We start from the raw sequence: 72,089 nt of genomic DNA, 5'->3' as shown, positions 1-72,089 counted from the left end.
TGACAGTGCTACAGACTGCACTGCTCCCTCGCTGCACGTCAACTTTATTTGAATGTCCCATGTAATGTTGTAAGACAGGACAGTCGTCATCGTAATACCAGAAAACTGGTATTACAATAAATCATTGTCTTCATGTAAGTAATATCATAGCTTTTTTCCAGCAGTACTGAATAGTTTAAATAGCACTATAGCTCACCTTTGTAATTGATGATGCTGCAATTCCTGTGTAAATGCTGTGACTGTGGGAGCATTCATGTACATACAGCAGTACAGTCTATTGCGGTCTGCGTCAAACTAGTACAACTTGTTTCTAACTAAACACAATTATGTTAATTATATTTACGTGATTTTCATAATGTTGCTGATGTCTCAGGTGGGTGCGGTCCTTGGGTACATTCATGATGCTCAGTGACATGTACAAGGTAGATTTGTCTCCCTGCCCACATCACCACAAAAAAATTCAACAACACAGTCATGCGCACTGTGGGTGCTGGCGGCGTGTTTCCTCCTCCGCGTCATCAGTGCCCATACCCGAGGCGGGGTTGTGAAAGGGCCTTTCTGTGTGGAGTTTGCATGTTCTCCCCGTGTCCCCTAGGGTAGGTACCCTCACAAAAAACATGCAGTAATCCTGGTCTCTAAACTGCCTCCCCCTGGCCACCCGGGGCACCTGATGGAGGGGAAAGGAACTGGTTGGAATAATGTGTTCCTTCAACGCGCTACGTCCAACCAGGGAAACTCCCCCCTGTCAGGTGTAAAGGAGCAACTTGGACACTCAGGCATGAAGGAAGCATGAGTTGAAGTCCGTTGCTCTCCCCATGTCCCCCATATATGGGGACTAGGTTGGCGGAGGGTGTGTAGAGCCCAGGATCACATTAGATAATTGACACAGGGGTGAAAAATGGGTTACAAAATCGTGGGATAAAAATTATTAAAAAAACAACACAGTCATGCAAAATAACATTGACAGCTTGACACGCACCCACTCACCTCTGCACCTAAATGACCCTTTGCTCATGTATGTTGTTGTCTGGTATGAAGGGGTCCCATGCACCCGAAAGATATATTTTTCTAACCTCCCTTTGGCGTCAGCCCTCCATTTTGACATCCCACCACTGCGACATTGACTTCTAATTGTCGGAATGGCGGTTGTTACAACCCAGGCTAGGGGTCTCTAGGTGTAACATAAAAAGTGGACTTATTCCTTCCCAGTCCCCAAACAGCCAGGCCACACAGGTTCACAATCCCAATAATTAAGGATTTATTTTCCTAATTTACAATAAAAGTCATACAGTGCATTACAAAAATAAACCTTTTCTTAACTAACAAAAAGAAACCAAAACTAGAAAAAGTGCCCCTCGGGGCACAGGTCTCCACCAGGGCAGGTCAGGTTGTGGCCTCCTGGTGGCGCTATAATAGGCCAAAGTGAAAAGGGTGCCATTTCTTCATACGCCTTTGATGGCAATTGGATGATTTGAGGCATTTTGTTCAAAAAAATTGTTTTGCAAAAATCTACCTGTTGGTGGCGCTATAACAGGCAAATGTGAAAAGGGTGGGATATATTCCTCAGCCTAGTAAGAAAATGTGTGAAAGATTTCACGTAAATTGCACGCTGCGTTCATGATTTGAGGCTTTTGTTCAAAACGGGGCAATCTTGCAAACTGTGAAAGCCAATTATAGCCAATTAGGATGGAATATGAAATATCGGACAGATCCGACTTGCGCACATGACCATAGAGATACTGTGTAACGATTTGTGAGATTTTTGGACAGAATCTGGAGGAGTAATATCAAAAAATGTGTTTTACAAAAGTCCTCCTGGTGGCGCTATAAAAGGCAGATGCGGAAAATGCAGGTCAAAGGTTTGTCCTTGGCCTCTAGGGAGTGTGCATGCAACGTTTCACGCAGATCGGTGCAGTTTTAGGTAAAACATGTGAAAAGCTGCCTCATGGTGGCGCTATAACAGGCCGTTCTGGAAAATGTGGGGCAGAGGTTCATCGTTGGCATCCAGGGAGTGTGTGTGCAAAGTTTGGCATCGACCGGGTTAACGGTGCCGGAGATTAGCTGGTAACAGACGGACGGAAGGACACACACACACACGGACGGACACACACACACACACACGGACGGAGTGCAAAACATACTCTCTCCCCATGCCTTCGGCCTGGTGGAGACAATTACAAATATCTAACCTAACCAACTCTGGTTAGGCCTGGCATAGCACATCATTGCTGGACCACTGCATTAGCACTGCCGATGCACATTCACTATCATGTATGGATATTATGTATGGAACAGCATCAACTGATCATATTCCTTTTGGTATGTCAATTAATGTTGAACAGGTACCTGGTTTATCATGTGATGATGGGCACAACAACACTGTAAGGAGGTAGATTTTATAAAGTGTTATGCTCTTACAGAAACATATTTAAACTAGAAAAAGTGCCCCTCGGGGCACAGGTCTCCACCAGGGCAGGTCAGGTTGTGGCCTCCTGGTGGCGCTATAATAGGCCAATGTGAAAAGGGTACAATTTCTTCTTACGACTTGGATGGCAATTGGATGATTTGAGGCATTTTGTTCCAAAAATGTGTTTTGCAAAAATCCACCTGTTGGTGGCGCTATAAAAGGCCAATGTGAAAAGGTGGGATATATTCCTCAGCCTAGTAGGAACGTCTGTGAAAGATTTCACGTAAATTGCACGCTGCGTTCATGATTTGAGGCTTTTTGTTCAAATGGGGCCAATCCTGCAAATTTTGAAAGTCACTGTTAGCCAATCAGGATGGAATATGCAATATCGGACAGATATGTCTTGATCACATGACTATAGAGATACTGTGTAACGATTTGCGGGATTTTTGGACAAAATATGGAGGAGTAATATCAAAAAATGTGTTTTAAAAAAGTCGGCCTCCTGGTGGCGCTATAACAGGCCATTCTGGAAAATGTGGGGCAGAGGTTCATCGTTGGCATCCAGGGAGTGTGTGTGCAAAGTTTGGCATGGATCGGGCCAACGGTGCCGGAGATTAGCTGGTAACAGACGGACGGAAGGACACACACACGGACACACGGACACACACACACACACACGGACGGAGTGCAAAACATACTCTCTCCCCATGCCTTCGGCACGGAGTGCAAAACATACTCTCTCCCCATGCCTTCGGCCTGGTGGAGACAATAATGTAGAAATATGCAAAGACGCTATTCTGTGCAAGGATGCTAACTGTAAAGAGGAGGAGCATATAGGCGAGCCCTGTGTCTTATGTATAGTGGGTGCTCTGCATGAAAGCAGTAGACAAGCAGTAGACAAGCATACAAAGAATAGTGTATATAAGTGAATCAGGCCCATTTGGGGTCACCAATGGGGTCAGACAGGGAGGAATTTTGTCGACTATTCTTTTTAATTTATATATGGATGATCTGTCGAAACAGTTGAATGCTTGTAACACTGGTTGTAAATGGTAAATGGTAAATGGTGCATTTATATAGCGCCTTTATCCAAGGCACTTTACAGAGATTGTGCATTACATTCACCCATTCACACACACATACATACACCGATGGCAGCGGAAACCATGCAAGGCACCAACTAGCACATCGGGAGCAATTAGGGGTTCAGTGTCTTGCTCAAGGACACTTCGACAGTAACTCTGCGGGAGCCCGGGTTCGAACTGGCAACCTTACGGTTACCATCCAGGCACTCTACCCCTGAGCCACCGCCGCCCCCCTGTATGCTGGGTTGTATGCTGGGTAATGATCTTGTCAATCATTTGATGTATGCAGATGATTTAATCATACTGAGCCCAAGTAGCGCTGGACTACAGCAGCTGCTCGACATATGTACTGAGTATCATCACGCTAAAATATGTATTCTGAAAACATTATAGGGTAGAAATAAGCCACATATCAGTAAACTGGTACAGCTGACCGACCATCTGACTTGTAAACAAACACACTCCATGCGTACTGCGTGTAGAATAGCTACCGTCCCTAGCTACCGTCCCATTGCCTGAAGGGATGTGACGCTCTGATTGGTTCAGAAACCCTGTCTCGTGCCCAGGTGGGGGTCCGCGGGGGTCCGCGGGGGTCCGCGGGGTATGCACACACACGCACGCGCGCACGCCGCACACACACGCGTGTGTATAGAGGGAGGGCGGGGGGTCTCAAGGTTCGGGGACCCCTGTCTCGTGCCCAGGTGGGGGTCCGCGGGGGTCCGCGGGGGTCCGCGGGGTATGCACACACACACGTGTGTATAGAGGGAGGGCGGGGGGTCTCAAGGTTCGGGGACCCCTGTCTCGTGCCCAGGTGGGGGTCTGCGGGGGTCCGCGGGGGTCCGCGGGGTATGCACACACACGCACGCGCGCACGCCGCACACACACGCGTGTGTATAGAGGGAGGGCGGGGGGTCTCAAGGTTCGGGGACCCCTGTCTCGTGCCCAGGTGGGGGTCCGCGGGGGTCCGCGGGGGTCCGCGGGGTATGCACATACACGCACGCACGCCGCACACACACGCGTGTGTATAGAGGGAGGGCGGGGGGTCTCAAGGTTCGGGGACCCCTAGGGACCCCCACATGGTAACTCTTTCATTTCTCTACCATTTTGGACGGGGGTGGGTTCGTTGGAATCGTGTCGCCCCCTGGGGGCGTTTTTGGGGGTCTCAAGGTTCGGGGACCCCTGGGGACCCCCAGGGACCCCCCAGGGACCCCCACACGGTAACTCTTTCATTTCTCTACCATTTTGGACGGGGGTGGGTTCGTTGGAATCATGTCGCCCCCTGGGGGCGTTTTTGGGGGTCTCAAGGTTCGGGGACCCCTGGAGACCCCCAGGGACCCCCACATGGTAACTCTTTCATTTCTCTACCATTTTGGACGGGGGTGGGTTCGTTGGAATCGTGTCGCCCCCTGGGGGTGTCTTTGGGGTTCTCAAGGTACCTATGTAGAGAGAGACAGAGATCATGTTCAGACAGAGAGAGAGACAGAGATCATGCCCCATCATGTTTGAAGAGAGAGATAACCCTAGCACACAACCCTAGCACACAACCCTAGCACACAACACACAACCCTAGCACACAACCCTACTTGTAGATCGGCTATTTTGTAAACCTTCTAGGGGCTATATCTCCATGGGGAAATTATATTAGAAGCCCATCTTTGGATATGTTATAGAGCTCGTCAAGATGAACAATCTGAGGTGTGTTTCGTGTTTCGTGTTTTCTACGCGAACTCTATAATTAGCCAACTAGGGGCCAATTAAGGCACTTCTGGATTGAGATATAACCTACATATTCTGATTCAGCGCCATTGGTTTAGTGGGGGTTGAAGGAGTTTTGGAGCAAAATGACTAAAATTCGAGAAAATATGATTTTTTTTAACTTTCAAACAGTAATTTGACCCATTTCTAAGTCTTTTAGACAGTTAAAACTAACACCATTAGATGTCTTCTAACTATCATAGGTCACGCCTGTGACCTTTGTATGGCGTCGAGGCCCTTTAAGGCTATAATCGACAGGGAATAACCAATTTTTCTAAAACAAAGGGTGTTTATCCATGTCTGAAGCACGGGGAATCCAATGGAATTGGTTTCAAGTCTCTACGACACTTCTAAATATTTTAGATATTTTTTTAGACACGTTTGTTGGACCCCACAAACACAAATATATATTTTTTTTTACAAAAACTACTTCGTCTGACTCACTTTTTCACGTTGGATTTAATAGAATTGGTCCCGTTGAAAAGAAAAGTTTTGTTATTTTTCTAGCCTCTCTAAGGCCTCTAAGTCAAAAACCATTGGATATTAGGGGCCCATCTTTTAGTATGTTATATAGCTTGTCAGGACGAACAATCTGATATGTGGCGCTAGGATGAGAAGGCAGAGGGCACGGTGGCACAGTTGGTAGTGCTGTCGCCTCACAGCTAGAAGGTCCTGGGTTCGATTCCCGCTCGGGACGCTGTGGGTGCTGGCGGCGTGTTTCCTCCTCCGCGTCATCAGTGCCCATACCCGAGGCGGGGTTGGCGAAAGGGCCTTTCTGTGTGGAGTTTGCATGTTCTCCCCGTGTCCCCTAGGGTAGGTACCCTCACAAAAAACGTAGTAATGCAGTAATCCTGGTCTCTAAACTGCCTCCCCCTGGCCAGCCAGGGCGCCTGATGGAGGGGAAAGGAACTGGTTGGAATAACGTGTTCCTTCCACACGCTACGTCCAACCAGGGAAACTCCCCCCTGTCAGGTGTAAAGGAGCAACTTGGACACTCAGGCATGAAGGAAGCATGAGTTCAAGTCCGTTGCTCTCCCCATGTCCCCCATATATGTGTAGAGCCCAGGATCACATTAGATAATTGACACAGGGGTGAAAAATGGGTTACAAAATTGTGGGATAAAAATTATATAAAAAAAAAAGGCAGAAGTCCTGCGAATTATTATAATATAAGGAGGAAGAACTTTTTCCAAAAAGTGTACAGTATTTGTTAAAATCATTCTTTTATGTGGACACACCCACCAGTTCATTAAGTATGCCTGGTTTGCCTGGTGGGTGGTGATGGGTGGTGATCCACCTGAACTGAAGCCGCACCCACAGCTGTTGTTGTATGATAAAGGGGGAGGGGTTAGGGGAGGGGCTGATAGTGTGATGTCACTATATTACTGTTTATTTCATTGGCCCGTTTGACTGTCAAGGGTTCACCCTCCAGGAAGAAACCCTAAATACAAAGTTAATACACCATTTCACATAAATACGACTCCAGGGTGTCTAATGAAGTACTGTCACCTCATAGACACATGAAAAACTGTAAAAATACAAAAATTGTGGCACTCCATCTTTTATTTAAATTATTCAAACACATTTAAGATTAGATTGTGAATATGTTTCATATGTTTCATAATAACTACTTATTATGTATGTGATTATTATTATTATTATTGCCATGTTTTTATGTTCTTGCTTAATGTAAATCGCTCTGTATTAAGAGAGTCTGATAAATGCCTAAATTGTAAATTGTAATTGTAAATTGAATATTAAAAAAGAATAAATTATGGACAATATATATCGTAAAAAATAGAAACAATTAAAAAAGGGCCACGGACAAATCTTGCCAACGACTTTTTTTCTTCTTCTTTTTTTCATGTTCAGACATATTGATGACCCCTGATCTGCATATTATACAAACAACGTTCACTGGAGCAGTGGGACCCCTGATTTGTTGTTGGTGCTTGTGTTGTTGTGGAGCATTTGCTATACTAGACCCCAGTAGTGTCATTGCTGTACATTGGTATCTGGAATGTGATGCTGTTGCTGCAGGGTGAACTATGGGGTAGCACATAGTATAATGGATGCCTTATAGCCCCTCCACCCAAAAGCACCACCAGCCGCCATATAAATATATATATATTAGTAGGGTCGGCCAGAGGCTCGTTGAACGATAAGTGACTGGACTTTCGTAGGGTTTCTCCTACAGTAAGTCAACCCTGTCTGATTTGAGTTGGCCACCGGCCCCAAAGAACCCAAAGAGGAAGGAAAACCTATGTTAATAATAGATCTCTATGTTCACCGCCCGGAAGAAGAGAAATAGAGACATTCAGTTGTACTTTTCGAATAACGAATTCTCACCTCTTATCTGCCTTTCCTTGTAAACTCACTTCTGAATAAAACCAGCCTGCGGGTGAACACTGACAACTGCTCTTTTTTATTTTATTTTATTTATTTTTTTTAAGATATTTTTTTGCGGCTTACGCCTTTTATTGGTTTTTGAAGGGACAGACAGTAGGCTGACAGGAAACGGGAGAGAGATGGGGGAAGACATGCAGTAAAGGCCGTGTCGGGCTCGGGAGTCGAACCCGCGGCACACTGCGACTGGATTACCAGTCGGGTGCCCAGACGGTTATGCCACCGCCTGGGCCCTGACAACTGCTCTTGTCTTGGTTTTGGGTCAAAGTGCGACAATACAGAGACAAATTAACAAATTTTTCTGTATAATTTGGACCCAAGTGGTTATCATTGGGGGCACGGTGGCACAGTCGGTAGTGCTGTCGCCTCACAGCTAGAAGGTCCTGGGTTCGATTCCTGCTGGGGACGCCATGGGCGCTGGGGGCGTGCTCCCTCCTCCGCGTCATCAGTGCCCATACCCGAGGTGGGGTTCGTGAAAGGGCCCTTCTGTGTGGAGTTTTCATGTTCTACCCGTGTCCCCTAGTGTAGGTACCCCCACAAAAACATGCAGTAATCCTGGTCTCTAAAACTACCTCCCCCTGGCCAGCCGGGGCGCCTGATGGAGGGGAAAGGAACTGGTCGGAATAACGTGTTCCTTCCACGCGCTACGTCCGGCCAGGGAAATTCTCCCCTGTCAGGTGAAAAGAAGCAGCTTGGACTCCTCATGCATAGAAGGAGGCATGAGGTCAGTCCGCTGCCCCCCCAGGTTGGTAGAGAAAGTGTAGCACCCAGGATTACATTAGATAATTGGCACTGGGTGAAAAAACTGGGTTGCAAAATCGTGGGATAAAAATTATATGGTTATCATTCAAATTCAAGCACATCTTCCAATTCAGCAGAAAACATTAAAATCACACCTATACTTTGTACAAAATGTTTGAGGTGTAATCCCCCCCCCCCCCCCCCCCCCCCACCATCACTCGTGACAATTACGTCAGCAACAACTCTCCTCGTCATGTTGTCCCTTGAAAAATAATGGTCGCCATCTTGGAATTTTGAGCGGCCAGCGCCTTTTCCATAAGAGTGTCCCTATAGGCTTCACTCACACCTTCACATCTAGCATACAACATTGTTGCATGGTAGATGTAAACAAAGGGTAATTGTCATGGCCGCCCCAATGCATTTCCAATGGAAGTCACATGGTTTGACACAAATGTTTTGTTGTACGGCTTTCGGCTGTGTTTTGACTACCCCCCTCCCCCTCATACAACAAAAATGTTGTGTCAAACCATGTGACTCCCATTGGAAATGAATTTCGAGCTTGCATCGGTAAACAAGTCTCATGCATCAGCTATACAACAATCTGTTGTGACCGTGTGAGTGAAGCCTTAGGCCTCACTCACACCTGCATTTTTGTTGTAATTATAATATCTAGTACTACTCCCAGACAGTTTTTTAAATTGCTTGATTTAGTATTTAGGTATTTGGTAAGTCTTAAATGAAAATCTAGTATTTAATGAATACCCCTTTTTTGCATATGCAGCTTTCAAATATAATTTGACACAGAATCAAATGTTTTATGATTCACCCAGGAGCCTGGAATTAATCGATGTTAATCTTCGAAATCTCTATGGGCTTTCGATCTGTGGATTGGATTTTTGCCAACACTGCTTTGGAGGACCCAAACTGAACTTCATTGGGAATAAGAGGGCTACACCTTTTCTGATAATGAAGTCAACTTGGCTCTTGGCTGCCATGATATTTGTGTCCAAAGTGGCCACTGATTCCCAACACTGCATATTCTGCTTTAATTATTTTCGTCGGTCATAGGCTACATTTGTTTTTTCCTTTTTCTTAAAATTCCGATACCCGGCCACATTTCTCAACAGAAAAGCAAACCACCACAATGGCGACTAGTTATATTGAGAATAAATATGCAAAACGTGATATCATATTAAAACACAACAGCAGAGGTGTTGCTATTTCTATAGTTTTTTATTGAATCATGGGAATCAACCATTTTCATAATAACAACTGTATAAAATTGTCTATTTAACGTTAAACATTTTTTGGCAGGAAACATTGTTGTAAATGCAATTATTATTTTTGTTAAAGGACAAAGACAAACAAATAATATACCAAAACAAAACAAAACAAATCTGAAACCATGATAATTACAAAAAGGTACATTCATTTTTTTCTTTTCAAGGCTTATGTGCTCGCTTTCACTGAGAGGTATAGAGCAGCGTTGGGTTCCCCTGAGTTTAAACTGTAAAGCCGGAGTTAAATACTTCATTTCACACGCCCGGTTGTCGCACAACGGAAAGTTGCAGAGCTACAAGCTCACAATGTCACAGCGCTGCTATTTTCTGGTGCGCGACAACAAAGTAGATAATCTAACTTTGTAAATGACCCACACTGACTGCTCCACCTGCTGTGCAGCTGAAGCCACAATGAACACATTTATAAAAACCGCAACGTTACTGCAGAAAGGAGACCGTGAGCAAGTCAAATCAAACACACTAAACCCTACACTTTATCCTTTTCAATTCACATCTGCTCAAAACAACAGAAAACACTGTTCCAGCAGAAAAAGGAAAACAAAGTTTGAAAGAACACTTCTTGAAACGTGAGACCCATCAACAATACGATGTCCATCTCACAAACATTCATGGTGACCTAACAACGTTATTGTTATCGGCATCCAACATCATCATCATAATAATAAAACAGAAGGGTAGAATGATAACCTGAGGTAGTGGGTAACTTCACAGACTGTATTAAAGTCTTATTTTCAACATCTAAAAAACAAGATGTGTATGTAATGTAACTATTAACCAGAATGAATGGCTACAGCTGACAGCTCCACAAGGGGTCAGTATAGCAACAACCCAGATATCCCCCTGATATTGTTCACAATCAAAGAGTTTTGAATGAACATTTTAACACAAATCTATTAGCACAAAAAGCTGTTGTTCTGAGTTTGTGGATTGGGAATTTGTAAGCATTAATCCTAGTGGGGTGTTGCCTGCCTTTCACTGTGGAATATTTTGGATTATTTATGTTGTATTTGACTATTTACCAACATATGTGCATTGGATTGCAGTTGGAATACCAAACAAATCTTTATGCAACTGGAATACAAAACAAAAAAAACCTATAAACTTGACACAGTTTCAGACAATTTTTTGTGTCAAACATTCTAATATTTTAGGAATCAATTTCAACCCAGAAGTTACATTATTGGTAAATTACAAATTATTTGGTAAATAAAGTACAAGCACAGTGTTATACCATTTTCATCTGGGCTTGTTGGTTGTCTAGCAAAAAGCACACAAAGTTGTAATCAAATGATAGGTATAGTGTAGGTTTGAGGACATTGAAAATGACAAAGTATTACACAAAGATAGAATGCATTTTTAGACTGAGCTCTTGCCAATACACAACGGTGACCTCAACAATCTTTGGTTTATATTGTTTGCTTGTCAAAAGAAAGTTAATGTTGATTGTGTCTCCTGCATACGGTCATCCTAATAGATAGGAATCCTCTGATTGAATCATATCACATCATCAAATACAAAACACATATGCATCCCCTCACTTGTTATCATTTGCTGTCCTGATAAATAAAATTGAAATAGAATGTTGACTGAGATCTAACATTTATATGAACTTAGATAGTGTGAAGCAGGAATTCAAGATGAGTAGGCCTATAGTTTTGCACAGGATAAATAATGTATTTATTTGAATTGAAATAAGTCTCTTTTTCCTTTGTTGATGGATGTCCATTTTAAATATTCTTTTAGGACAACAAAATAACAATAAGTTAACGGATGCATACTTTTTTTTTGCACATGACAACACTGTTGCACCACAGGTTGATAATCCCATATAATATAATTTATAGAACTGCATATAATTTTCACCTACAATGTACATACACCTGTGTGCAACAGCAACCCTCCTTAAGGACGTCTACAATAGGATAATATGATTTAGTGCGCATTGGAACTGATTATAATTGTCACTGTACGTAATCCCGCGGGCACTTTCTGAGAGTTTTTAACACGCAATCCAAACTCTTGGGTGAGTTATACTTTGGTTGTGCACCGCGTTGCGCAACCCGAAAAATGACCTCACTACAAGCTCACAACGTTGTGTGAACTGCACAGCCATGGCGCGCAACCTTAGTATAAATCAGGCATTTTCATTCACAGGACAACAGCACACAATGTGCAAGGCGTCGGTCGAGAAGCAGCACCTCAGCTGATCTCGCAAAGACTGCAATTCTTCTTTGGTCTAACACATAAACATAAGCACTTATTCTTTTTACATTTTAGCCCGGAGATCAGCTGAGCATTAAAAAAAAAAAAAAAGCATAAAAACTGAAGCAAAACAATTATTTTGGAGTCACCGCTGCACATTGGCTGATAATACAAAACTAACTTGCCGGACAAGTGCTAATTTATTTTTTTCGTCTATTCTACAGTAAAGCATTGACTACTTGGAACAAAAGGAACTAGAACGTGTGTACTCGGTGGTACGAAAATCTGTCAACAAAAATATAGATCTTTTTGGAGGCAAAGGTTTTTGCGGTGTTCATTCAATTCTTCACTTTCATATCGCTGATTAACAAACACTTCCATTGCTTTTCAACAATCATACTTCATAAAGTCTTGCATCCTCATGTGAAGAAGTTGTCCCTCAGAAAGATTAGACTTTGGTTTCAGCGCCTGAGGGATTCCTTTTCCACATTAAAGGCCAATTCTAAAGCTTTAAGGTTGTAGCTGTACCGACATGTCAATACAAGCACTTTTGGTATTTTTCTTTTTCTCTCGTGAATAAAAAGGAAGAAATCAACAAACCAAAGCATATCGTACAACTAGACATTATTCCAGCTAGTAACTACACTAAATTAAAAAGAGTCCACCTCTGAAGCCCAATGTATGCTTAGCTGCGTGACAGTGTAGCACAACACAAATGTTCGATATAGAAGCTCACAGACAATGCGTTGTGGACTTACATACATCGGCTATTTTGTGCACCCGACCCAGGCACGCAAATAAATTTAAATCGGGCTTACAGTGGACATCACAAGCTTCTGCAACAACTGGCACAAAGTTGCAGAAATACATTCATTATTCATATCATATTCATCTGTTAGGCAATCTCGCTCTACAATAGTTTAGTACTGACAACATACCCTGTGAAGTTCACCATGTAGCATTTTACATGGCTTTTCCGACGTACTAAACTTTGTTCCCTGAGTTTAGGAAAATAATAAGACAATAAAATATTCTTTTGTTTAAAACGAGGTAGTATAAAACAGGAATTGGCAGGGGCAACTGCGCATAATAAAAAGGGGGGAAAGGCAGACATTCAACATTTTCAGACACCATTAATCGATAATGGATCAAATTAAATGTGTGATAATACTGGGCTGGCTAAATAAAGGTCAGCAACATAATGAGGAGGTGATAATGTGCATTCTATGTCACTCAGAAGAGTGTACACTCCCAGAGTTACGAGGGGTGCTTGAAATGAAAACATTTTGAAAATCACTGATCTAAACATCCAATGCTTCTTGGATAACCCTGAGGGGTGCGCCAGGAATAAACCATACGAAAAGTGACGACTCCACATCAAAAACTATTCATATAGTTGATGCCTCCTTTATGCAGGTTGATGCCCTTAATTCGTGGTTCAGAATAAAATCTTTTGCTTTATCGTTGCGATAATACCACAATCTACTATTGTTCTGCCAATTTGGGAATTTTCTTGAAAGTTTTCGTTAATGTTGACCTATAATGACATGCCCGGAATGGGGCATGTCATTAAAGTGGTTAAACGTATGTCACAGCGCCCCGCTCATAATCCTTCAATTCACAACAAAACATAAGGAAAAAAACTAAACAAAAGAAAGAAAAATGGGGATGACTCTAACTTAGCTCGTTAGAAAAAGTCATCAGGAAGTATCAAAGGTCATGTGACTGAAGCATCCCGTTCACATGACGCAGGTATAAGTAGTTATTAAATACATTAGTGTATGTTTACCAAGAGGTAAATCGAGGTAGATATCCAGCAACCCCCCCCCTCCCCCCCTCTCTCTCTCCTTTTGCTCCAGTGATAAACTCTTAAATAATGTCAGAAACGTAGCAGTCACTTTTCACATTTTTGACAATCTTTTTGGACACATTCATGGTGGGTGAGAATTCTTTTCTTGCGAAAACATACACACAAATAAATGAGAAAATACAAATAAGGAGAATGACATTCAACAACGAAAAGGAGACGGTAGAAGAAAACGCTTTCAAACGCTGGCCTGGAGGTTAATTCATAATGCCATATGCTTGCCAAAAAGAGCAGATCTACAACGTAGAACTGTTTCCTTTTTGGCAAGCATAATATGGAGTATAAATTTGGCTCGAGTATAGTATTTGAGGGTTTCTCTCTGTCACACACACAGACACACACACGCACGTATGCACTCACGTGTGCACACACACACACACACACACACACACACACACACACACACACACACACACACACACACACACACACACACACACACACACACACACACACACACACACACAAAAAGACAATAGAAAGTGCAGACTAGGAGCAGTTTTGGAGCTTCACAAGGCTTCAACCCGTTCAGTGGTCACAGCCACCTTCAGCTCCAGGTGACGTTGTTGCTCGGCCATCTTGCCGTCTCGTCTGCGCTCTCGGCCGGGTGGGCCGACGTCTTCTGACCCACCGCTCCCCATCTCCACTTCCTCCTCCTCCTCCTCCTCTGCTCCAAGGGACGCGGGCCGACTGCTGCGGCCACAGGACAGGTTGGTCATCTCTGTCTCGTCGTGAGAGAAGCGTCCCGAGTCGCCCGTCTCATGGCTGCCCTCGCTGTTGGACGAGCCCTCCGTGTCTCCCAGCAGGACGCGCATGGTGCCGGGCTCGTTGGGAGACGCCCCCGGCAGCTCGTCTTCGTAACACAGCACGGTGGTGCCCTCCTCGTATGAGTGGACGAGTGGTCTGCTCCTCTGAATCTGATGATAGGTTCATGATTAGATACTTAAAACCCTCCATACTTTGCACTAATAATAATAATAACTAGAAAAAGTGCCCCTCGGGGCACAGGTCTCCACCAGGGCAGGTCAGGTTGTGGCCTCCTGGTGGCGCTATAATAGGCCAATGTGAAAAGGGTGCCATTTCTTCATACGCCTTTGATGGCAAAAATCAACCTGTTGGTGGCGCTATAACAGGCCAATGTGATATATATATATATGTGGGATATATTCCTCAGCCTAGTAAGAAAATGTGTGAAAGATTTCACGTAAATTGCATGCTGCGTTCATGATTTGAGGCTTTTGTTCAAAACGGGGCAATCTTGCAAACTGTGAAAGCCAATTATAGCCAATTAGGATGGAATATGAAATATCGGACAGATCCGACTTGAGCACATGACCATAGAGATACTGTGAATCTGGAGGAGTAATATCAAAAAATGTGTTTTACAAAAGTCCGCCTCCTGGTTGCGCTATAAAAGGCAGATGCGGAAAATGCAGGTCAAAGGTTTGTCCTTGATCTCTAGGGAGTGTGCATGCAACGTTTCACGCAGATCGGTGCAGTTTTAGGTAAAAAATGTGAAAAGCTGCCTCATGGTGGCGCTATAACAGGCCGTTCTGGAAAATGTGGGGCAGAGGTTCATCGTTGGCATCCAGGGAGTGTGTGTGCAAAGTTTGGCATCGACCGGGTTAACGGTGCCGGAGATTATAGCTGGTAACAGACGGACGGACGGACGGACGGACACACACACACACGGACGGAGTGCAAAACATACTCTCTCCCCATGCCTTCGGCCTGTGACGGACGGAGACACACACACACACGGACGGAGTGCAAAACATACTCTCTCCCCATGCCTTCGGCCTGGTGGAGACAATAATAATACCACAATTTGTACATGACATGCAGCAAACTGGACAGGAGTCCAATCACATACATCTCTTGGCCAAAAGTAGCTGATCTACAAGCTCACAAGGCGTCGCAAGTTCACAACCTGAACTGAGTCGGCTCTATACGTGGTCCGCTCTTTATTATTTTTACCCTCTAAACTAAATCTCTAGGCAAAAAAAAAATAGTGAGTATCACTGTGCCAAAACAGCAGGCACAGTGATACTCACTTTTTTCTTCACCGAGCACGAGAACAACAACCGGTCAAGACACCACACACAGCATCACGTCATCGTAACATCCGGTTACAGATATTTGGCTTTTCAAAATAAGGGTTGAAGGGGAAAAACCTTGGCAATGCGTGATAAATAGATGAATTAATCCTGACGGTCAAATGGTTAACACCCCAATCGCACAGGTCGAAGTTCACCGTCCTTTCTATTAGTAACGCCCGACGCCCATGACGAAGTTTTATCCAAAAGACGAAGTTTATTGATGGAACGGATCGCATCGCTCCACAGCCTGGGAGCGCCTGTTGCGCAATCCTCGATGTTGCGCAACAGTCAGACGTCATCGAAAATGTTCCCCCCCTGTTTAGCCGACGACAACGAAAATCTTAAAACGTTAATAACTCGCGGTCTAAATCATCCCGTCTAATTATAAAAAAATATCCTGTATTAGACGGCCCTCCGCTGTCCAGTCGCGATAGATTTATTCTTACCTCCCGTTGTTGTCGATCGCATCGAGAGTTGTTTGGCTACATCTAGCTGCTACAGCCACATCCGGAAAAACATCCAGTCCGTCTGTAAAAGTGCTCCGTTGCTATAAATCGACTGGGCGCTATAATTGAATGGATTAAATAACCCCGGGCAATTAAGGTGTTAACAGGTGTGTTAAATTGAGGCGTGCAAAGAGCCATGGAGCTGTGGCCACTTTTCCACCAAAATAACTTTGGTTCTAGATTCTTGGAACCGTGGTGCTTTCACCCCGTGGTGCTCTCACAGAACCGGCGTCCATGTTTTGGTTCCAGTTTCGAACCAACTTTTTGGGTTCTGAACCAATTCATTTTCAATGGAAACTCGGAACCGGTTCAATATTAGGCGGGGAAAAATAACTGAACCGGTTCAACCCCACGTCTCGCCACTATTACACCTCATTGTCTGTGGGCGTGGTCTATGTCACTACAATGTCACTACCGTCCTATGATCACTGTTAACACCTTGGATGTCCAAGCCGGAGTTCTCCGTCCAAGTTCAAGGTCATGGTCAAGTGCCCAACACGGAGATTGATAAATCTTGGAGCGCTTGTTGCCCGATCCGATGACGTGTCAAAAAGTGACACGTCATCGAAAATCTCCCCTGCCTGTTTAGCTGACGAAAACGAAAATCTTAAAACGATCATAACTCCCGATCTAAATCATCCCGTCTAATTCTGAAAAAAGATCCTGTGTTAGACGGCGCTCAGCGGTCCAGTCGCTAGTCGCGATAGATTTATTATTACCTCCCGTTGTTGTCGATCGACTCTAGAGTGGTGTGGCTATTGTTAGCTGCTACACAGACATGCACACCAGCTTCCGGTGCGCCGGTAAAAGTGGTCCGTGCGCTACAAATGATGGGCACCCTGGATGAAATGGATTAAATAGTTCTGGGCTTCTAAGGTGTTAATAGATGTTGCCAGAGTGTGTTGCTGACACAAATATGTCTCCAACAAAGATTTCCTCCCGATTTGTCTGTCTGACAAATACCATTTAATGTTGGGATGTTTTGAACATATGTGGCTTCAGTGACTATGGGGGAAAGGAATATGTCAACAGTTGATGAAGTCAGACATACCTGTTCGTCAGTCTTCTCTTCATCGCTGAAAGAAAACCATTTCTTCTTTCTCTTCTCAGTGTTGGCCTGCACTGGTCCCAGATTATTAATCATCAGATTTGTTCCACCCTAGAAGTACAAAAATATAGTAAGTATTGTACACTACAGTCAAATGTAAATTTCTCTATGATTTGGAAGCTACATGTTTCCTTTCTCTTGCTGTCAGATATATAGTAGGTCTATTGGGCTGCCACTATTGATCAATTGATTGATTGTTAGCAATTATTAAATCGATTACTTGTTCAGTTAAATGAAGAATTGATTAGTATGATTAATTACTTAAGTTCTGTTTTGGACTGAATTGCCGTACAACAGTGTCACACATAGCGTGAGCTTCTAGATCTGCTATTTTTGCCTCTATACCTGCCTTTTTACTCATCTGTAAAAAGTGCCTCTTGAAGGCAGCATTCAAGAGAATAGCCTTTTCCAAACTCTCCTGAACTTGATTGCAGAATGTTATGTTTAAAGAATTGTCCTCTGTGTAGAAATCCATGCCGTACGCTGCATATGTAGATAACCAATAATTCTAATCATGTTCTTGTTTTTTTGTTTTGTTCTTGTTTTATATACTGCAATCATGTTTTCTGGATATTCTCTTGTACAATGTTTCATTGTGTTTTACATAGGTAGAGGCCTCGTATAAGCCCCTTGGGCTTTTTTGCCTCAGCCTAGCACTTTACCCTTCTTATATTTATATGTTGACTGTGTTGTTGTTTTTTATACAGTGCTGAATAAATAAATACAATACAATACAAATACAATCTCCAGAAAACCTTACTGGATATTATAATGAAGCATTTCCTGAGTAAAAGGCTTCATTATACTCTGCTGAGTCGTGCACCGGAAATAGCTGAATCTACAACATTCCGTCCGAAAGTGCCCATTTAGACATTTCAGCCCTATTCATCGACATTCTCTGCTGATCGGTACCTTGGCATCGATGAAGTGCTGATTGCTCATCATGGGCACGGTGACATCAGCGCCGTCAGACGCCGCCTCCGAGCCCAGCTGATTGGCGCCCGATGCGGACAACGTGCTTCCTGCCTCACGGTACGCCTTAATGGCCGACAGTTTCCTGAAAGAAAACAAGTCAGATGTAATTCATACAGTATAGTCTGTAGCACGTCTAAACACATACGTACTCCACGATACAGTCCACTTGTGGTGCCGTTTATAGTAAAAAATGAGAAGAATGAGAAGAAGAAAGTGAAATGCATTCTATGTACAGAATGAGTACCTGTGTTTGCCTCTACAGACGAGGATGAAGGCACAGATGATGATGCAGGTCAGAGCGATGCACACCCCCACTATGATGCCTGTCATGGACCGCTGGTCCAGGTGGTAGAAGCCATCGGAGAACGCTGCAAAGTCAAATTAAAGTATGGGTTGTCTAGGACAGTGGTTTTGAACCCTATTTGTATCAAGGCCATTTGAGCCACGGACCACCATTTGATGAGATGAAACCAAATGGACCCGTACAGGTCCATTTGGTTTCATTTGACACTCTCAAGAGTTAAAGATCTATAAGTGGTCAGATCTACAGTATAATGGTTATCAACTCTCCATCATTTAGCGGGGGACCACCTGGAACCCCCTCAAGGACCACTGGTTGAAAAAGACTATCCAAAATCGGAATCGACACTGGACCCCAAAAACTTGGGCATCGGGGGTCGGGCTCAACACATCCCCACTGACCTGGTGCATGTGCAGAACCACGTCCATGTCTGGGGACGTGAGCGGAAGACGAACCAGCGTCCGTTCTGGGCGGCAGCTCCACCGCGTGACTGAACGGCCCATCTCCCATCTCATTGGACGCAGACACCTTCACCAGGTACACTTGCTCCGGCTGCAGGTTCTCCAGGAGGGCCATGGTGATGCTCCCTGCCAAAGCACAAGTTTTAAATGTTGTTTAAGAGCTCAGTGTAAGCACAGTATACAGTCCAATCCGTCAGGAGAAAGAGTCAAGTGGAAAAAGGAGTTGTGCAGGCGAGGTGAGAAACCCTGGAAGGGCTTACTTACTCTTTGAGACACACATACAGTACGGGTATTTCGGGTATTTCCGCCATTATTGTTTAGGGCTAAAGAACATTGGAATTGCATTACGGATCTACATTTTGCTATATCTTGCGCCACCCCTTAACCCTTATCCCTAAACTAATTTGCCATTTTTTACTATTTTATAAAACCATTTAAAAAAGTTCAAATAGACAATCTACAATGTCTTGAAGTAGATCGGCTAGTTCAACTATTTTAAAATGTTTTTCAAAATAGTAAAAAATGGCAAATACGTTTAGGGATAAGGGATAAGGGTGGCGCAATGTTTTTTCTTTGTCCTACAGCAACACTATGGTCAAGTACCGTAGTGTTGGGAACTGCAAAAACAGCAGGGGGTCAGGCCGGTTCCGGCGAGCCGGCCCACGTCCGAAACGGTTGAGAAATGACAGAGTTACCGTGTGCCGGTCCCTGTACTGTACTGTACTGTACTGTACTGTACTGTACTGTACTGTACTGTACTGTACTGTACTGTACTGTACTGTACTGGCACACCCGAAATCATCATATATACAGTTAATATGTGCGTATGTGTTTGTGTGTGTGTTAGGTTGTGCACAGGTGGTGAAAAACAACCATGCTGTTTTCGTGCTCATACCCAGCCAGGCAGGCCCCCACCCAGCCAGCCACCCACCCACCCACCCACCCACACACATAGCTCCGTAAGGGAGTGGTTGCACCACTCAAAAACTGAAAAGTTGATAAAACAACAGTTTATGAAACTAAACTAACAAGGAATTTTCACCTAAAACCCCGACTTTTGTCGACTTTAGAATATACACATCTTTTAAATTATCTGATGCACTTGTATGACTACTGGAAAAGTTTTTCAACTGGTGGTCCGCGGACCCCTGGTTGTCCATGGCGGTATTGCAGGTGGTCCCTACCCTTGCATTAACCTCGCCTCACCAGTCTTTCCACCTCGGAGGAAAGCCTGGTCTCTGTTTCAAAAGTCTGTATGATCCGGTCGGGAGCGGATGATATCGTTATGTCATGTTGTAGTATTGTTTTGTAGTCGACAGGCAGGAACAATCTGTCAGGAACTTCCTTTTCCCTCAAACCGGAAGAATAACAATAAAAGCTCTCGTAGTAGGCCTGGGCCGTGGCTCAGCGGTCCAGGCACCTTGGCTGGCGGTCCAGTCTGGCAGTGTGCCGCGGGTTCGACTCCCGATCCCGACGGCCTTTGCTGTATGTCACTCCCCCATCTCTCTCCCCATTTCCTGTCGGCCTACTGTCTGTCCCTCCTTGAAAAATATAAGATAAAGGCGAAAGCCACAAAAAGGGAAAAGGAAGTTCCGTTTGATTGTTCCTGCCTGTCGACTACAAAACAATACTACAACATGACGTAACGATATCATCCGCTCCCGACCGGATCATATACCCTAAATTAAATGGTGCCCAGGCTACCCTTGCATTCAGAAAATCATAAATACAGGACAGGTTTTGAGCGGTGCAACCACTCCAAGGAACAGCAATGTCCCTATGTCCTAACCTATGTGACTATGTGACTATGTGACTATGTCCCAATGTTTAGAGTACCAGTAGGGGCGCTATTGTGCTAGAAACAGAGAGAGAGAGATAGTGTTGCACTGTTGCCTGCTAGAGAGAGAGAGAGAGAGAGAGAGAGAGAGAGAGAGAGAGAGAGTCTCGACCGTTTCGGACACGGGGCTGCTCGCCGGAACCGGGCTGGCACCCTGGGCGCGTTCCTGTGGGTCTGGAAGTTCCGGGGACCCTCCGGGGCCCCCACACAGAGTTGCACCACTCAGTTCACACGGGTGTGATTTTTTTAAAGCACTTTTCCCTTTCAACTTTTATTTGCTACTCACTGTTTGCATGTGAATAATGTATAGTGTGAAAAAAATACTTTTGTAAATAGTTGATGCATTCAAATGTGGCTGTATCCAACAACATTGTTGCGCTTCTTGCCAAATGATATCCCATGCTCTTTACTGGCAATACATCCAAATCCACAGTAACTATTCAAGTAACTATTAACTACATTTTCAAATAATTGCAGTGGAGTAAAAACAATATTTTCCTCCGAGATGCAGTAGTGGAGTAGAATGAGTAAATGTACTGAAAATGGGAAATACTCCAGCACAGTAAAAATGTACATTAAGTACAGTACTTGAGTACATGTACTTTCCACCACTGTACGGGGGTACCAACAAGGTTGGAGGAGGGTCTATTTGTGTCCACGTTCTCAGGCTAGAGGAGGAGGTCAGGGTTCAGAGCTATACACATACCCCCTCCCCCCCAGCTGTAACTGTCAGGGGCCCCGGCCGCGTTGATTTAAAGTGATGGGGGGGGGGGGGGGGGGGGGGGGGCTCAGGGCAGGGGGCAGAGGGGCTTTGTGAACAGCCTCACTTTTGACCCCCTTCGCCAGCGGTGGCGAGGAGGAAAGCCAGGGGTGTCTTGCGCTTCCTGGGGTCATCTGTTCTTCATAAGACGAGCCCCATGGCTACCAGGAATCTGGGTCTCCCGGTAGACCAGAGACCACCAAGCCTGTTATGTAAAAGGCCGCTTTGGAATCAGACGGTTTCTGGTTGGATTGACTTCCATATGAACTTAAAGTTGAATGTTTTAGAAAATATTACACATTATGTGCATTGAGGTACTTAGTGGCAGCATGCACAATACATTTGGAGAGGTCACACTGGTGACGAATAAGCCAATCAGATGCTTTCTTTTCTGCTCGTATTAATTGTAAGCCGCTCCATAATGAGGAAGATAACAGCGGAGTGTGAGGCCATGTTGTCTAACAGCAAGCACACAACACACAGAATGAATGTCAAATACACTAATGCGCTTGGCAGGATGAAATGACTTATTGATTTCCAATTGGCCGTTAGTCTGGGACTGGGTGTGTGTGTGTGTGTGTGTGTGTGTGTGTGTGTGTGTGTGTGTGTGTGTGTGTGTGTGTGTGTGTGTGTGTGTGTGTGTGTGTGTGTGTGTGTGTGTGTGTGTGTGTGTGTGTGTGTGTGTGTGTGTGTGTGTGTGCGTGCGTGCGTGCGTGCGTGCGTGCGTGCGTGCGTGTGCGTGCGTGCGTCGTACCTTCTCTCTGCAACACCGTCCACTGGCCCGCCACCCAGGCCGTCCTGGAGGCGTACAGGATGGTGTAGTGTGTCACCGCGATGTTGGCCTCGTCCGGATGCTTCCAGGACACCAGCGCCGTGTCCGCCTCGATGAGGGTCACTTTCACATTGGAGGGCGGGTGGGTCGGAGCTGGGATTGGGGTGGGGCAGATGGAACGAGACAGTTAAGAGCTGCAGACTCACTCACAATGTTCCGTCGTAATCTGAAGACTCTACCTATTTTAGCCCATAGCACTTGACCTAGCCTTGATGACCATGCAGTCTTCTCATGCAAAGGTTAAAATGTAATTCAGATAGCATGTTATGTAGACAGATGCTAGGTTCATTTGTTGACCTTTCTTTTGATATTATTTGCGAACGCAAGTCGCATTTACTATGAAATCGAGCATTTCCCGCCAGGGTGTTGTTTGGTCACCCCAGGCATACCGCATGACATCACATGACATCATCAGCGATGGAGATCCCTGATGTATGGAGATCCCTGATGTCATCAATATTAAGCCCATATATGGAGATCCCTGATGTCATCAATATTGTCCAGCAACTCTACATCTGACCTCAAACCCTTAGATCTCCATATATGGAGCTGACCTGTTCTGACATTCCATATGTTGATCCTTCTCCATCCATCCTTCCTCTTCGATGTCTCCCTTTTGACTGATAGCTGTCCATTTAAACTCTAGCCGGGCCTGTCCCAAAGTTATTAGTGCAGCCGTGCCCGGAAGCCGGTGAAAACTAGAGTTCTCAACAGTCCCAAAGGCCCGGCCCTACCTGGGCCCTCATCTAACCCTGTACTCTCAAGACACTGCCCCCGCTTAGATCTCCATATATGGAGCTGACCTGTTCTGACATTCCATTTATTGATCTCCATGATCAAACCCTGTACACTCAAGACACGCTCCATATATAGCCAGTACAGAATTAATTCCATATGTTGATCTGACCCCCCATGCCAAAACGCCAGCGCTTGCCCAGCAGTCTTCCGTCACCCAGGCGGATGTGTTGATCTGACTCCCCATGCCAAAACGCCAGCGCTCACGCAGCAGTCTGCTGTCACCCAGGCGGATGTGTGCACACTTCTCACCCGTTAGGGCATCTTAATGGTATTGTTTAGACTGATGCCAGGGGCGCCTAACTTTGTTTCCAGGTGGGGGAGCACAGATTTGGACCTGAGTCGGGTGTCTTAGCACGATTCTAACTCTGTTAAAAGCATGACAGCCACTACTAAGAAGTCACTATTGACCTCAGCCCGTTCCGTCGCAGTTGATTTTTCACCTATTTAACCTGCGGTCGGTTTGGATTTTTTATTTCAAATAATTAGTCACGCATGGACCGACGTCCTCTCTCTCTCTCTCTCTCTCTCTCTCGCTGTCCAACAGGCTGTCGGTGCGCACCGTGCGCTTCGAGCGTGGCGGCGGCGGCCGGGGGGGGGGGGGTATTTGTGGGGGTGCAGTGCGACGGTTAATTTTAATCTGCTGGAGCAGCTGCTCCGTTTGCTCAATGGCTCAGGCGCGCCTGACTGATGCTAGGTTCTTGGTTTAACTCTGATCCTAGTTTCCTGAGGCACTACACTGTCTCTCATAAATAAGTAATATAAAACATGTGTTTTGCGAATTGGCATCCAGTGTGTGCACATCGACCGGGCCAACAGTACCGGAGATTAGCTGTATACGCAGACGGACGGATGGAGTGCAAAACATACTCTCTCCCCATGCCTTCGGCCTGGTGCAGACAATAGAGGGTATGCGTGTGTAATCATCATCATACCCGGATGTGATGCGGGAACGCCAACTGAGTGGCTAAAAAAACTACTTTCTGGCCTTGTCAGCCCATACATTCAAACAGAAAAGTCCTATCTGATTGCATTAAACAACGTTAAACTCACTTTGACACTCGATTTGCTACTGAATTTATGCATGCGTGCATAGTGCATACCCTCTATAATGCATGATGATATGAGATGAGAGTGTGTGTTAACTTGTCCCTACCATCAGGGAAAGTGGTCTCGTAAACGACGGGGCTCCAGGGACTGGCCAGCTGGTCGAGGTGCAGGCGGATGGCGAACTCATACTTGGTGTTGGGTTCCAGGTCCTGAACCAGCAGGCTCTGCTCGTTGCTGCAACGAACAGCAAAGACAAGCACAAAAACATTACCACAAGCCACCAGCAGATGGAGTAGTAGAGCTGCAAAGAGACCAGACATAATTATTGGTGACCACCACCATGTGGAAAGTGACTAAGTACATTTACTTAAGTACTGTACTTGAGGTATTTTTTCCTACTTTACTACTGTCTATAAAAGTACAAAATGTGAGTACTTTTTCACCAGTAAATAGTGTCCCAGCTGGAATTTCCACTGGGGCATTTTTAACCCCCTAGACCCCCTGTAGTTGTAGAGAAGTGGACTTGAGTTACAACTGTACTTTGACCACTTTTTTTCCGTCCACACCAAATCTCTTTTGCCAAAAAGAGCTGACAATGTAGATTGTTTTGGATAATGTTCCCCCGAGAATATAGACGTCTATGTGGAAGAGGAAAGACAGCTTATTCCACTGGCAGTAGAAGAGCCTTGATCTGTGATGATGGCCACATTCACTGACACCACCAATTATCTCAATTATATCAATGTTTACAGGCTGAAAATGAACCATTTTAAAACCACTGTAAGCCTTGGGGCTCCCCACTCCTTGGGGCGTTTTTGTTGTTGTTTTTTGTCTCTCTATGTGGCCCAAATCTTTTAATATATATTCTTTCACAGTGAACGTTTTGAACTCATATCTTTGCTTCTGGCGGGTCCCTGGAACAACATATTTTCAGATGGGGGTCCGGCGGCCGAATACATTTGGGGTCGTCCTTGACATGAAATAGTTTTTGAGCACCACTGACATAGAAACACAGGTTTTTCAGAAAACCGTCATCATGACTTTTTGTAGAATCTGGTCTCAGAGTCAGGTCTCAACAAAGTAACTCACGTTTGCAGGTAGAGCACGAGTGAAGCGTTCTGCAGGCCCACGGGGTTGCAGCGGACCGTGTAGTTGACCGTCTGGCTGGACGAGAAGGCCGGACGGCCCCAGTGCAGGAAGACAGAGGACGAGCTGTTGGCCTTGTAGTGGACGTGATGCGGTGGCGGAGGAGGCGGCACCAGGCGGTCTCTAACGGCTGAGGAGAGAGAGAGAGAGAGAGAGAGAGAGAGAGAGAGAGAGAGAGAGAGAGAGAGAGAGACATTCAGGTTGTTGGAACAGATAGTTCTACTGCAATCAATCTTATAATAAAATATTACACTGTTTAAAGGCTGTTTGCACCAAGCACGATCACTATAATGATAACTATGTCCTTATTATAGTCCTAACAGAAGTGGATGGCTAGAATGCACACCACTACTCAAGTAAAACATGTGAGTACTTTTCCCACCACGGCTCATCATGCTTGGATGTGAATGAACGACCATTTATCTTTGGTGTGTGTGTGTGTGTGTGTGTGTGTGTGTGTGTGTGTGTGTGTGTGTGTGTGTGTGTGTTCGTGCGTGCGTGCGTGCGTGCGTGCGTGCGTGCGTGCGTGCGTGCGTGTGCACGTGTGTGGAACATACAGACGCATCCAGGGGTGCTGACGGTCTGGTCTGCTTGGTATCCATCTCCCATGAAGTTGTAGCCCAGGAGCTTAACGTGGTACTTCTTCCTCGGGTCTGTTGGTTCAGAGAGAGAGAGAGACGGGACACACACACATGAATGGAGATCAAAACGGCATCGCTTGAGGCATGCAGGACAGACAGACAGCTGCCTACAGTACATCCACCTCCATACTGACTGATTCATACAAAATGTGTGTTCTGGGTGGGGACCCACGAGGGTCCTTGGGGGTGGGGGGATTTCCTCAATTAAATGACTGATAGTTAGGAACCAAGTGGACCCGTAAATGCCTGTAACTCTGAGGCCCCTTTTCCACTGGGGTTGAACCGGTTCACTTTTCCCCCCGCCTAATATTGAACCAGTTCAGAGTGTTTCCACTGGGGTTGAACCGGTTCACTTTTCCCCCGCCTAATATTGAACCAGTTCAGAGTGTTTCCACTGAAAATGAATTTGTTCAGAATCCTAAAAGAACTGGAACCAAAGAAATGGCCGCCGGTTCCGTGAAAGCACCAAGGTTTCAAGAATCTAGAATGGAACCAGTTCTAGAACCAACGTTATTTTGGTGAAAAAGGGGCCCGTGAGTGTACACATGGAACGGAATTATCAGAGTTAAATTAAGAATTTATACCGTGCACGTGCAGAGTGGAGTCCCAGAACTAAACAACCATATTGAATGGGAGCCTGTGGCCTAATGCATCTCGACCCAGGGATCATTGAAATAAAAAATTGCTAACATAGTTTTGAAAAAGGTTTAAAAAAAAGCAGCTCTAGAAAGGAAAAATAGCCGATCTACGACACGCCGCGACCCGTCTGTGGGTGAGGGTGAGAGTCTCTGGTAATAACAGATGCTCGCACAGCCCTGAGTGTGCTGGTCAGTTCAGACGGGGTCAGTCAGGGCTTTAGGACAGGCTGTGGTGGTGTTCCTCTCCGCTATCCATCACCCTCCTGTCACCCTGTCCTTTGGGGCTCTGGGACTGGCCCTGCCCCAGTCCGAGCTGCTGCCTGCCTGGCCACTGGGTCAGCGGTCACTCCTATTCAACTCTCCAGGTTAAACCTACGCCACAATGGCCCCTGGGAAAGGCAGAGCTGCTGGTCATCAGCGGTCACCACAATCAATGACCTTAGAGAGAGAGAGGCCCGAATCTGAACAAAAGCCGTTTGAACAAAGAAATGGCCATTTTATTTCTGAGATAGGGTTTTGACTCGGAATTTGCATGTGGGGTTGAGACGTAACAATATCTTCTCAGGTCAAAGAGTTAATTGTTTTTTTTACTGTAGGCTACAGCTGATGTGAGAGGAACATGATATAATGGGAGAAGTGTGTTAACTTATGCTATTATTTGCATATTTTTAAATAGATGCAATGATAACAGAGCCTATGGATGGACTTGTGTTTCCACATGTATGATCACAAGCATCACTCTAGGAAATGTCCTGTTGTTAGTGAGACTTGCGGAAGCTTATATAGCCTTGTTAAGTTTGATTATTTTTCTTTTGCACTATGTACAGTAACATTTCATTCCTATTTCCGTGTCGATTCGATTCTTTTTTCATCTCTGGAACCCCAATCTAGTCTACTCTGCAAAGTGTTTATTTAACCGTGCCATTGTCGTGCACCAAAAACAGACAATCTACAAGCACAAGATTCTAGCTGACTGCTAAACGCAAATGTTTGTAAAGCTCCTCTACCATGCAGTAACCGCACGATGACTCTGAATCTACCATGACCATCTTAATATAGCCACACCGCGGTCAGAGCATACGACCTCTTATTATGAATCAGATATCGATCAGAACAACTTTAAGGTTTTAGTGTGGGAGTGGGGGCGGGAGGAGTCCACAGGGTGCTGGGGGGGGGGGGGGTGAGAGGAGATTAAGAAGGGTGGAGTTGACCCTCCTCCTCCACCATCCATAGAGCAGAGGAGTTTGAGAGTGGAGCCGGAGCGGGGCGATAGGTCAGGCCGAGATAAAACTCTCAAAGAATCTGAGGTCACGACGGGGTGTGAAATATGAGACAAGCCTCTTTGTTCGGGCCGGGGGTTCCTCCTCTCTCGTACCTTCACACTTCATCACAGAACAGAACGCCACAACTTCAATGTTTCATTTTTTTTATGTTGTTGAAAGCTTTTTATACAGGTCTCCCCTCCAACAAGAGGTCTTGTATCTCACAGGGATATATACCTGTATGAATAAATATCTAATAAAAAAACCAGTCGAACCCTATAGCGTCCCTATTGTGACTTCTTGTGAGCTGGTAGTATAGAAGTGATTTCCAAATAGAAGTGATTGGATGTAGAGGGAGACAATGAGGGGGCCAAGCAGAGACCTCTGGGGGATTCCAGTCAACTGACATATAGGCCGCTATAGGGTTTAAGTGGTCAAGGATGGACAGTCTGCTTTTGCCGTGCAGACCTTTTAAGATTCAGCCCGGCTTCAGCACAAGTTCCTGAGCTCTTTTCTTATGATATATGACACCTATGGACAACTCTCTCTCTGTCTCTCTGTCTCTCTGTCTCTCTGTCTCTCTGTCTCTCTCTCACTCTCTCTCTCTCTCTCTCTCTCTCTCTCTCTCTCTCTCTCTCTCTCTCTCTCTCTCTGCACTCTGTGCCTTTCTTGCGCCATCGTGGCGCATTTATTGCCCCGGGACGGAGGGGCCAGATTCTGGACAATCCCCAGGGCTTTTGTCTTGTTTGTGGCTCGGTGTCGACCTCTAAAAGAAGAGGAGCAGTCAGAGGAAGAATCCCACACTCCTCCACCCACCTCCACCTCCACCACCTCCACCCGGCAGGACCAACATCAACACAATGGAGCTGCCGGCATTATGCAGCACACAGAGGGGCTTGGGAGCGAGGGAGGTTGTGACATCTGGGCCACGACCTTTGACATGGAATCTGAGCAAGCCAAATCCTGCAAAAGGAGGGGTTGTGTGTGTGTGTGTGTGTGTGTGTGTGTGTGTGTGTGTCCTGCAAAAGGAGGGGTTGTGTGTGTGTGTGTGTGTGTGTGTGTGTGTGTGTGTGTGTGGGGGGGGGGGGGGGGGGGGCTCCCTGAAGGGTGGAGGGATGAGGAAGTGAATGCAAAACGGCGAAACAACAACAACCAGAATAAAATGCCCACTTAATAAGGTGATGATGCCCACCAAGGGTCCTGAGTGGTCAGACAGGATACAGATGGAACATAAAATCCCGAGGATTTTACTGTATATATTATGCTACCACATGAACAGAGAGCAAGAATTTAACGGTGCTGTAAGTTGTTTTTATTGTTATTTATTTAATTAAATTGCGTTTTCGGGTCTAGGGTACCAATTTCATTCAACCAGGGAGGAGAGCTCGTACACGTTCAGGATAAACAAGTGAAATTGGAAGTAATGAAACGGGACAAACAAATCTGAAATACTACAACGTTTTCAGCTGATAAATGGGTTCTCTCTCCTGATTGGATGAAATCGGTATCACGACCTGAAAAGGTATTTTCTTTTTACTATAATATTTAACTTTTTCGTTAGAACCAAAAGATCCCTGATTGGATGAGCACCTTTAACAAGGACAACTCAGTGGCATTGGTGGAAAGTACAGATTTGTATGGGTCACGACTCGAGTAAATTTCAAAACATAAAAAAGTTATTAAAAAATCAAACATTTTTCATGAATTTCATTAAAAAAATAAAAAAGGTTAGTAAGTAGTGAAAATACTTAATTAATATTTAATTGCAGATTTTAGATCTGCTATTTTCACTAGTTTGGGTCCCGGGCAAACGTCTAATTTATCTTTAGAAAAAAAAATGTCACTGGGAGGTTTCTGAACAGTCCACAGCCCTCCTCTGAGACACAGAGTGAGTGGACAGGTTTCTGAACAGTCCACAGCCATCCTCTGAGACACAGAGTGAGTGGACAGGTTTCTGAACAGTCCACAGCCCTCCTCTGAGACACAGAGTGAGTAGACAGGTTTCTGAACAGTCCACAGCCATCCGCTGAGACACAGAGTGAGTGGACAGGTTTCTGAACAGTCCACAGCCCTCCTCTGAGACACAGAGTGAGTGGACAGGAACGGTGCCATCTTGCAATGAGCATCAGTGCATGAGGACCAATTATACGAAGGTAGGTTGAAAACGTTAAAGGAGTGCTCCTTCAACGTGTTCCAGTATGCTGTCACATACATCATAAGGTACCAAGGTGGTCCGCTCCGCTGTCTTTCCCAGAGGGGTAAATCACAGAGGCCTTTGCTCCCCCCATAAATTATCGCGGGCTGTATTAAAAGGGACATTTTTGAGCTGTCCGTGGTCACCTGACTTTTACAGCCCCCCGTGCAGATCCTGTTGGCCTCTGAGGCTTTGTTCGGCACTGTGAAAGACCCCCAACCCCCTGGCCACAGCAAGCACTGCCTGAGCAGTGGCCATAAATGTCAACTCACGCACGCATGCACACACATATATACACACACACAATTCCTCTCTCTCTCTCTCTCTGTCTCTCTCTCACTCTCTACTGTCACATACAGACCCTACAAAGGCTATACAAGGTGACAACGCAAAAACAAAAAACAGAAAAGGTTCAGCTCTAGTTTTCACACCAGCAGCATGTTTGTTTGTGTGCGACGCCCTCCGTGCTGTATGGTGGCTGTTGTAGCGTCCACTCGGCCATCCAGTTAAAGGACAACTTCAGTTTTTTCAACCAAGGTTGTTATTAGAGAAAGTAAAAGATGAGTGTTTTGCTGCTTTCTTTCTTTTTAGGGATTTTAGCTGCCTTTGACAGGGGGGCGGGGGCATTCGAGCATGGGGCTAAATATGTTTGTTTTTTTACAAAATGTTATAGCGATTTCTTTTTTTATTATTTACTATAGTCCTACTAGACCCCCAAAAATTACATCTGGCCACAAAAGATCACGTGATCTACTGCATGTGAACTGACAAATTGAGCCTATGACACACAGTGTGGCTTCCCCCCAGTAGCGGCTATACCTTCATATTCAGTAGATCCTGTGATCTTCCATTTGTACACCCCATAAGGGTCCATTTGGTTCCTAACTATCATTTAGCTGAGGACCCCCTGGAACTCTCTCAAGGTCCCCTAGGGGTCCCCGGACCCTACTTTGGGAACCACTGGGCTACAGCACATTTTGTGGAGAGAGAGAGTTGAGTTGTGTTTGACTCTTGGCTAATATACTACCTTTGTGTCCCTCCTGGCCAAACACAATGAGGCTCTTTGATGTGCTGTCCTGGCCTGGTCCTCTCCAGCAATGCTGCTCAAAGCAGCCATAAAACAACCTCATAAATCACACGTCACAATAAAGCAAGGCCTTTTTTTCTGTCCTCAGAACCGCAGCTTGCACAGTGCTCTGTCAAAGAGGGGGAAAGTTAAAGGAATCCTTCCTTTTCCTTTCTCAACCTAGGAGGTATTTTGTCATGTCACTCCATGCTATAGGGGTTGATTGATTAATTTGTTGTAGATAGAAACCATGTATGTCCATATTTCAATTTCTTTTAACGCAATAATGTACTGCCATGTGGGGTTTTATGAATAGTAGCTAATGAAAAAACATGAAATGGGATATTTCACTTTCAAATAAAATAAACATTTTTTAAAATAAAAACTTCTCGAACTTCTCTCAGAGTTCTCGTTGTGATTGCTGACAATTTTTTTATTTCATGTTTTTTCAATTCTTCTTTTTCATATCCTGAAAAATAACAGGTTTGGACATACAAGGCTTCAACAGCATGCTGGTTCATACAATGTTTGTCAAGAGAAAATATGTAATTATTCTTTCTCAAATGTACCACCTGCAGTACATCTGCGTACCCCTAGGGGAGTAGTAGAGCAGCGTAGAGCTGGTGCCAGCCAGGCAGCAGAAAGTAGAGGCTCTATTGACAGACAGTCAAAGTCGTGATTGATTAATTGGCTGTACGTGTCTTTTCACAAGTCCCAAACCGGGGGCTTCCTTTAGGCTTTAGAAAGAGACCCCACCCCCTCCTCTCTTTTTGCAGGATTTCAATATCCGTCCAACAGCTGGTGGACAGGGCTGGACGGTAGAGAGGCTCCTTTTGGCCTGTGGGTCAGCTAGGACAGAGAGGAGAGGACAGAGGTCCCAGGCCAACTCACTGGACAACTGACCATCTGTGGCCTAAAGGGGGGAGGGGCAACCAGGTGGTCAGCAGCTGACTTGTAAATCAGTCAGATTTGTCAGTAGAGCGACGGCGCGGCGCTATAGGCAGAGAGGAGCACTGTAGGAGCAGGAGGGGGTGAAAAGACTATTGCAGCGTTCCTCGCACAGGTGTGCTGATTTGGAGGAAAGGCTATGCCTGTGTGCCTGAGACGAGTCCAGGTGTTGCCTGGTGGGACTTTACTGACTACCGGCCGCAAAAGGGTTTATGAATTATTAATTTGTGAATTGTACAAAAACTAGTGGCTATTTTGATTCAAAACCACATACATTTGTACAAAAACTAGTGGCTATTTAATTCAAAACAACATACATTTGTACAAAAACTAGTGGCTATTTCATTCAAAACAACATACATTTGTACAAAAACAAACAAAACATTTCTCTACTGTCCTTCAACCAAGCCTGGAAAACATCCAAATACTGAACAGATACGTAGCATATTATTTGTTGACTAGAGATCATGTTTACTCTATACTTATTCCGATCTCACACTTGTAAGTCACTTTGGATTCAAACGTTTTAATAACTCTGATAGTACAAATAGTCCAGTAAGGGTCCATTTGGTTCCATGCGTACACTCTCAAGAGTTACATAGCCATAAGGGTCCATTTAGAACCCCCTCAAGGAACCATGATGGTCCCTGGACCGCACTTTGAGAACCACTGCTGTAGCAGAGTCAGCACCCTGACTCTGTTTGACCAGAATGGAACAGAGTCTTAATTAGTATAATGGACTCTTCGCTAAACCCCACCCCAAAAGCGATTGTCCAAATCCAAATATTTTAGCAACCGTGGCCAAGTTGGGAAAGCTTCCGTCCCCTCATAGCTGTCAATGTTATTTTGCATGGCTGTGTTGTTGAACACATACACAACTTAATGTCGGGAAAGTTACACGACTCAACCGCCCAGGTGATGACAATAACACAAATCACCGTAGTCTTACCGTGCATTACATGCCGTCGTTAAAGTTGAGTGAGTTGGATACTGTTTCTCCCTCTAACATGTCTTTGTAGTGTATTTCTAGTTTATTTAAATAATGTCATGCACATTGTTCCAGTGCATAGCCTACTGCAGGCCTGGTTGACTAGATTTAGAAGACATTTTGAAGCTCTTGCTACTATTGAAGAGAAGACTTCCGCACACTTGACTTACTATAACAGCAGGTGCGTAGGCGATAAAACAGCAGACGTGTAGGAGGAGAGAGACCCGCACACTGCCACATGCAATGTTTCAGTCTTTCGACCTGAGGAAGGTCGAAAGATCGAAACGTTGCTTTATTGACATTAAATAAAAAGCTCTTGAACCAGACAGTGGCAGTGTGCGGGTCTCTCTCCTCCTACACGTCTGAAGCTCTTGCTACTGAAATGATCGATTTATATGATTATTTACATGGAGAAATCCCGTCATTTAACATGCATCTCAATGGGTGCACAGCTTGCTAGACCTTGGTCTGGCAGAGTGGAGTGGGTAGGGCTTAGCGAGGGGTTCATTAGTAAGATCTGCGAAGGCAGTAAGGCGACTCACAATTTCTTTCAAATATGGCTGCTGTGCATACAGACTATTGTGACTTAAAAGCGGTTAAGAAATAAAATCAAATATAAAACCTAAACTCACCAAGGCCTCCAATGGTGTGAGTGTTATCGGCGGCCCTCAGCTGGATGGGCGCGTTCTCTTGCTGGCTCTCCTCGTGGTAGAACAGCCTGTAGCCCTGCACACTGGCAGAGTTCCCTGGGTTCAGTTTCCAGCGCACCACGATGGTGGTACAGTTCAGAGGCTCCAGCTGCAGTTCAGGAGCCAGAGGGACTGTTGTAGAGACACAAGAAGGATCACATTAGATTAGAGCACTGTTTCCCAAACAGTGGGTCGGGACTCGGGACTCATTTGTGGGTCACAGACTCACAGAGTCACGTTTTTATGGGACAACCATATGGGCAGTTAGCTGTGCCAGCCAGTCATTTTCAGTCACTTTCACTTCCATTTTCCCCACTCGCAGACACACCAAAGGTCCGACATGCGGAAACAACGGTCGGACATGCGGTCGAACATGCGCTGCTCCCGTGCTTGCGGTTATGGTTAGGTTAGGGTTTGAGGTAGGTTGTCAGTCTAATGACAGTCGGACCAATAGTATGTCGGAACTAAAGCCTGTACCCGTAAGAATAGAATTATTCGGCAGAAACGTTAATATTTCGATTGCGATGCGATGAAAAATCACAAATCAGATCCGAACCTCGGATGGATGATCACCACGGACAGCGCTCGTAGTTTCGAGAGAAGAAGAAAAGAAGATCCTACTGTTAATGGGAGATGGATTGCTGACGTGAAGCGCAACACCTAACATCAGCTCCCAGTATTTACCGCACGACTTCAAGCCGTGCTCCTCATACACTGAGTTGGTGGTGCCCGGGATCGAACCCATGGCCTTGCGGTCGAAAGTAAATTAATTGTAGACAAAACACAGCAGTGATCATCCCCCCTACCTTCTCTCTCTCTTTCCAGGAACCAGCCACAACAAAGTCCACCTAACCTTCACTCCTACCTACAAGTGGCAAGACTGCAAGCACTGTGAGCAAGTAGCCTGATTTATACCATAGGTTAGGAGCATGATGGTGTTGCATGCAGTAAATAGCAGAAACAAGCTCACAACGTGTCATGATTGTGACGTGTTGTGAGCTTGTCGTTCTGCTAACACCACAGTTCTTTAAAACCAATGACCAATGAAGAACCCTTTCCTGTGCATATACATGGAGACTTCGAGAAAACAGAGATAAAAAAAAGAAAACAGAGATGGGAAAAAAATAATAATCCTCCCCCATCGTCAACCCAACCCCCACCCCAAAGCCTCAGATGTTAGGTTCTGAACGGCCCTATTCTCCTGCGCTCCCGGAGGCCTGGGTCCCTCTTCTTTATGACCCATGACTGAAGCCATTCCAATGTTACTGACACTGCAGGCCAAAGGTCAGCGAGTAACAAAACGCAATGCCTTAACAAGATTATTAGAGCAAAAGCTCTTCTCATGCGGGCTCCCATATCCTTAAAACTTAACCCATGTAGACCTGCATGAGGCCGATTCTATAAAAACCTAAGTTGTCCGATATTTATATTTTTGCAGAAAAATAAATATATATATATATGTTGCTATATACTGTATAGCAACAACAACCCCAAAAGTGGTTCCCGGATGAAAATTTTGAATATATATTGAGGTTTTTCCAGAAAACAGATTTAGATGGTCATTCTGGAGAGAGGGGTTCCATACTTTCACGTTGCGCCTCGGTTCCCCTAGGCTGGGGCCGTAACACAAGCACACACACACACACACACACACACACACACACACACACACACACACACACACACACACACACACACACACACACACACACACACACACACACACACACACACACACACACACACACACACACACACACACACAAAAAAAGACAGTCTCTGGCGTTTCGTACCTTTGGCACTGGAGGCCTTGGGGGTGCGGTGGGAGGTCCAGGCCGACTGCTCTCCCCAGCCCACGCCGGTGGCAGCGGCGATGCGCAGCAGGTAGATGGTGTCGGGCTGCAGGCGCTCCAGCAGGTGGGCGGTGGTGTCTCCCGGCAGCTCCATCTGACTGGCGGCCTGCTCGGCGACTGTGCGGTAGGACAGGCGGTAGGCCGACACGCGGCCGCGGCTCAGCTTGTCCGGCAGCGGCTGCCACGACACCTGGATGTCCGTGGGGCTGCGGCTGGTCAGGCTCAGCTCCGGGGCCCGCAGCGGCACTGTGGTGTGGAGGAGAACCAGCACAAGGACTCGTTTAGTTTGACCCGTGAAAACCCGGGGAAAGCAGCTTTTTAAATCACTTTAAGCATCATTTTATACTTTAGCTGTTGAAAAATAGCATATGGCAAATGTTTTTAACTCATATCTTTGCTTCTGGGGGGTCCCTGGAACAACATATTTTGAGATGGGGTCGGCGGCCAAATACACAATAATACACTTTTTGGGGTCCTTGACATCAGACATGAAATAGTTTGAGAACCACTGACATAGAAACATAGGTTTTGTTAGGTGGTTTTGTTCATTACATTCTGGGTTTGATGGAGAATAAGGGGCATGTTCTTACTTGAAGACCTAGCCAATCTACAAGCTCGCAACGTGAGCTGGTAGCTATTCCAAATGATACTGTATAGTTCGACCACTCCCTGTCTCCTTCTCCTCCCACCCCCTTTTCTACCAAAATAACTTTGGTCCTAGAACTGGTTCCGTTCTAGATTCTTGGAACCTTGGTTCTTTCACGGCGCCGGCGGCCAATTTTTGGTTCCAGGTCCGAACCAACTTTTAGGGTTCTGAGCCAAATCATTTTCAGTGGAAACACACTGAACTGGTTCAATATTCTGGTTCTCTCTCTCTCTCTCTCTCTCTCTCTCTACTCTTCCACCTAAACCTACCCACCCTCAGACCGTCACCACTCGACGTAACCTGAGGTCCATAAACCCTTGCACTTCCTCATCCTCTATCCTCACCTCTCTACCCTCCCCGAATTCCTTCTCCTCCCTCTCAACTGATGCTGCAACTTCATCCTTTCTCTCCGCTATCACATCTGTGTCCGACCGTAACTGTCCCCTCGCTTCCAGGCCATGTCCGCTGGCTCCCTGGACCCTGGTTATCTGAAACCCTCAGAGCTGAGCGAACACCTCTCAGGGCAGCTGAGAGGAAGTGGCACAAGACGTGGCAACCAGATGACCTCTCCCACCCTCACTCGCTCCTTTCTGCCTTCTCCCTCTCACTATCCACTATACAGTAAACAGTAGCCTACTGTTTGGTAGCCTGCGCAGCATTCCTTTTCAGGTTTATGATCCGGTCGGGAGCGGATGATATCGCTACTTCATGTAGTCAACAATCATTCAGAACTTCTTTTTCCCTCACACCGATTTTTCGGATGATTCTTCCTGCCTGATGACTACAAAACAATGACTACAACATAGTAACGATATCATCCGCTCCAGACCGGTTCACACGGCACTTTTGTAACACAGACCTGCAGGCTTTCCTCCGAGTTGGAAAGCCTGGTGACGCGAGGTTAACTGTTTGGAGTTAAACAGTAATGTTTGGAACTATACATAGGCTACAGTAGTGTTTGTAACTATAGAGTAATGTTTGGAACTATACATACAGTAGTGTTTGGAACTATACAGTAATGTTTGGAAATATACAGTAATGTTCTGAACTATATAGGGCAATGGGACTAACATATTTTAAGCCTAGAATCAAGCTATCCAGGATAGCTAGATTTATTAAATATAGTATATGATATAAAAAGAATAATACTCGTGTGAAGTGAGGGGCGCTCTTAGTATCATACATCATCACATTCCGGCCAATCATTTTTGGCGTCCTCACTTTTTGAGGGGCGCTAGCCCCTCCTACATCCAGCTTTTAGTTACCGTCCACAAACAAACATTAAATTCCCTTTGACAATGAATGGAGAATTTTATGTCATAGTGCATTTCTGAACAAATAGGCATAGTGTCTATTTTACGTCATGATGATGTACGGTAAGAGCGCCCCTCACTTCACACGGGTGTGCTTTTTATCTTTTTTGACACACACACACACACACACACACACACACACACACACACACACACACACACACACACACATGGGCATAGGAGGGGCTAGCGCGGAAGCACCCCTCAAAAATCTCCACAGAATCAAATGTTTTATGCCATGGTAAATGCCTCACCATCTTCGAGGGTGTCTTGGAAGACATGGTCTGACATGCGGCTGGCTCCCATGGGCATGTAGGCCACGATGTAGAAGGTGTAGTTACGAGCAGGCTCCAGGTCATCGATGATGTACCGGGTCGTATCGTTGCCAATGACAACCTGGTATTCCTCGTTGTTCAAACCTGGGAACAGTTCTCTGGTAAATGTGGGTCTAAATGTGGGCACCCCACTTCGCTATTTTGAAAGAATGAAAGGGCATATAATGATATGATATGATATGATATAGTACTTTGTCAGTTTGCACTGAAATTAGTTTTGTGACCCAGCGGCCTTGTATGCAACACATATACACATTTGACATAACACAGGACAAAAAAGTAAAATAAAATACATTTACATACATAGAAACATAAGGGCAGAGAGCAATGTCCACAGCTCGGTCTTGTCCTGGCCAAAATCCTGATTAAGCCTCAGAGTTGATTGGTGGACAAAATAACTCTTCCTATCTGACTTTATTGTATGCTGGAACATATATCTCCTTCCTGAAGGCAGCAATCTATACTCTCCATACAAGACATGGCTAGTATTAGAGGTGGATGTATAGAGCCTCTGAAGTGGTTGTCCAACAATCTTTGAACAAATGTTTAGTTGTTGCAGCATTGCAGCATAATGTGTTAAATGCCATGATATTTTTGACCAAATACCTATATGACCAGTGATATTGTGACAATACTATCCTAAATGTATGATGCTACACATAGCCAGCTTGTATTTCTGCTACTTTTGAAAGATTTAGATTTAGATTTAGATTTAGACCTTCACACAAATTTCATCGCCAAAGCAAAATGTCACTAATTATTCTTGACATTGTCACTTGTTCTCTGGTAACTCTTTAATTAGAGGAGATTATAGGGCCTGGAAGCGACAGAGGTGCCTAGTAATTCTCTGAAACTGTTGCCTCTGTGCTCGTCTCATGGACACGCCCACCCACGACAACAGTACAAACGCGTTGTGCTTTTTTCCCCTACGCGACACGTAGCTTAAAACGCGTCTATTCACGTGGGGAGGCCCTCAGTGCGGCCTTGCGGATCGAAGCGAGTGCGTACTGTAGGGGTTGTATCGGACCCCCCCACACACCACCCCCCTGTCTGAAAAGGGCTTAACAGAGTCACACAAAAAGACTCACTCGTGGCCTCTGCGCACAGAAGTGTGTGAATGGCTGATTTACGCCGAGCTAGTAAACAACATCCTTGAGGTTAATCTAAGAAAACCTTGTCTGTATGTAGCCTGAATGCACCACTGCTCCTCCCTGAATAGTGTAAGAAAACCTGCCTTCCTGTGCGTTTAAAAAGAGGAAAAAACACTTACAGCACATTCCATTAACCAGACTAATTAGTCCTTCCATTCAGCAGCGCTTCCATTTAGCTGTGAGCTTCCGCCATGTGAACTCAGGTGCAGTCAGAGTGTGTGTGTGTGTTTAGTATTATTGGCAATGTCAATGAATGATTCTTATTCAAGGACATGTGGTTTCTAAAACTTTTATCCCTTTCAAGGACCCCAAGTTTTGGCATTCATTCAGGCCACGATGGACACCTGTAACTGACAGTTACACATAAGGGTCTGATTGGTTCCAAACTATCTGAGGACCTGCCAGGAACACCCCCCCCCCCCCCCCACCCCATGGACCCCCGGACCCCACTTTGAGAACATCTGATCAAGAGCACAAAATACTTGACACATAACACAGACAAAAGGGGGGAAACTAGAGAGAAATTGTTGAACTTGTTTCTTTTTTTCTCTCCTCTCCCTCTATTTCCGTATTAACCACATAATCCAAGCAGGTGCTTCTTTCGTTGCCTGGAGTCTGTACATTTCGCCCCTGCTCTCAATGGGAATCCAGTGGCGTCTACAATGAAAGGTTAGTGCTTGAATTCACAGGCTGAAGACGTTTTTTCTCGGAGATGCTGCATTGTTCCGGTGTGACTCCTTGTTGTGGAAGTGCTGAGGTTCCCAGGAGAAATGAAGGACCCGAGGGGGTCTCTGCCACAACACTGCAGGCTTTGTGGTTTCATGAATAGTGTGTATCCTGCATCCTGAGCTTAATAAAGCCCAGGGCATCCTGCCCGCGTGTTCTATACTCTCTACACACGGCCGCAGACCGGCGAGCGACGTTCCTCAACCACACGTCCACAGACCACTGCTGGTCCACGGCATAATTACCGCAGGTCATTGGGAACATGTTTTAAAATGAATAAATGTGTATAATGTCATTGCATAATATATACCGTGCCTTTTATTTGTTAAATGTATGGTGTATATGTTTATACCGTCAAGGGATATTGACTTGATATCATTTGTTGCGGTGACACACACACCGTTTCACGTCGCTCGCTCGTAGATTGGCTATTTTTTGTGCACAACACCGGCACACAACAAAGTATAAATCCAGCTTTAAGATCTTCTTTCGATTAAATAGAAATTAAATATATTTAAAACATTTATTTTTTATTTTTAGTTTCAAGTGAAGATTGATAGGAAAGAGGGAGAGAGAAGGGGAGAGACATGCAGCAAAGGTCATCATGAACGGGACTCGTCAGGCCAGAGCCTATTGTGGCATGCGCCTGGACCACTAGGCCAGCAGGCGCCCACTAGTCATTGGTTAGACCAGTCATTAGTCCTACAACCACAACCTATCTCAAACCCTCACCCTAACCCTAACCTCCCACGGGGCAGTACACCTAAACCTAACCTTAACCCATGTCTAACCAATGACTAGTCTAAACTAAGTATGCACCCCCCGACATTTTTATTGCTCGCAAGAAAGCTAGATTTTTCATGAATTTAAAAATAAAATCAATTTCTTAAAATAAATACAAATAAATGGAAGACATTCCATAATAGAAAACAAATGTTTAAGAAGTAGTGAAAGTAGCCGATCTACAAGCTCAAATCTCTTGTAGATCTGCTATTTTCAGTAGTTTGGGGGTCCCGGATAAATGTCTAATCCCTCTTTTGGGTCTCAACCTGAATGGTTTGGGAACCACTGGTGTGTAGAAGAGCATTCCTGTTTGCAGAGAGAAAGCTGTTGTTCTTATTTCGGTGGAGTAATCACCCTCTTCCCCTGACCTCTGCCCACCAGCACCACTATTGACAACAGATGGTTCACCTCCCACATTCCACTCGGAGGGGAAGTGTTTGAAACTGGCCCGAGGCTATACGTGGAACTCCATTAACATTAAACATTAACATTAAACGTCTCGATACATTCAATATTATGCATGATGAGAGCATAACCGAGTTGACCACTTAACCTGACGTCTTAGAGAACTGGACTTGAGTTGCAACTGTACTTTGACCACTATTTTCACATCTATCAAATCTCTTCGTCAAAAATAGCCGATCTACAAGCTCTACACGCTTGAATAGGTCTACAAGCTTGTAGATCTGGTATTTTTGGCTAATGTTCCCCCCAGAATATGCTGGGGTTCAAGTGGGTAAAAAAAACACCCACTAATTTACACTCCATAGTATGACAGTGTCAACAGCAAGTTCTTCACTTGCGATCTACTGTACAAGTTAACAACGTGTCTTTGTTGGCTTGTAGATGGGTTAGTTTGATGATGATGATGTATTTTGTTTCCATTGGCTCGGAAATCCCCACTGATGATGATGTAATTGGTGGGCAAGCAAGATACGGTTGAACATAAGTTCCTTTAACAGTTAAAGGAACACTTATGTTCAACCGTATCTTGCTTGCCCACCAATTACATCATCATCAGTGGGGATTTCCAAGCCAATGGAAACAAAATACAGCCTTTCTCTTCCTAGAAAGTTGGCATTGCTGAAACACAATCCACTGTTCTTGCATCTGTAACAGTGGCGATTTTAGATATGGACGTTTGGGGCAATAGCTCCAGAACTTGTCTGATAAGGGGACTCCCAGGGGTCCTTGAGGCCGGGGGTTACAGGTGGTCCCCAGCTAAATGATTGGTAGCTAAAGGAACTCTGAGAGTGTACAAATGGAACCAAGAGGACCCTTTACAAGTCCATTTGGTTCCATGTGTACACTATCAGAGTTATGGGGGATCTATCCTTGACATTAAACCACTGCTTGGGTCAGAACCACAGAAAATACATGATGAGAGCATGGTCGGCCAGGCTTTTCGATCGCTCTCTCACCCGCAGCCTTCATGTAGTGCACGGAGTAGGCGATGACTTTGTCCGAATTGTACAGGGGTCTGTCCCACGCCAGCAGGATGGCCGAGCTGGACACGGTGTCGGCGCGGACGTTGCGGGGCGCGCTGGGCCGGTCCTCGGACATCACCACGATGAGCCGCGCCATGACCAGCACCGAGCCGCGCTCGTTCTCCGCCTGGCACTGGTAGATGGCGTCGTCCTCCGGGATGATCTGGTTGATCACCAGCTTGCTGCAGTGGCGGAGGAGTGATTTGATTGATTTATTGATTGATTGATTGATTGATTGATTGATTGGTTACAAATACCCCCAGGCGTTCTAGGTGTTAATGCATGTCCCCTTTCACAAGTTTTCCAAAAATCTACAAGCTCACAATGCGTTGCATCGCGACACGTTGTGAGCTTTTAGGTCCGCCAATGTCGTTACTTTTATGCTCACTTCTAGACATCTAAGTAGAAACTTAGAGTAAGTAGTAAGTAGTAACTCTAGTAGTAACATTATTTTTTAAATATGGAGATAAAAGGTTTGTGTGACAAATACCTGTTGTACATCTTGATGCGACCGTTGGAGTGAACCTTCTCTCCGTTCTTCAGCCAGGTTATCAGTGGCGTGGGAACCCCCTCAGCCTGGCACACGAAGCGGGCAGTGCCCGCACGGGGGCGTGTCAGGCTCTCAGGCCACTCCACCAAGGCTGGTGGCGCTTCACACACAGAACACATCCAAACAATGAGACGTGTACAATCGCATCACAACATTAACATGAAATAAATCATTAAATTAATGAAACTATTAACTCAGTATGACTTGGCATAAAATGTACTGGGGAATGAAACTCTTTTGTAGTTTGTTTTTTCTAGTTCAGGTTAAAAACTACAGCAGATTAAAAACCTGACAGGCTGCATGAGACTGTATTTGTAGTACTGTAGTGTACAATGTGATGTAAGCAACACAGCTGCATCTAATCAAATGAATAATGGGTGTTTTAGATTTAGGTCAGTGAATGTGCACTAACAACACTGTTTACAACCGCCTCTGCTTGCACGTTGACACACCCATGGCTCTGGGCACACTTAAATCCATATTTAATTTGATTAGTTGCAGCCAGGCGCGGCTCAACGCATGGGCTTTATGGGGGCTGCAGTCCAGGGAACCAAGCGCAGGGTCTGGAGAGCACCAAACGCCTGGCAAAAAAAACATTACGAAATAAATGCCCGGACTATTGCAAGTAACAGCAACAAAATATTGTCTGCTAAATCGGTGCTGAAATGCAGCAGCAGAACCCCTCACCCCGCTGATGAAAGTGAATATTTTCAGCCGTTTGTAGCCTATTTCGTATCGTCTCTGTTGGCAAAAGTAGCAGATCGAAACGGGGCTCGAAACGTTTCGAGCTTATGGATCCACTTTTGATGCTTTTGTGACACTGTAGTACACAGCGACGATATCAAACAGGGGATCCTTGAAATTAAAAATCACAGTTGTGTGAAGTGGGGGTAATGTTTGTTTAAAGTGCTGTAAACAATCATTAAAAGTCCATAGACTTGGCTGATACTCTATGTCGTTTAAACGTGCTCTAAACAAACATTAAAAGTCCATAGACTTGGCTGATACTCTATGCTGTTTAAACGTGCTCTAAACAAACCATAGACTTGCCTGCCATATGACGTCATTTTCAAAAGTCAGACATTGGAGGGCATGGTGCCCATCAAAAAGGTTGAAAACAAAAGGTAGTTAAGAAAAGTAGTCGTTTACCGAGCACAGTGACATTGGCGGAGGCGATGGTGTAGTTGCGTGTGCCGGGCGTGGTCGCCCTGCACATGTACACTCCTCCGTGCTGGGGCTTGATGTCCGAGATCATGAGGTTGCCGTTGCCCAGCACCTTGGTGTTGTACACGTCGATGGACTTGCTGTCGGCTCTGCTCCAGGAGATGATGGGCCTGGGGTGTCCCGTCGCCATGCACTCTAGGATGGCATTCTGGTGCAAGGACACGGTGAGGTTCTGCGGCCCGGCGGTGATGTGCGGCCTTTCGGGGAGTTTGGGGCTGGGGGCTGCGGGTGAGAGGAGGGAAGAAGGTGACGTTTTGTCCACGTTCAACCCAATGAGCTCTATGCACACACGCCATTTTGGAAAGAACTTGGGCTTCTTCCCTAATCCCTAGTCTTCCTTCACAGGTGTTACCGATGATACTAATGAAAGCTCTGTTCCATTCTGGTCAAACAGAGTCAGGGTACTGTTATTGTGCATGTTGGCTCACTGGAAACACTGAGAGTGTAATACAAATGGAACCTGAGAGTGTACAAATGGAACCAAGTTGACCCATAAGGGTCCATTTGGTTCCATTTGTATTACAAAGGGTTTATATAAGTGGTTAATTGACTTATTGGTGATGTTTAGGTCTTCATGGATGGAGGTATGGATCTTCATCGGACATCAAGCGACGAGGCTCGATGCCCAGTTCAGCGTGCCCAGTGCAGATATTTCAATGGCGATGCGGATGCAGTGTGAGCTCGTAGATGAGCTATTTTTGCACAACGTCATCATGCAATGCAGTAAAACAATAAGGCTTAAGTCGTTAACAGAGTGAGATCACACACCTGGGGTGACAGTAAGAGTGGCTTCTGTGCTCCGGCGACGGCTTGCGATGTTGGTAGCCATGCAGCGGTAATTTCCAGCATCTGCTTGCTGCACGCCGGTGATCTGAATGACCCCACTGGGCAACACTGTGATTCTGTCATCAACACAACACAAAGCAAACACACGATCAAAAACAGAAAGATAACATGTTGGAAGAGGACATAGCATTGTAACATTGTGGATCTGGGGCCTGATGTTACAGTTTTTCACAGGAATCATCAAAGCGCATACTGTACTGTACGGCACTGTACTGTACTGTACCTGTCAGTGGCCAGGGGTAACGTAATACGATTGAACTCCCACGTGATGATGGGAGGAGGGCTGGCGGTGATTCTGCATGAAAACCTGGCGACGGAGCCTTCCGTCACCACGATGGGAGAGGGTTGGATGGCAAAGGAGGAGATACCTGAAGAGAAAACACCATGGGCAGAGTTAGCGTTCGTCTATGCAATGACACAGTGTACAAATTCCATTTGTAGACAGACTGCGGTAGACTTTTACAGTACATGTTATGCATGCATTGCATTGCAGTATGAATACAAATAAAGATGTATTGTTCCTGGACAAAAGATAGATCCAGTATACAGGTGCTAGGTACCTGTATACCTCTTAAAGGTCCTTAAATTGTCACATCACTGTCATCTGGGGACCCCCCCATAGAGCTGCTGCCATTTTATAATTTTATAGTTGTGTTTCCTTTGCTTGATATTTTGCGTAAAGCACATTGAATCGCCTTGTTGTTGAAATGTGCTATACAAATAAAACGTATCTCGCCTTGCGAGCTACAGGAAGGTGATGATTAGTGTGAAGTGGCTTTGCAGCTTCCTGCAAGGATAGAGTTTCTTTGAGGAACCCAACATGGATTAAACCTGTCACCAAACCAAAATAACTCTCACTGAAATAACCCCAAAACTGTCCAACCCCAACACCGATCACTCAGTTTACACAAACACCTGCATTCAAAGGACCACAAGTTCTCGAGCGTTATTTGTGTTTTACCCATTTTGACAGATAAGTACAAATATATGCTTTATAATTGACGGCCGTGGCTCAGTAGGTAGAGCAGCCCCGTTGGGAATTGGAATATTCCACTTCGATCTCCTACTCCTCTGTGTTATTGTGTCCAAGTGTCCTTGAGCAAGACACTGAACCCCTAACTGCTTCTGATGAGCAGGCTGGTTTGCATGGTTTCCTCCGCCGACGGACGGTGTGTGAATGAAATGCGCATTGTAAAGTTTTTGGTGAATAAAATGTCAAATCAATCAGATGTACCCTTTAGAATGACTTTCATTTTGTCTCTGCAGTGAATTCTCATTTCTAATGATCCCCCATCTAAGCAGCAGTAACATTCTAAATGCCACTAACGTTGTTCACTGCTGCTATTATCACATCCCCCACATCAGCTGAAGAGGCCCTCAGGTCAATAATTTGTTAAAATAAATCAATGGTAGTGCTGCTCTTCCTACCGACCTCCTACAGGACGCCTCATAAAACACTGATCAGGATCACATCTGGACAAAAAGCACCGGGGCTTGAAAATATCTAATTATTTATCATTAGCAACTTGAACCCTAGCATCCCTATTCTGTGGCAAACAATCAGCGAGAATAGCCGAGAATAGCCGTACAAGCTCACAATGCAGATTATGAGCTTCCGAGCTTCCAAGCTTAATTGTGCCAATATACGGTATAAAGAAAATAAAAGAACATTTAATTGGATTTCTAAGACTGTGTTACTCACAATGCACACAGATCTATCTCAAGATGCTTACAGGCCACTGCGTGTTTTCAGCATGAAGCTATCTCCTCTTAAGTAATGGGCAAATAAACTGAGTGTGGTGCACTTTGACCTCCACACACACATCCAATGAGATTTGGCCTGAGAAGACTATTACCCTAGCCTATCAGCACTCACTTAGAAGAAATAGGATGAAGCAGGATGGCTGGGGGACATTAAGCTGAAAGCTTGTCTTCCAAAATGTGCAAGACTGCTCAAGGCAAACAAAAAAAAAGAAAAGAAAAACACCTTGCTCTTAAAATATGTTTTGGCAACAGGAAACAGGTAAATGTAAAGAATCTAACAGCTGCTATAGGAGCTGGTTTTAGCAGACGACACTGGGACGAACAATAACAACTCCATGTCCAGGACCAGGGCACGAGGGCAGTAACATTTGTTTTCACCAGTATTAGGCTATGCCTACATGAATTCAAGAGGACAAAGGGAAAGTCACAAAACTTCAGGAAAAATCCCAAAGCTTCTCAGAACTTTTTAAAGCAGCACTGTGTAAAAAAAAAAAATCTCTTGTGTGAAGTGAGGTGCACCCACTGCATTTATATCAGCATCATGACGTCTTACGTCGTCCTTTAGTGCCCTAAACAAACATTAAAGTTTGTTGTCCACAGATTTGGCTGGCAAACGGTTTAAAGAATAGGTGCTCTAAACAAACATGTAAAATCCATAGACTTGGCTGACCACTAAGTGCTCTAAACAAACGTGTAAAATCCATAGACTTGGCTGGCCACTAAGTGCTCTCTAAAGTACTCTAAACAAACATTGTAATTTTTTAATATCAAAGTCCATAGACGTGGCTGGTTCTTAAATGCTCTAACATGATAGATAGATAGATAGATAGATAGATAGATAGATAGATAGATAGATAGATAGATAGATAGATAGATAGATAGATAGATAGATAGATAGATAGATAGATAGATAGATAGATAGATAGATAGATAGATAGATAGATAGTTGATAATGTAACTTATTTCACTCTGTATTTTATATTCCTACACACTAGAAACACTATTTCTCACAGAATTGAGTGAAGCCATATTTTCTTCAGGCAATAAAATCCAACAGGCAACTGGCTGCAGCAATCTTTGCTTTCGAGAAATGGTGAAAGGAAATCCCTCTCCGGTCATAAACACACAGCAGTGCCTATCCTATAGCCTGATTTATGCTCCCTCTTACGGTGGTGTCGCTCATCCAAAATACCTGATCTACAAGCTCAGAACAGGGCTGTGATGGATTACGGCGGTGTCGATCATCCAACATACCTGATCTACAAGCTCAGCACGCGTGGCTCGTAGATCGGGTATTTGGGGCACGCAACGGGGCTGTGATGGATTGGATGGTTGCATGTAAATTGTGCCGGCAGGTGTTGTTGGCCTGCTAAACAGCAGGGCAGCTGTACGTGACTCATGACCAGAACATTGACACACTGCTGAATTAACTCTACTAAATAAATAACACTACACCGAATTCACGCTACTAAGCACACTCAAATTATATCAAAAACTATATTTTCACTTTCACTACACTGGGCCTGACCAGCAGACAATAAATTAAAATAAGCTGTAAGTGACTTTTGTTAAAACAATATTTTTATTGTTCAAAAGTTAAAGTTCTTTATTTGCATCTCTCTCCTCCATTTTTATCCCACGATTTTGCAACCCATTTTTTCACCCAGTGTCAATTATCTAATCCTGGGCGCTACACTTCCTCTGCCAACCTGGGGGGGCAGCAGACTGACCTCATGCTTCCTTCTATGCATGAGGAGTCCAAGCTGCTTCTTTTCACCTGACAGGGGAGAGTTTCCCCGGACGGACATAGCGCATGGAAGGAACACGTTATTCCAACCAGTTCCTTTCTCCTCCATCAGGCGCCCCGGCTGACCAGGGGGAGGTAGTTTAGAGACCAGGATTACTGCATGTTTTTGTGAGAGTACCTGCCATAGGGGACACAGGGAGAACGTGCAAACTCCACACAGAAAGGCCCTTTCGCCAACCCCGCCTCGGGTATGGGCACTGATGACGCGGAGGAGAGAACATGTCCCCAGCACCCACAGCGTCCCAAGCGGGAAACGAACCCAGGACCTTCTAGCTGTGAGGCGACAGCACTACCGACTGTGCCACCGTGCCCCTATTTGCATCTCTCTCCTGATTGGATGAAATTGGTATCCCGACCTTAACTAAAGAGCTGGACAGACAGGAAGGCCCATTTAATGATGTCGCTGAACAAAATATTATAGCAATCGTTACTATCAAAATGCAGATAATTAACACTTATTTTAATGACGTCAACCTTGTTATCTATAGATTTAAGGGACATGTGAAGAATGTGATCTGATCACCATCCACTCTGCGCAACCTCCTTCACCGAGCCACTTAGCCCCAGTCGGACATTTTTAATTAAATTATTTCTAAGCGGTTAGACCTCTTCTGACACAAGAACAGCACTCTGGACCATTGATGTGGGGAGAGGTGTGAGTGTGTGTGAGTGCGTGCGTGCGTGCGTGCGTGCGTGCGTGCGTGCGTGCGTGCGTGCGTGCGTGCGTGCGCATTTGATCACAGTCTGGAAGAAGCATTCTTAGCTTACCAAGGTGCTTATAAGTACCAACGTCTTATAAGGATGCTATTATACCGCTTGGTTACACATGAAAACAGCTTGTGTGTCATATTTGGAAGCCTCAGTAATAAATCAGTCTATAAATCAGTTGTGAGAGGCCTGCAGGAATGCCCAAGCTGAGAGCTAAGGCATTGGCTAAATTCTGTTCAGTGTCTGTGATGATTGGCAGTCGCCATATATGGAGGAGGCGATGCTACCTGTACCCGTGATCTTTACTGTGAAATATTGTGCATCTACTATGGTTTGTGTGAACGCAAATAAAGATGTTCATTGTAACTGTGATGTCCAGTACAGTCCACATGACGCTTTGACAAAAACAACACCAGAGTGATATGACGACACCAGAGGGCAGAAGAAGTGCTGAGCCTTTCTGCTCAAATGATGCCGGATTGACAAACAACAGGACGCCCATTGATTATTGATAGAGCACTAAGTCTAGCTGTAAAATCCATAAGGGGTGCATCAGGGCACCGCGTGGCCACAGCGCTGCACCTCCTGACCACTGGGATCAGGGATCTGACCTTCTGCTTTGATGATGGTGACATTTCCTTGCTGACAGGCAAAAACCTTGCATGTCTCAATAGTGTTGTTTCTCAAACTCTCAAACGCCCCATCTAAAGAATATTTTGTGACAGGGACCTCCCAGAAGCAAAGATTTTAGAAAAAACAATTGATTTTCTTTTTTTAAATAGCAGATTTACAAGCTTGTATAAGTATAAAATAATGGATAAAGTAATTACATTACGTGACGCTGTATTAAGACAATTTGTTGGGGACCCACTGGAAAAGAATTTAACATTCTCGAATGATCATATGTATCGCCTGGCACAAAACACAAACAAACAAGCACTTTAAAAGTGTCTGAGTAAATCTTCTAAGTCAAATGGCAGTGTTTAGCAGAGAGGGCATATTGGCCCCCTTGTTTCGAATGGGAGGCAAATGCTTCAGCCATGAGTTGTGACCCTCTGGCCCTCCCTGCAACCTCACCTCTCACCTCTGACCTCTACAAATGCTGGATAGAAGAACCACAACCAAGCCCTGCATGAGCACCAAAGCTGTAGGCTACCCCTGCTCATCTCTACACTTCTTTGTGACAAAGGACCTACAAATTGATGAAAAGAATTCCCCAGAAGAGAACTGAACTGAATTTGTGAGAATATTTTTCAAACATTTATTTTTTTTAAAGTTAAAAAATAGCAGACCGGTAGCTCACAGCGCGTCACGAGAACCACTGTTCTAAATCCTAAGAGTTATTTAAAATAATCACACCTGTGTGAACTGAGTGGTGCAACTCCCCTCTCCCCCTGCCCCTCTCTCTCTCTCTCTCTCTCTCTCTCTCTCTGTAATTAGCACTGGGCAACAGTGCAACACTATCTCTCTCTCTCTGTTTCTGGCACAACAGCGCCACTTTTGCCCCTACTGGTACTCATATAGTACCTACTGGTACTCACATAGCCACACACATAGCCACACACATAGTCACATAGGTTAACACGGACATTGCTGTTCTTTGGAGTGGTTGCACCACTGAAAAATGTATGTTGCTATACAGTATAGCTAAAATCTAAATGACACAGATCCTTTACCGGCTTGAATGGGTTAAAACAGAAGAAACACAGCCACATCCAAACCCCCAAAATCTGAAGTGTACCCCAGCTGTATTCTCACCCCCAGAACTGTACCACTGCATTCTGTTCACCCAGAGAACTGGAAAATGAAAACCACTCGCTCACAATTTACAATTTCCATTTGGAGATTTGGCAGACACTCTTATCAAGAGTGACTTACAATAAAGCAAGGTAAACACACACATGGAATGTAGAGAGCCAGTGTAGTCAGGGACCTATATCTGTTGAGACTCAGGTATAGGCCTAAACCAAGAAATCAGTCTTTAAAAACAATATGGACCGGTATACGTATCGAAATAACAATCTGTACATTGGCACTATTGAAGACCAGGTAAACAATGAACCCTATAGCATCAGTAAATAATATCATCTAAATGGCATTCTAATATTGTGACGAAAACAAGTAGCCTAACAAAAACATGAAAACATAATATGTCTGCATGGTAGTCTGGTGTCAGTCTACAGCTGCGAGTTCTGCCTCACTCGCATCTGATCAAAACTAATCACAAGTTAATGTTCATTGTATTGACTGCATATTACATTCTCCTTAAATAAAGTCAATGAAAGCACCTGCCTGCCGTTGCAAATAGGGATGGAAATAATCAATTCATTCATTAATTGATAGCTGTTTAGAGCACTGATAATTTATCAATTCATTGATAAGCTGTACTGTGTTTTTAGGACCAAAAGGAAAATTCTTGTTCAAAACTGAAGTGCAGAAACATAAGTGCTTTGATGTATATAACATTAACGAGCGTCCACAAGCATCCGCTGGACACAGACACACACCTCCCCTCTGCAGTGCGTTATTGATTGATTTATTTATATAATATATTGCAATGGATTGTTAACTGTTTAATTTAATCTGATAATTTCTTTAACAGCAATGAATCGATTTCTGATTAATTGTTAACATCCCTAGTTGCAAAGAAGAATTACAACCTTTCCACTGAACTGCTGGCTGCCTGATCATCACATGTCGACTGCTTCTCTCTCACTCTGCGCTGGTCAGCAGCAGCAGTGAGAAATGTGTTGACCTTTCCCTCTAAAGCCTGGGATGACAGGTTGAATTATAATTTGCGACAACTCTGAGAACTTTTGTTTGTTTGCGTGTTTGTGTGACGTGGCAGCCTAGCATGTCAGAGTGAAGACACTACAGAAATAGAAATGTTGTTACCATGTTCATTTCATAGCCAGTTAAAAGCTGCACTCTTAACTTTCATGTCCTACCATCATGTCCTATGCATCTAACAGTATTCTAAGGTTGGCCAGGAATATCACATATCAAAGTTGATACCTTCAGAAAGGATACAAAGAGATTAGAGAATTTCCTTGTTCATCAGTTGATTTTGAGGCTAAATTCAGCGGTAATTTGCAAAACAGCGGACATCATTGCTTATTGCTCATGTTTATTTATTATGTAATTCATTTGTTTCAGTGAAAGCTCATAATATAATAAAGTCGTTTTTTATCGTACCGTGGCTTCGAACCCCGGTCCCCCGCACAAAGTCTGCTGCTGAAATGTTCACCACATGGGCTTAGTAGAGGTGCAGTACCACTTGTCAACCACTAGTGGTCCTACCAGACCACAGTATATAAACTCCTCAATAGAATGATCGACTTGTATCTGATAGTTTCGCTACATTTGAGTGAGTCATTTCCTCACACCGAACAATAAACGCACACAGAATATCAACCATAAACCACTGGACTGTGATCCCACACAGAGGGATAAAGCCCCCCCCCACCCCCCCCCCCCCCCCCCCCCCCCCCCACCCCCAGCAGCAGATGGGTGCGCTCTGGCCAGAGCAGCTCGGCAAACTAAAGGTCAGGTGACAGGTCACGGCGGGACAAAGGTTTCCTCAGGAATCTCAGGAGCGAGTTCGGCCCTCCTCCTCTGTCCCCCAGCGTCCTCCAGTTACCATTCTTTTGTTGACTTTGGAGGAATTTTGTGCTTATAAGTTCCTTATAAGTTCCTATCCACTAAAGTGCAGCACCGCTGCAATTACTCTCATGATAGGATGTTGTTGAAGTCTGTCCACATACAGTATAATATGCATACCTAGTATAGGGCAGTGACTCTGAGAGTTACAGACATGTAAGGGTCCAATTGGAACCCTCCTCGAGAAAACCTGAGGGTCCCTGGACCACACTTGTTTTGAGAACCACTGGTATAGTGCCGTGGCAGACTATAAATACATAACATTTACTGTTAGTGTCATGTTTAAGTCTTCACATTCACTTACACTGTTTAGCCACAGTTGTCATTTTACAACAGAGGCCTAAAGACATGCCTATCATATTGTTCTTTCCTGATATATCATATCTCATTATGTCATCGCCATGTCTATAGTACAAGCCTAAATTCTGTGTAACAACATAATTCATCCCGAGGCATTCATATGTCATGGCGGTCGTGCAGAATCTCCATATTTCATAGTTCAGCCACAAGCTCACAACAGATCTGCTATACAGTATGTCCTCTATTTTTGAGCGGCGCTAGCCCCTCCAACGTTTGGACTTTGGAATTATACGTCATATGGCAGCCAAGTCTATGGACTTTTAAAATTTGTTTAGAGCACCAAAACCTGTTAATGTTTGTTTAGAGCACTTTAAACAAACATTATCAGGCGCCCCTCACTTCACACGAGTGTGTTTTGAAAGTGAAAGTGGTTAAGTGGGAATTATGAATATTTGACCAATGTATAGACTTTGGCAAGCGACTAAACAGTGTTTAGAACATACTTAAGGTTTCTGCAACAATAAAGACAGCCTTTTCAGACACATCCTGCTTTGTAGGGTGTATTATGTAATAACTGTGACACACAGGCCTTATAGTAGCTGCTGAGGTGACGTGATTCTCCTCAGCTAAGGAGGTTGCTCAAAGTGCAGTTGCCAGATTTTGTTAAAGAAACAAGCGACCAGCTCTATGAAAACAAGCCCAAGATGTCAGGCAAGTCCCATATGGGGTTGTGTAAACCAGCAATTCTCTCCCAAACATTTTGATGACCCCCAAATTAATATGTATTTTGTGATTAAAGCAAGCCCAAATCAAATACGCAACTACACGGCAACGGAAACCCACAACTTCCAATATTTTATGAGCGACTTTACAGGAAAACAAGCCCAAAGTCGCTTATAAAAAGCAGACTTGGCAACAACACTGGTTGCTCATCAGAACTGCGAGCGAAAGCCTCAAATAAAACCCTCCCTCCTTCTTCTGCAGCGGTTTGTGTGACAGGAGTCATCTGCTCATCCGTCTTCCTGTTAAGAGCCACAGAAGACGTATTGTATGGCAATGAGTCCCCATCTCCCCCGGGGTCCCATCTTATTCTGGAGTCACGATGATGGATCGTACCGCTGCCCCGGGCTGATTGTTAGAGGCCTTCAGCGCTGGAGGTCCACACCACTGGAAGTTGTAAAAACATCTCTTTGCTTACGTGCATCTACTTGATTAAGATACATCAGAGAAAACGACCTGTTACACCGCCCTGCCTGCTTTCCGTTGATCTACAAGAGCCGCCATGTGTGTGTGTGTGTGGTTGATGGGGGGGTTGTTTCTCTGGAGTGCATCACATACCGGAATGAGTTTGTTTTTCATTTTCTTTAAACAATTAAACCCTACATACTTCAGTTGACCGGCGTCCCCCAAGGGGTCTATCCGTGGTCCCTTCCATCCAACACCCCCCCTTCCCCCCTCTAGTCCAAATCTCTCCTCTGAAAATAGCCAATCTACAAGCTCAAGGCACGTTGCTGCGACGTGACTCGTTGTGAGCTTGTAGATTGAAATGTGGACCTCTATGGGGACCTACCACGGGTCACGGACAAAGTCAGAGAGAGAAGGATGAGGCTGGCAGGGCACTGCGTCAGGCAACCAGAACTTGAGGCAAGTAAATTGACTCAATGGAGCCAACCCAGGGCAAAGCCAGGAGGGGAAAGAAGCGTACCACCTATATAGACGTGCTGCGGCGCGACAGCTTGGCTGACAACACTGCAGAGCTCAAGAACCTGATGTTGTATAGGAATTTGTGGAGGGCAGCGATCCAGGAATCCCGAGTTGGTGTTGGCTAGACCTCACTCTCGCAGCAACTAACTAGATTGTCTATATTCGCTGAATGTTCGCCTGTTATCATGACATCAGGGATGCCGGCTAGGGTTCATGTGGTTAATGTGTATTCAAAAAGCCACACTTTCTCCAAAAAAATGGCACAAATAATGGAAACCCCAACACAAAGCCGACTGAGTGATGAGCCATTTACAACAATGTTCAACAATGTTCAATGACCCCCCCAACACACACACACACACGCGCACACACGCACACACACACACACACACACACACACACACACACACACACACACACACACACACACACACACACACACACACACACACACACTAATAAGGGGGTCCTGAAAAAAAAGAAGCTCTCCCCCAGATCAACCACGAGAAAGAATGCAAGGCTGAAAAGCCGCACGAATCAATCACCGGGTGGCCTCCAGCCCTTCCGCGCGCGCACACACACACACACACACACACACACACACACACACACACACACACACACACACACACACACACACACACACACACACACACACACACACACCCTGCAGGACAGTCAAGTGGTCACTGGCCTGGCTAAACAAAGAACCATTCCCATGGGCGCTGTGACCTCTCACAAGCCAGGGGGGGTAGAGGAGGGGGTTAAAGGGGTGAGGGGGGGTGGATCATCCCCCCGGCTTCCAATTTCTTATCTTGTGGCAAAGTTTTCCGATCACTCGGCACGGAACCTCCTCCACTGGAACAGAGACAGTGCTCCCATTGTCTTCTCTCTAATCTCTGCATCTGAGCACAGAGCGAAAGACGTCCAATTCTACTCTTTTGTCATTGCTTTATACCTCTGCAGCACACACACAACATAATGTCATCATTAGGTTACAACTAAAAATAGCCTGTGACAACCTTTTTGAAATGACATGACGGCATCACTAAACCGGAGCGCCGCAAAAAGTACATACAGTGATTAGACTGAGGACCATTAAAGGGTAAATCGATAAGAAAAGGACAGGAATGTTCTGCATTATTGCAGGGGAGACGTAAGTGGAGCACACTCTGGTCTTGGACGCCAACATAAGGCCATCTATTGAACAATTCAACGAAACCTTTGACCTGTGGAACTGCCATCCAAGGAAACCATGGCAACCGTTGGGTGTCCAGCGGAGGTGAAAAACAAGACTCCGGGCTGGGAGTTATATCACTTAAAAGCTTTTTCATTCATTCATGTCAGTCACTTACTGCGCTCAAAGTTTGCTTTCCTCTAATTGTGGTCCGAGCCACCGCAAGTCCTTAGCAATGTAATATTAACCACTATTTTATACCTTGCCGTATAGCGAGAACAGCAGCACATCCACAAGCCTGTGTGGATCTGCATTATTTATTATCATAAATGTTGTCCTCTTTTTACGTCATTATGTCACATTGTTCTTTAAAACAATCATGACAACATGGGTGGGCTTTAAACACAGGGCGATATATGGCCAATTTATACTGTTCCTACGACGATGTGACACTTAGGTAGAGGTTTGGGTTGTGAAGTGACCTTGAATTGATGTAACTCCAAATATGAATATTAATATCAACTACTGAAGATATATTGATCCACATTTGGAGGTACATCATGGCACGGTTAAGTACACAACCCAAAACCTCGACCAAAGTGTGTCATTATGGGCTTTAACTGCAGACCTAAAATCACACCACGTTTTCACATCAGTGCAAAGAAAACAGTAGCTGATAGCCAAGAAAAGACATCATTCATCCAAATAGCTTCCTATAATCCCTGTTGCACGATGTGCCTGTTGTCTGTGTGAGCCCACAGGAGCACAGCACATCTGTCTCGGAGCACAGTCCCATCAATCTGAAACCTATTGACATAAGTCACATGCCTATTCATCAAAAACAAATCCTACTTTCCCACCAAGCAACCAAATGTTTAGAGTTACAGCCACCCTGTTCTAAACCCTATCCCACCAAACAACCAATGTTTAGGGTTATAAAGGGCTATTTACCAAAAATAGCCGATCTACAAACTCTATAGCTTATTTCCCCTGACTGTGCTCCCCAGAATAGGGATGCTAGGGTACAAATGGTTTAGTGGTTTAGTTAATTGCAGTGTATATATGAACTGGGTGATGACAGGACGTATGATGATGGAGATCCAGAAAGGTACAAAAGGTCTCTCTCCACTCATTGCACTTCTTCCATCATCAAAACAAATGTGTTTAAACTGTCAAATCTAGAGTATTAATTTACAAACTGGTAAACTAGGATTTAACAGCATACCGGAGAGAAAGGAAACTGATCTACAAGCTCATCTGCTACCTGTGATGCCTTCGTGTGACGCTGTAGACACTGATCGAGTGGGACGTTCATTTACAAACAAACGTCAGCCTTAGAATAGCGGTTTCTGCCCGACAGAACCGATATATACTAGCCATATAAAAGAGAAACAGCACAAATCAAAACATTGCTTAAAAGAGCCTGTAAAGGCCTACTTATGACAGACCCCCCCCCCCCCCCCCCCCCCCCCCCACACACACACACTTTCACCAAATGTCTTCCCCCAGAATAATAGGAGCGCTAGCGATTAAGCCAAAAATTAAAATTATCGATCAGTGATCTGACAACAGTGCCATTAGCATAATTAGCCTCAGTGTGGTTGAATAGAGGCCAGCTGTCCCTGTTCACTGATATCTGGTCAAGCAAATGCCCCCGAACAACACCTCCTTTTCTTCAGATCGGGGGGCGACTAGGCTAGGGGGTTAAAGTGGACAAAAAGGGGGTCAGTCGGTGTGAGAGAGAGAAAAAAGAAGAAGCTTTTCACCATTATTACTCCACAGCGGTGCTGCAGAACACAATCCTGCCCCCACCTAGACTGGTAAGACCTGCAATAAACTCTGGCTCATTTAGACAATGAGCTAAGGCTATGGTATAAGGAAATGGCAATATACATTGTGTGTGTGTGTGTGTGTGTGTGTGTGTGTGTGTGTGTGTGTGTGTGTGTGTGTGTGTGTGTGTGTGTGTGTGTGTGTGTGTGTGTGTGCATGAACCATGCGCTGTTCTCAACCCCCTCTACTACCTTTGTTTCGTTCAGCAGAGCATTTCTCAGGTATGTGCAAATTTTATGACCTTCCAGATAGATAGACCCTCCAGCAGGCCTAAAAAAGTACCATTTTAAAAACAAACCACTCCACTTCACTGGCAGCGTTTATTACCACTTAACTTCAAACTATTAACCAGGTAACCCCTTCAATTAATTTAATACAACTACACACACTTTTACTGTCCAGTAAAAATTTGACTCGCCCCATTTGTGTGCACGCGTGAGTGTGAGTGTCACTGGAGGTTCTGAAGGGCAGTGTTTTAGAGTTGTTTGGACCACTCTAGTTTTCATCTATCTCACCAGCTGCTCTGCAACTCACACCTCATAAAGTGTATTTTATTGGAAAGTATATTTATACCATAGTACTGATGTTTCATTGCCTCCAACCTTCCCTGACGGGCTATTTCAAAAAGGTTCTGGTGTGTCCTGTCCCGTCTGTTCCAAAATAAATAACCGTGGGTACATATTCCTCTACTTTAAAACAGCAATTTCTTTTCCCATTTACTAAATGGATTTGAGTATAAGTTGTCAGACAACAGTTAAACACTTAACCCGCCGCCATTAATTAATAGCGTATTGCCAAGGTTTTATCGGATATTTGGCTCTTCTTTTACTTTGAAGAGCCAAATATCCGTATGTTCCATATGTTACAGTGACAAACTGCTGTGTGTGGTGTCTTGACCGGTTGCTGTTCTCTCGGTCGGAGGTGGAAAAATCTGACCGCGAGTATCACAGCGCCTGCTACAGGCCGTTGAAAACGTTTGTCTGGGCCAGAAACGGCCCCTCAATGTCGTTTCTGAGATACAGGCCTTTGAATGCAGGGCTTAGAATGAAAGTGGATGCGCGTGCATCTTCAAAATGGGCCACTGTCCTGCTTGGTGTTGATGTGCTAACGAACGATGGCTAACGATACAATCGGATCAAAACATGGATTAAAGAATGTAAACCCTGGAAAACGGAGAAGCCGCGTTTGGCAGGCTAGGGTACTAATTTAACCCTCCGTGTTCGCCGCTTTTGGCGCACTCAAATGTACAAGAGCAAATGTACAACGAGTCGCACTGTGAGTGACGTGTTGTTTGTGAGCGTGTAGGTGTTGCTTGTAGACTATGTTATATCATCTAAATTATACAACATTCTCACAAGGCAAAGTATAAAATAGGGCTTAATAATGTTGTCTTTGAATCAGTGTAAATTCTACTGAACGATGATCAAAGCGGTAACAACAGCACCCTACTAAATACCATAGTTACAAGATTGCTTGTTGATTAAATTGAGCATCAATCTCCCACCCTGAAGCAGAACACAAAAGCTTCCTTGCCGAGTGGAATGTAGGGAGGGGTTAAGAACCAAAGGGCAGCATCTTTTGTGTGAAAGTGGCACGGCCAGAAGCATGGCCGGCCTGGTGGGGGGGCAGGGGGGAGAAAGTAACCCAGTACATTTACTCAAGTACTGCACTTAAAAAGTACAATTTCATCATCGTACTTTTACTTTCCCTGAGTGTTTCCATTTCTCGATGTTATACTTCTACTCCATTGCATATCAGACAGAGGCAACTCCACTTTTAACGCCGCATTTTATTTGACAGCTTTAGTTACTTGCAGATTTATGCAAAACGTACACCACAATTTGTGAGCTTGTAGAATTTGTATATGGTGGTATTGCTACTTTTACTCCAAGAAGGGGAAGATCACACACACCCAAGTGTGCCTAAAGCTTCTTAAGAGCAATACAGCACACACAGGCACACACACACACACACAGGCACACACACACACACACATAGGCGCACACACACAGGCGCACACACACAGGCGCGCACACACAGGCGCGCACACACACACGCACCAGTGACCACACCACTGGGGGAAGACGCATTCCAAAAGAACAATCCCTAGTGGTCAGGCAGCAATGACATGAAAGCCTGTTTGTGAGAATTAGAGTAGTCTTCTCTTTAGCGTGGGGGGGGGGGGGGGGTACCTGTAGTCTGGACATGTCCTAAGCACTTCAGACCTGCAGCTCCCTTCATTTACACACCAATAGACGCCTTCTCCATCCAGGTAGTATCTTTCTATCTATCTATCTTTCTATCTATATCCCCCCCTTCCCCCGACTGCCAACTGCTCCAGGCTTCAGTGACTTCTCTCTCTATCCTTCATTGATTAGAAGGAGATCCCTTCCTTGTTCCACTGAGCACTACATGAGTGACACACCAGGATGATTCGTTCAGGTAGAATTGAAACTCAATGTGAAATCCCCCCAACATCAACACGGGTGTAATAAAAGAGAATTCTTTGGCGTACAAGCTCCCATCATTTGCTATTTTTGTCCAAACACACACGCACGCACACACGCACGCACGTGCACACACACACACACACACACACACACACACACACACACACACACACACACACACACACATACGTATGCCCAGCTTTATACCGTTATTTCCATCTTTCCCCTGACTACTGTCAACAACATGTGTGTGTGCCAGGAAGGAACTAAGCCTAATTCATTCATACATTTTCAAGTGGAAGAGAAGAAGGGAGAAGAAGTTATTTTCACTAAAGTTACACCTCGCCCCCTTGCACACGCACATGTCCAATCCAACATGAGAAACTCACTTGCGATTGTAAGACGGGCTTTCTGGCTCAGGATTGCTCCATACTTGTTCTGAGCGAGGCACTGGTAAAACCCTTCATCTGATTTGTCTCCTCTCCTGTTCTCCACCTCCGAAATAAAGAGGGAGCCGTTGGACAGCGGGTAGACCCGCTCGCTCTCCGGCACTTTGACTCCGTTCTTGAGCCACCTGACGGCGATGGGCGCCTCTCCGTGTGCCTGACAGTCCATGAGGAGAGCGTCCTTTCGCATGGCTGTGACATCGTGGGGCTCCTTGATGAAAAATAACTCACTAAAAGACCAACAAACACCTGTGGGTCGAAGGAAGAAATTGAGGAGGAGTGGAGTGTCAGTGAGTGTCCATTGTCAATACAGAAAACATCCCGTTGTTAAAGGTAGGGGCAACTGGGCAAGTGATCATTTTTGGTTAAAAGGTTAAAGCACTATATTCTAATAGTAATTATTGCTATAGTATACAGTGTTTACAAGTACAGTAACAGGAGTCTCCTTGTCTCTCCAGCTCTTTAATAAACTTATTTATCAGCTTAAAATGTATAGTGTTCCAGTTCCAACTTTGTCTGCTCATTTCTTTGTCATTAGTTCCAATTTCACTTCTTTAACCTCTTTCACTTCCTCCTGTCTGAGTTCTCTATCCTGATTGGATACAATTGGTATCCTGGCCTGAAAATGCTTTTTCTTGGAGAGAGCATGGAGAGACATTGGAGATTCCCGTTACTGAACAAACACTCTATAGCAATGAGTACCATCAGAATATAGAGCTATTTAACACCTTTAACCAAAGAAAATCACACCTGTGTGAAGTGAGGGGCGCTCTTATGGCGCTCCATTCATTGTCAATGGCATTTAATGTTTGTGTTATGACAAAATAGCCGATTTGCTCGTCCACATATGACGTCAATTCTACATTCAATGTCAATGGCATTTAATGTTTGTGTTAGGGCAAGAATCTACACTATAGCTCAGAAATCACTTATCCTACCTTTAATGTAACTCATGTGTACACATTCCATTGGTATACTTTGAGTTACAATTCTGTACAAATATTGCACTTTGCTGCAATTCATAATTTCCTCATTCATCTAACAAGGTAGGTACAGTAAAACATAAGGCCTATAGGTGGAAAGGATAACACAGTTTACACAAAAAGGTATGGGGACTTGTTTCTATTGTGGTCCACTCCTATGTATTCCATTCATCAACAGAGCATAGCAATAGTACCACATGAATGCAGGCTTGCTATATTTACTGAGGAGAAAAGAGAAAAGGAAAAACAGTGTATGTATGACAGCTCATTTAAAAGAGATTTAAGTTTTCTCGCCAGTTTTGAAAGAAGCCAGTGATTAACATAATTTAATGGAGGATTTCAGGGCAGCACATTATGGTATATTATTCATATTTCCGCGTTAATCTAAGGAGAATCTTAAAGTGGTTTAAAAGCTGGGTTGAGGTTAAAAGAAAAGCCAGTTTATTGAGCCGACATAAGCACCAACAGAGTATACAGTCAAATATAATATAATATATTATTTCTGACACCCTTATTATCTCTGTGGAGGATATTTTAGTGAACCTAGACAACATGTACCCTTGATTGGTGGCTAATATGGATCAGCTAAAAGAGATGGTGTCAGTGGTTGACTTCAAAGTGGGGCAGAGGTGTGTGTCAATGCCCAAGGTGCACACTGACAGTGATATTTTCGTGTTAAAGTAAGTATGAATAGCTCTATACAGGGGTCTCTCCAGCTTTAGTAATCAGAAAATGCATTTTTGGGTCTGGATAATTTGATCCAATCAGGAGAGAGAACTCAAGATAGAGGATAAAACAAGTGAAATTGGAAGTGAACACACAAATTAGAGATCAGACAAATTGGAACTGGAACACTATCACATTGAAATCGGTACTCTCTCTGGCTGAACCAACCCACCTGAAAATAAATGTTAACTTTTCTAAGAGGGCTGGAGAGACAAGAGAACAATTTTGAACACTATCAGAATAAAGCTTTAACCTTTTGACCAAATAAAGTTCTGTTTCAACCAAATAATATCACTTTCACTACCTTTAAACAGGTACATGAGAGCTGCACAGTCAGCACTATTTGAGCCAGGTTTCAAATGTCTTCCAACCCTCACTCACCTAATTTTACAAAGTCATAGAATGAAGATGGAAGCCATTCTGCTCTGTACGTCTTCAGTTTTGACCAAACATTAAATTCATATTAAAGCACAATATAGGCCTAATTGCCAACTTAAAAGAATATGTAAAATGGTCCATTCTATGCAATGCATTCAGAATAGGAAGGATCCATGTAGTTTAACACACCAACAGGCTCCATTACGTCCTTTAAACCCTTACATTATTAATGTAACAGGCTCCATTACGTTCCTTAACATTCTTACATTATTAATATTATTGCAAGAACAATCACTGTTTATAACACAGTTATGTATAGCCTACTGCAGGTTACTGGAGCTCTCCATGTGTGAAGGAACGACCGAACGAGGCCAAGCATAATATTTAAACAGCTATATTTGTTTCCCCCAAAGTTAACTTGTAGTAGCTATAGTAGTATGACCTAATTGTTAAATATTATGACCGAGCTGTCTCACAGAGGTAGAGGTCAACCCACGTGAAGTGTCGCCTGCTCTAATGTGAGGGATCATTTCTGATCATAAAGCCTTGGGAAAGTTATTTCTAAAGTGATCACAACACGTGGATTTATTCAATTGAATTTTTAATCGATGTAGCTTATGTCCCGTGCTTACTTAGCCTTGGATCAAGACTATCACAGATGTAGCCTATTTGATCGAGTCTGACTTTTAATTTCGTATACTATATGACCACAGTACCTATTGTGCAAAACTCGATCAAATACATAGTCTTGATCCAAGGCTAAGTGCTCTAATAGTAAAGGACATTGCTTTCTCTCTCTCTCTTAATTTGCCCGGTGCGTAAGTTCACTTGATTCATTCATGGCACAACAAAACTAAAGGCTACGTTTAGGTTCATATGGTCCGTTATCTAGTTTAAACAGAATTAAATCGCTGCTGTTCCGTATGTTTGGTTTGCAGCACCTCCGTAGCAGCAGGCTGGCTATGCATAGCTCTGTTCTATCCTACTACGTGCTGTTAATCATCTATCTATCTATCGCAGCCCTAATTGATCAAAATTGATGCCTTACCTGAGATTGAAAGAAAAACGAGGAAGAACAGCAAACGCTGGTATAATTTCCGTTTGATAGACGCCATTTAGAGTAATTGTCCGTGCATGCTAAAGTCTCACAGTTCTATCCTCCCCCGGCGAACTGCGTCCGAGCGCCACAACTGACCACAGCCAACTGACTGACTATCTGTGCTGGGCTGAGTGGGCTCAGAGCAGCGCTTAGTTCATCCACCAACCGGACAGTCGCGTCTCCAAGCCTCGAATCGGGGAAATGTCGCCACCTGGCTGCAGCTGCAGCAGCCTGGACGTTCATTAAAATTTATGTAAAGTCATATTGGTTATAGTTGAAACTTTATTTATTTATTTATTTATTTATTTATTTATTTATTTATTTATTTATTTATTTATTTATTTATTTATTTATTTTTTTATGTTAAAAAGCTTCTATATTCTGATACAGTAGGCCACACAGGACCCCAATGGAAACAAGCAGAAAGTAGCCAGGAGAATGAGATCAAGAGAGGATGTATACTAAAAAATCACACCTGTGTGAAGTGAGGGGCGCTCTTGTCGTCATACATCATCCAATAAAAAAATTACTTCTTCATGAATTAATTTGTCAACTTATGTTATTATCTTTTACCCATGATACAATGTTTTAAAAAATCATCTTTTGATCATCATGATCATGTATGTGATAGGTTAGCCGATTTGCTCATCTACATATGACATACATTTTCCTTTCATTGTCAATGGTATTTAATGTTTGTGTTGCCACAATTTAGGTCATATTTCAGGCACATATGACGTAAATTCTCCTTTCTCCTTTCATTGTCAATGGCAAATGTGAGACATCGCGTGACGAAAAGCTGTATATAGCGCCCCTCAAAAAAGCTGTATATAGGAGGGGCTAGCGCCCCTCAAAAAAGCTGTATATAGGAAAGTACCAACGAACTGCAGGTATGGAGAACCGGGATGACTATATGCGAAGATGGAGCTAGGGCTCGTCTGAGGACCACCTAGAGAGAGAGGAGAGAGTAGCTATTTATGAGCTTAATTATTTTATAGTGTTCCAGTTCCAATTTTGTCTGCTCATTTCTTTGTGTCATCACTTACAATTCCGCTTCCTTAATCTGTATCCTGACTGAGTTGTCTATCCTGATTGGATCAAATTGGTATTATCCCAGTTTCTGTTTCAGTTTCTGAAAATGCATTTTCTGTTTAAGAAAAAGCTGGAGAGACAGGGTGACTCCTGTTACTGAACACTATATATCAATGTAAGACGCCCTGAGGGCAAAAAGAGGTTGCACTGAAACAACAGAGCTTCTTAATACGGCACAGTTAGGAAGCAGGAGTTAAACTATTAATCTGGTGCCCTCCTGCTGTCCGTGTCCTGTGCTGTGAAGAGTTTTGAATGTAGAGTTGTAGACTTTCCTATCATTCTGGAGATCAATCATTCTGTTGAACTGGTCGAGTCATCATTGTGATGTCAGAACATAATTGCGATGTCAGAACAGGCCAGCTCCATATATGGAGATCTAGGGGTTTGATGAGGTCAGATCAACATGGAATGAATTCTGTACTGGCCATATATGAGTGTACAGGGTTTGATGAGGTCAGCTCCATATATGGAGATCTAAGGGTTTGATGAGGTCAGATGAACATATGGAATGAATTCTGTCACGAGGCGTGACTGATGGACTGACTGACGGGATATGCAGGTTTTCATAGTAAACAAGTTTAACACTTATTTTAACCAAAGAAAATCACTTAGTCTTACCTTTAACTCATTTCACAATAAAATATCACTCACTATAATGTAACTCTGAGCTGTGTATGACAGCTTAAAAAAAGCACAGGAAAGTACAGTTCAATACAAGGTCTGCTAAAGGATTTAAATTCCAAGAAAGCCTATGGCTTGTTTCCATTGGTGTCCTTTATATTCAATTCATCCAGGGAGTATGTGTGCACAGTTTCGTATAGCGACCGGGTCCAACAGTGCCAGATATTAGCTGTTCGCAGACTAGCCTTGGGGGCCACAGGCGTTTTGTTATCAGAAGAAAAATAAATCACACCCGTGTGAACTGAGTAAGTGAGGGGTGTTCTTATTATCGTACATCATCATGACATAAAATAGACACTGGGCTCCATCATGCGCCACCCTTATTCCTTATCCCTAAACGTATCCCCATTTTTTACTATTTTGAAAAACATTTTAAAATAGTTCAACTAGCCGATCTACATCGAGACATTGTGATCTTGTAGATCGGCTATTTGAACTATTTTAAAAGGTTTTTTTAAATAGTAAAAAATGGCAAATTAGTTTAGGGATAAGGGTTAAGGGGTGGCGCAAGATATAGCCCCATATGCCTATTTGCTCAGACATGGACTATGACATAAAATTCTCCATTCATTGTAAAAGAGAATTTAATGTTTGTTTAAGACGAAGTTTGTGGACGCTAACGAAAAGCTGGATGTAGGAGGGGCTAGCGCCCCTCAAAAAAGCCTGGGCAAACGACCCAGGAAAAGTGACATAATAAGTGGGAGTAACCTTGTATTTCGCTAACCAATAACCAGTTTTGAGAGTCAAGTAAGTCATACAACCATGTATTCAAGTGGTTAAAAGGGCACCACAGTGTAGAATAGACTGGAAATTCCTGCTTCTGGTGACTCTATATGAATGCATTTTTGTCTCCACCAGGCCGAAGGCATGGGGAGAGAGTATGTTTTGCACTCCGTCTGTCCGTCCGTGTGTCCGTGTGTGTCCGTGTGTGTGTGTGTGTCCGTCCGTCTGTGAACAGCTAATCTCCGGCACCGTTAACCCGGTCGATGTCAAATTTGGCACACACACTCCCTGGATGCCAACAATGAACCTCTGCCCCAGAATTTCCAGAAGGGCCTGTTATAGCGCCACCAGGAGGCCGATTTGTGCAAAAAGTTTTTGGACAGTACACCTACAGATTTTGTCCAAACATCACGCAAATTGGTACACAGTCTCTCTAGAGCGATTCAACGAAACGGGTCTTTCAGATTTCTCAGACTCCATCCTGATTGGCTAAGATTGGCTTCCAAAGTTCGCAGGAGTGCTCAGTTTCAAACAAAATGCTGCAAATCATGAACACATCGTGTGATTTCCGTGAAATTGTGCACGCACATTCCCACTAGGCCGAGGAAGAAATGCCACATGAACATTTTCAACTCAGCCTCATGGTGGCGCTATAACTCGCCGGAAAGTGTTTTTACCTCACGGATCTGTGGATAACTTTGTATGCCAACTCCCTAGAGGCCAAGGAAAAACCTTTGCCTGGAATTTTTCACATCTGCTCTTTATAGCGCCACCAGGAGGCCGACATATGTAAAACACATTTTCTAATATTACTCCTTCAGATTTCATCCAAATTTCACGCAAATCGGTACACATGCTCTCCATAGTCATGTGATCAAGTCACATTTGTTTGATTTCTCATAATCCACCTTCATTGCCTTCAATGCATATTCCCACTAGGCTGAGGAAGAAATGCCACTTGGCAGATTTCAAATCAGCCTCATGGTGGCGCTACAACAGGCCAAGCCGCGTCTCTCACACACACACACACACACACACACACACACACACACACACACACACACACACACACACACACACACACACACACACACACACACACACACACACACACACACACACAATATTACTCCTAAACATTTTGCCAAACATCACACACAGTACTCCTATCCTCCTGGTGGAGACCTGTGCCCAGATTCCCAGAAGGGCACTTTTTCTAGTTTCAATTTGTTATTTCATGCATGAATTTCATAGATTCCAGCATGCATGGACCTGATGCAACATTACATTACAGAAAATGAGGAGGGGTATTCAAGTATGGCTACTCTGCACTAGGCTGCCTTCACCAGGCAGCTGTCTCTCAATACTACTATCTGGTATACATTCACAGGCGGACAGTCGAACAGTCGCAAACACAATTAAGGACTGACTGCGTTATTCAAATATCTAAATATTGAATCGAGCAACTTAAAAACTGGGCCACAGAAAAGGCAGGACAGTAGGCCTATAGTAGCATGAAAACAAACCCAGAAGTGTTGAAGTGAAATACCCCTTTAATGGCATATAGAGTGACTGCATCCCAACTCTCTCTACTACAGCTTGAATTAATTAAACAATATGCAAATAAATAACTAATCCTTTTGGTAATGAGTCAAGTCTCTCTTGTCCACTAAAAAGTTAGTCCAGCAATTACAAGGAACCAACCAATGACAGGAGTTGTTGGACAGCTGCTGCGTAAATGCAGATATTGATCCAATGTCCATCTCTTATAGTGGAGGAGGCTTGACCTCCCCCTCCCCCTCACTGGACCCTTATTCAGCAGGAAGGTCCGCCCCCCCCCCCCCCCCCCCCCCAAAAAGAAAAGAACAGCCTGCATGCGATGGTCAAGGTAAAATATGCAACCACATGAAATAACAAGTAACACACATACGTTGAGCTACAGACAGTATATTCATGAGGTGTCATACATGTATGAAAAAGTCACAAAGTGCTTATAACAACAAAGGCAACATTTAGATTAAAAAAATAATGGAGCTAGCAAACCTAAGGTCCAATTGGAGTCTGTTCCATAGTTCAGGGAGCCCTACCCATGCAAAGGCCCTGTTACCGTTCGTCACCACTCCAGGTTGCTTTTAGGAACCTCTAGTAGGACTAGATTAGAAGATCTCAGGTGACGAACAGGCACATGGGGTTCCAGTAGGTCCATTAGGTACTGCGGTGCCACGCTGTTTAGAGCTTTAAAAGCTAACTATAAAATCTTAAAATCAATTCTAAACATTACTGGCCGCCAGTGCAGTGCGGCTAGTGTGGCCAGCTATATTATATGCCTTTTAGTTTTACTTTTTATATTACATTACATATTACATTATTCAGTTATCCATAAAGCATCTCTGTCGAACGTCATATCTCCAAAACATTCATTCTAGGTCAGTTGTGGAACAAACTCTGCAGTTAGAACTGGAGATTCACTCCCAACTTTCCACCTTAATCTGAAACCTCACCTCTCCAGATTCCACATCAGCCAGTAGCCAGTAACTTGACCTGGCCTTGACGGAACATATGGTTCTGGATTACTTTGCATTTGATGTATGTGTTTACCTTGCTTACTGTAAGTCGCTCTGGATAAAGAGCGTCATTGTAAATTGTAAATTGTTCTCAACCTTTTTGCATATTTCAAACAATCCTCAAGGACCATCTCACCTTCCCATAACAATGCAGATATTTTATATCTTTATCTTTAGTATCCTATATTACAATTGAAAACATGTGCCCAAAAGCACGCACAGGAACAAAAGGCACCAGCTACTACGTCACTGACACGCTGCAACACGCTGCAACACACACTGCAACAACACACTAACACGACACAGCCTTACCCTCCGCGTCGATCCACGGCTATCTCCTCATGTCGCGCCGCACGGCCACACTCGACACCAGCCGCGTAAAAATTGTCATCGCACTGCCACTAAAGCCGGCTCCCGTCCACACTCGCAAACAATATCAATATCAATAATAAACACAAACACGCCACAAGCACCGACACCCCCGCCTAATTTGTTGCCACGTCTATGAAAACAAGCCCAGAAAAAATGCCATTCAACACGCTACTTACAACTCGCTTACAATTCGCGGACCTGGCAACACTGCATCCTGTTTTCCCATTGGCTACGGTTGCTTACAACACGCATTTGCACTGCATCTTGGGAGCAACACAGCTTAATGTAGGGGTCACCGATTGCTGTGCTACATCCCCCTCATGTTCTCACCACCCCGTTCGCCTGCACCACACACACTAACCTACAGAATTCTCCACATGCAACACAGGGCCCTTATTGGCTAGCCCCCTCACATGGCGATCCCCACGCTGCAAAACACAGGGCAGCCAGACACACACACACACACACACACACACACACACACACACACACACACACACACACACACACACACACACACACACACACACACACACACTCATTCTAACTTGGATGGACAGCGCCGCGATTACATACACAGTTTACCATACGTCCTCTTCTGGGGGCCTGTCCGGCCAGTCCGGGTGGTTTTATACATTCCTTCAAATGTCCGGGGTTTCACACGTATCGCCTGTAGTGTATCGCTACGCTCACAGACCATTCACACCAATGTGTATTACAATGCACGTCCAATGGTTCGTAGTGGCAAAACACTGTGAGAGGTGGACTTTCAGCCCGAACCCCGGAATGTGTATTCTTCATAACTCTGCATGCGCTGCACGCTCACACCACTACCACTGGTCCCGACCGCAGATCAGAGAAAGGCTCGCTGGCTGCTCCGCTGTCTGCAGATAGACAGACAGCGGAGAACTATCTCATCATTGACATGCAGAAAAAGTAGGCTGCTGTTTTCTTAGCTTTGTGACTGACCAATGAGAAGCACATTGTATTGTCTGCAAAGGAACTATGTGTCTGTCACAAATACAAGTTCTGTCCTGCAAGCCCATGTCATGTCAACACAGACAAGGCAGCTGTGCGCGCGGTGAGTCCTGCAAATTATAATGACCCAATATTATTTCGTACAACCTAGCAAAGCATAACATATGATGGTTTGGAGAATAGGCTGGTCTCTCTTTTTACAACAGATAAGCCATTGCATACAGGTTCTCAAACTTCTTAATTTCAAGGACCCCCATAACTCTGAGAGTCAAACCAAATGGACCCATAACAGTCCCATTTCATTCCATTTCTACAGTATCACAGTTAACAGTTATACAACACTCCATTTGGTTACATTTGTACACTCTCACAGTTACAGACCTGTAAGGGTCCATTTGGGTCCATGTGTTACACTCTCACAGTTACAGACCTATCATGGGTCCATTTGGAACCCCCTCAAGGAACCATGAGGGTCCCTGGATCACACCTTTCACAGCCACTGCTTTAAATAAATACATAACTAATACAGAGCATATTTGATCCATTTATTGTTAGGCTATAGATTCTTTTGACATCTCAATTTAACAGAACCGCCCACGCACGGCACATGCACGACGTGCACGACGTGCACGCGCATGAGCACATCCACATCCACATGCACGCGCGCATGTGTCCTTTTTGGTAATTCAGAATATGGTATGCCTACAGTTACAATAATGCAAACACGCCAATCGCACAAACGACTGCGTCGACACCTGGCGTGGAACAAACGGGACGAACCGAGGCGCATATATGGATAACAACAACACTACACGCGCGCGCGCGCACGCGCTGCAACACAAAACAGCTGCATACAACGCGTGTCACTGTGGACTTCTGTATCTGTGGACTTCTGTATCGCAACGCGGGGCAACGCAACTCTGGGATGAGCGGGCCGAAGGCCCGCGAAATTCTAGTATACTACAGTCATTTCTAGTTTTTACAGGTTTTTTTGTTAATATATTAGGATTAAATCTAAAGCCACTTAAGCCAGAGTTATATTTGGTTGTGTGCCAGTGTCACACAATAGCAGATGTATAAGTAAAGTACAAGCCCTTAATGGTCAGGATTTGATTTCACACAAACAAGTAGGCTATGAAGATACAGTTCTATGAAAACTATGACAAAGTTTAATCTGCCACATGATCTTATAATTTATGTAGGCGGGCTCCCTACTTCATCTATCTCTCAGCTAGTTAAAACATATGTCTTACATAATACATTTAACAAAAAACGAATCCCCTGAAATTATGCCATGGTCCACTGACTAGTGGTCTGTGGAACGTTGGTTGAGAAACAGTGCTCTAGGACTATAGGTGACTTCTCACCAGGCGAGGGGGGGGGGGGGGGGGGGGGTAGTTGCTCTCATCTCGGGGGCCCCTCTCCTCTCGGGGGTGTTTGATTAGGAATTCAGTTTGGGCACCTGCCAATACGGCAGTTTGTGGGTGGACTGATGGCCATGCAGGCTTGCAGATGAACGGCAGGGTCAAGCTATGAGGCCAGATCAATGCAGTAAAAGTCATTATCAGGTTATGAATGTTGGGAACGGCACGACTCCGGTCGCCTCCTGGCCCTTCCGCTGCCATTGGGCGAGCCCCTCTGTGTCATCGGCTTCCACGTAGCTCCCATCC

General features: G+C 44.5%; 1 protein-coding gene across 1 annotated transcript; it reads right to left on the bottom strand.

The window, feature by feature from the left end:
- Window positions 1–14,276: 14,276 nt before the first annotated feature.
- On the bottom strand, window positions 14,277–64,025 carry prtga (protogenin homolog a (Gallus gallus); the record flags this gene model as incomplete). Its single annotated transcript, XM_079496322.1, has 19 exons — window positions 14,277–14,684; window positions 17,424–17,531; window positions 18,393–18,537; window positions 18,700–18,823; window positions 19,158–19,343; window positions 22,569–22,739; window positions 24,598–24,725; window positions 25,581–25,767; window positions 26,195–26,290; window positions 34,007–34,195; window positions 35,857–36,162; window positions 38,130–38,294; window positions 42,292–42,539; window positions 42,848–43,007; window positions 44,057–44,353; window positions 44,900–45,033; window positions 45,201–45,345; window positions 60,767–61,072; window positions 63,959–64,025. The coding sequence occupies 19 exons, from the start codon at window positions 64,023–64,025 to the stop codon at window positions 14,277–14,279; spliced, it is 3,570 nt and encodes a 1,189-aa protein (XP_079352448.1).
- Between the last annotated feature and the right edge of the window lie 8,064 nt (window positions 64,026–72,089).

This window comes from Electrona antarctica (assembly GCF_951216825.1).
Source record: "Electrona antarctica genome assembly, chromosome: 3".
Taxonomy (NCBI): domain Eukaryota; kingdom Metazoa; phylum Chordata; class Actinopteri; order Myctophiformes; family Myctophidae; genus Electrona; species Electrona antarctica.
This window is presented reverse-complemented; position numbering and strand designations above follow the sequence as displayed.